Source organism: Henckelia pumila, chromosome 2 (assembly GCF_033568475.1).
Source record: "Henckelia pumila isolate YLH828 chromosome 2, ASM3356847v2, whole genome shotgun sequence".
Taxonomy (NCBI): Eukaryota; Viridiplantae; Streptophyta; class Magnoliopsida; order Lamiales; family Gesneriaceae; genus Henckelia; species Henckelia pumila.
In genome coordinates, this window is record NC_133121.1 from 18,772,543 (window position 1) to 18,844,631 (window position 72,089).

The 72,089-nt window shown below is 35.3% G+C and overlaps 2 protein-coding genes and 2 long non-coding RNA genes across 7 annotated transcripts; 3 read left to right on the forward strand and 1 right to left on the reverse strand.

Annotated features, from left to right (window-relative positions):
- Positions 1-2,015: 2,015 nt before the first annotated feature.
- Positions 2,016-3,474, reverse strand: LOC140884481 (uncharacterized). Its single transcript, XM_073291255.1, has 2 exons — positions 3,307-3,474; positions 2,016-2,487 (listed from the first exon to the last, which is right to left on the reverse strand). The coding sequence occupies exon 2, from the start codon at positions 2,474-2,476 to the stop codon at positions 2,270-2,272; it is 207 nt and encodes a 68-aa protein (XP_073147356.1). The 5' UTR covers positions 2,477-2,487; positions 3,307-3,474; the 3' UTR covers positions 2,016-2,269.
- Positions 3,475-21,203: 17,729 nt separating this feature from the next.
- LOC140877314 (uncharacterized) lies at positions 21,204-23,793 on the forward strand. Its single transcript, XM_073280853.1, has 4 exons — positions 21,204-21,846; positions 21,928-22,058; positions 22,486-22,627; positions 23,453-23,793. The coding sequence occupies exons 1-4, from the start codon at positions 21,204-21,206 to the stop codon at positions 23,791-23,793; spliced, it is 1,257 nt and encodes a 418-aa protein (XP_073136954.1).
- Positions 23,794-36,367: 12,574 nt separating this feature from the next.
- Positions 36,368-43,600, forward strand: LOC140882690 (uncharacterized). Of its 4 annotated transcripts, none has more exons than XR_012150261.1 (8): positions 36,368-36,555; positions 37,440-37,500; positions 37,594-37,628; positions 38,919-40,628; positions 40,717-41,600; positions 41,922-41,963; positions 42,046-42,178; positions 42,395-43,600. It is a non-coding gene; the product is annotated as an uncharacterized lncRNA (long non-coding RNA). The 4 variants fall into 4 exon arrangements; XR_012150263.1 differs by having other exon boundaries at positions 40,717-41,064; positions 41,340-41,963; XR_012150262.1 differs by having other exon boundaries at positions 40,705-41,963.
- An 828-nt stretch (positions 43,601-44,428) lies between these two features.
- On the forward strand, positions 44,429-45,145 carry LOC140882691 (uncharacterized). The gene is made up of 3 exons (XR_012150264.1): positions 44,429-44,461; positions 44,555-44,589; positions 45,029-45,145. It is a non-coding gene; the product is annotated as an uncharacterized lncRNA (long non-coding RNA).
- The last annotated feature ends 26,944 nt before the right edge of the window (positions 45,146-72,089 follow it).

The window sequence follows — 72,089 nt, forward strand, 5'->3', positions numbered from 1 at the left end:
GTCATTTCTTTTGGTGTATTTTTCAAATAACTAAATTTCAATTTATATTATCAAATATTTTATTCTAAATTCACATGTCTCTTATGAGAGAGTCTTATCGTTAAAGATGATGAAAAAGGAAAGGTAGAACCAGAACTTGACTCTGATGTCATTTAATAAGATTATAAATTTGGACATAACTCAATCTCAATAGTAGTTCAAGCTAGCTCAAAGGAAAGATTGTCCAAAACTTGAATTAGCCACATGAATTCTAATTAGTTAATGTCACAAATAAATTGCTACAATAGTGTGTACACTTTCAAAATATATTATTTTACAGTTATATTTTTAAATGTACATTAAAAAATAAATATCATAAATATTATATATATATATATTATAATAATAATAATAATAATAATAATAATAATAATAATAATAATAATAATAATAATAATACAGATATATATATTTATCAATAATTGCGACGGTTTAGCAAAGAGCGTCGAATTGTATATTTATTTTATGTGATGTTCCAACGGTTTTTTAATAACCGTTGCAATATTTATGCGATGGTTTTTATTAAACTGTCGCAATTTTCTATGGTTTATCAAAACTGTTGTAATTTGTATGTGACGGTTAGTTAAAAACCGTCGTAAGGTTCAACGATTTCTTAAACAGTCGCATTTTGCGACGATTTTAAAAAACCGTTGCAATGAATTGCAAAGGTTTTTAAAATACCGTCGCAATGTTTCCCTTTTTTTTTGTAGTGTTGGGGTTTTCGCAATGTTGTATTATTTGGAGAATATGATCTCGATTGGAGCTAGTTTGGGGGATGTTCCTATTGGATTATCAAGTGTATAGAAACTAAAGTTTACCACATATATAAAAGTTAATCATCACATCTCATGTCTCAACAAATATTTTTATTCTTGACTATTGCTATCATTTTCAGTGTGCGTTTTGATAAATAAATTATCTTTATATAAATCACATTATTTAGATAAAAACCGCATTACAAAAACCTTATTGATCATATTTACTTGAGAAGATATTGATATGGATAGAGAGAATCGAACTTTTTCCTACCATAGATTAGTTGTTATCCTAATTCATCCATTCTAACGCTTTTCGAGGCTTTTTTTTTTTTTTATGTTTTTAGTTTATGGAAGTATAATTTGCTTATTTTATTTTTCATCAGATACGGGTTGGTTACCTCTGCCCACACCCGAAAATTAAATTTTTTTTTTAAAAAAAATGGGGGTTTAAAATTTGGAACACATACACGTTGGGCTGAACATGAATTGCGGTTGGGTCGGTCTTAATTATGAGTGTGTTTATACCCAACAAAAAACTCAAATAAAAACTGGACACATCATGAAGTTTTTCAAAAGTAGGTCAACTATATACTTATTATTTTATCATTATACTATAATATAATTCTTTTATTAAAGCTCTCCCACACGACTTTTTTCCATGTATGTATGGGATTATTTTTTAAAAATATATTAATGGGGCATGAAGAATGATAACCGAGTCGGTGGGCCTCTAAGCTCGTGGGCCTCAGCGCATAAATCAATGCTTAAAATGGACCAAATTCCATAAAATTCATGTAACCAAATACACTATTAGAATTCGCATTTTAAAAAAAAGAAAATATTTTAAACTTGCATATAAGATAAGAAAATATAAATAATCAAGAAGTCAAATTTTCTAGATTTTTTTTTTGTTTTGAATTTTCGAGTTCTTTTTCAAAAGAATATAATTTAAAAGTTGTTGCTCGAACAAAAAGCTATCATAAGCTCTTCAATATAATTTCCTTTACATTCCACCGTAGGAGATAAATTATTGGATTAAAAAAAAACTCCGTCTTTTAAATTAGAAATAGCTTTCAGCCAGCCTCACAGAATTCGTGGTGTTGCTCGAAATAGGCTCGCAGAGACAAGAAAATCAGCAAGGGGGTTACACATATGCTAGCAACATGTTCAATGCACATCGTGCATCGAGAATTCAAATGTTAACATTTGATCACAACATTAAGATAGAAACACTCGAAATGTAAACATAAATTTTTACTCAATGCAGTTGGTTAGCTGCGCCACATTTTGTGATTACTTTGAAAATCAAAATACAAATTGACACAAGTGTTGACTGATCTTTTGGTCAAAATATACCTTAAAACACAGCTGACAAGTTCCTATTTTTTGTCCAAAGTGGCAATATTCAAAGGCAACACCATGCTACTGCATCACCAGAATCCCAAACAATGTGCAAGCCATTCTCAGCAAATTTACTTGTCTTCACCTCCCTCTTCCTTCTGCCCATATCGCCGCTTGAACTTGGCGATCTGCCCGATGCTCTGAGCCATCTGCCGCTTTGCTCGGAAATGGTACGCCTTGCCAACCTGGTGAATCTTGGTCATCATCACGTTCACCAGCCTCCCGCTTTGGGTCACGTACGATATCCATTGCATTTGTGGGTGGATTCCTTTCTTCATCGTTTCCTCACCTAAATCCCACCAACACAAGATCAAGAACTGAATTTGAGATAGTTCAAAACGGAAAATGTTAACATGGGCAGGATCAAATACTGAATTAGAGTAAATCTTCTTTCATTTTTTTTTTAAACATTGAGTTATTCTATCAAAGGATATTTTTTCGATTTTAAATTTAAGTTAGTCCTTTTTTTTTGGAGCATTTTTCAAATCTACAAATTTAAATTTTTATTATCAAATATTTTATTCTACATTCAGATGTCTCTTATGGGAGAGTCATACTGTTATTAGCCCCATGAACTGAGAATGTCTCTTATGGAACCAGAACTTGACTCTGATGTCATTTAGTAAGCATAAGTCAACCTCAAAAGTTAGTTCAAGCTAGCTCAAGTGAAAGATTGTCCAAACCTAGAATTAGCCCCATGAATTCTAATTAGTTAACGATTTGAAGTCATCGAACATGGAAAAATTCAAATTGTATTACGTAGTAATTCAAAAATTATTACTAAACTATATATATGAATTTTAGAAATTTATCGAGCAAACTTGTGGAATTCGAACCACCGATGACTCAAATCAATGCACCTTTCGAACCTACATTAAATATACAACAATTATCATATTTTTGAATCGGACTCCAATAAAAAAATCATCCCCTTACACACACATAATATTCACACACTCATAGTACACACAATACACACACACGCACACACTGATACACGCACAGAGAACACACACACGCACACACTGATACACACACGCACACACTGATATATACACACACGCGGGTGGGTCAATAATAAGCGAAAAAAAATGAAATATACGTATACCGTAAGATAGATCTAGTTGCGAGCTTCCCAAATATATATTTAGTGTTGAAAAACGAGCAACGACGCCGGAGAAACGAAGAGAAAAGGGGCGGCGGCGGTGGGGGTCGGTGGGAGGGAGAGAGAGAGCGTATAAGTGGGAGAGAAGAAAATGGCCGAGAATAGAAACCCTATGATATAAAATTAAAAAGTTAATAAATATAGTGCAAAATGCAAACTGAATCCGGGAATTTGTTTTTTTAATCAAGTAAATTTATTGTTTAAAAAAAAAACGCTAATTGCATCCAGATTCCTGTGAAAAGTCTAAAAGACATAAAATACTCTATGTAAAATTAATAGCATGTTAGATCCTATGTTTTAAAAAAATTAGCATAAAAACCCCTATGAGAGGGTATAAATGTGTCCGAGTTTGTATAACATAGGGGTGAAATGTGTTACATTTTAAAAAACTGGGGGATGCATTAGCCTATTAATATTTCTTAGGGGATTTTATAACTTTTAAACTTTTCACATGGGAGATTAATGCAATTAGCCCAAAAAAAAAGGTAAATCCTTTTGCTCCGGATTCTTAATTCACGGGCTAACAAACCTCTCTCCGGTAAGTTAGATCCTACCTATACATGCACTGTCTTCAGGGACGGACCCATGTAGGGTCAAGGAGAGGCATGGGCCTCCCTCAAATTTTTAAAAAATTATTAATGTATACTTATATTAATTTTTTAATAAAATAAAATATGATACATGTTAGTTTTAAATAATAATGATGTATTATATTCCCAAGAAAATATGTTTAATAACTCATCAAATAATTGTATAATGAATTATTATGAATTGATTATAATGTTTTAAATTTTTTGGCCGTCTTTTAGTTGATATAAAATGCACATTCATGATTGTTTGACGAATTGTATCCAATAACGGAGTCATATTTTTATCTCTATCCAAACTAAAATTTTCTAAACTCTCTATTTTTTTATGTGTTGAGCTTTTATCTTTTTATTTTTAAAATTATTCACGAAAATATTGACAAAGTTGACTAACTTTAATGCATAAAAAATAGAAAAAAAATTAGGTCGCCCAAGAGACCACCCGGGTGTAACAACACATAGCTCTGTCCGTAATTGTGCCCCACTGACCAAATTTTCTGGGTTCGCCCTTGACTCTCTTGACACACATCTAACGATTGACATTTATCAATAAATGTGAGGTCCATTATTTTTTAGTGGACCTTGTATGTATTGATAAATGATAACCCTTAGATCTATTATGGGGGTAATGCCTGTAAAGCCTCTTTTCTTCTTCCATGTTATTCCCCAGTATATATTTATCGGGGCTGATTACATTAATCTCTCATATGAAAATTCTAAAAGTCATAAAAACTCATAAAAAATATTAATAGGTTAATGCATCCCTAAGTTTTCTAAAATGTAGCATATTTCATCTGTATGTTATACATACTCGGGTAGGGGTGGAATAGGGTCGGGACTCATCCTGTAAACCCCCTAACCCAACTTCCGTCCCGAAAAAAATCGAGAAATTTTTTTTTCTCCCGATCCCGTACCTGAAACAATTCGTTCAAAAACATATAATTAAAATATTCTACTTAAAACATATAATATTAAAATATTCTGGATAATGTTTCAAAGTTTTGTTAAGAAAAAAAATGTATCGGATAATTATTATTAAATGTTCGGATACAATTACTAAATAAAATTTGTTAAATAAATTTTTTAATTAATCTCTTAAGTCTTGTTCTACATATTTGTTCTAATTAGATAATTATACATATGAATTAATATCGTTAATTAAATTATTAAATTAATTTTTAAAAAAATACACAAAAATAAAATGTTATTTCGTGATTTTATAATTTGATCGTTTCAACAATAAAAATTATGCGAATTAAGTCCACAATTAAGTTTTATATGATTTGAAACCTAATAATATTTAGCTTATTATATTAATAAAGTTATTAAAAAATATATTATTATATTATTTCGGGACGGGTCGGGAATCCCGTCGGGATAATGTTTTATTCTCGATCCCTCTCCCGATATTAATCGGGATGGAAAAAATCCCGAAAGTTCGGGTCGGGAAAATTTCGGGTTGGGATTTTTTCGGGACGGTAATAGGATGAGATTCGGAAAGGGTCGGTATTTCGGGAATTTTTGCCACCCCTATACTCGGGTACATTTATACATTTTCATAACGATTTTTATGCTAATTTTTTTAAAATATAAGATCTAACATGTTATTAATTTTACATAGGATGTTTCATGTTTTTTAGACTTTTCACTAGGAGTGTTAATGCAATTAACCCTATATTTATCACCCACCTCAAGAAGATTTTCATTCCCTTCATTCACCCACGAAAACTCTTCACAGCCATTCCATATATTCAATCGATCGTTGGTCCCAGTTTTATTTTTCTTCTCGTCTTCCTGATTTTCAGAGGTAAGTATCGAAATGTTTAAATTTTGTTTATAGTGATAATATTTTGTTCTTACAATATTTTTGTTTAGTCGTATATTGTTTTCTAATTTTTTTTAAAAAAATTGTCAGAGTATAATTCGTCGGTTGAATTATGTTTGCATTTCTTCACTGTTTTCTTCGTATATATTGTTAAGGGTAAGCATCATCTATGTTTAAATTTTAAAGTTTGTTGTCCTAATTTTTTTGTTATGATTTTGTATTTGGTTGTATATTTTGTTCTAAGTTTTTTTAAAAATAATGTCGTGGTTTAATTTAATTTGTCGGTTGATGTTACCTCTTGCGTCGTAAACAAGTTGTTATCGTAATAAATTTGTTAAAAATTATATTATTGCCCAAGGCTTCTAGCCTAAGTGGCATCAACCTCCCAAAAATGGGAGATGTCTTGAGTTCAAGACCCTACAACCCCCACCCCCAATGTCAAAAAAAAAAAAAAAAATTATATTCTTTGTTAATTTTGTTGAAATATAATATTTAAAATAAGTTTAATTTAGTTAAAATTTTTCGTTACGTTTTTTGTTTTTATATTACTGATAAATTGTACACAATTAATTTATAGTTTGATGTAAGTATTTTAGAAATAGAAAATTAATTAATTTAATTTGTGATAAGGAGTATTAGTTAAATGGTATTATTTTAGAAGAGTATTATCACAATTAACTTAATGATACGAGACAAAATAAATCAGAAATTAAAAAATACTTATTTTCGTTAAAGAATTAATTGAGAAGATCACAGATTTTAAAAATTAATTTTCAGTATAGATTTGCATTATATTATTTATTTTAGTGAGCCCGCCAGGCCAGCCCGCCCCGCCATAAAAAATTGACGGGTTGGGTTATCATTTTACAGGCCCGTTTGGAGGCGGGCCTAAACGGGCTGCAGGTTGAGGCGGGGCGGGCCAACGGGCCGGCGGGCCAGCCCGCCAGATTTTTTAAAAAAATAAATTTTTTATTTTTAAAAATTATAGGCATAAAAACACTTATTATTAAAAATGTGATTTTAAAATTTTAAAACTAATATTTGTAATATTATTAATATCTTATATTATTATTTTTTTATGTTTGAATATATATTTATATTATTAATGTTATTTAAAAATGTATTTTTTTATTCAAAATATAACATGTAACATCAAAAATTTATATGCTTTATTCAATTATGACATTTTATATTTTTTATTGTGTAACATTGTTAATATATTTTGTTCAATATTAAAATAATTTAGTTTTTGGAATTTTTGAATTTTTTTTAATATTTTGGCGGGTTGGCCCGTCTGACCCGCGGCCCAAAATGAGTTGGGAAATTCCCAGCCCGCCCCGCCCCGCCCCGCCCCGCCTAGTGGCGGGTTGCGGGCTGGTCCGTCCCGCCGGCCCGTTTTGACTTGTAACTCGAATGCAATTTACGCATGTAGATATATACTAATTAATTTTTTAATGTAAGAATAAAATTAAAATAAAACAATTAATAATTTTGAACGTCAATAATATTTTTACAAAAAGAACGCGTAAATTGATCAAAATTTACTTTTGTACTAACTTTATGTGTCTATATTTTTTCGTAACACCACGCAACAGAAACTAGAAATAGAAGTGCATTTTTTTTAGAATATATGCATATATTTATCAGTAATACGATATTAATATTATTGGATATAATTAAAATTTCTAAAATTAATCTGTAAAAAATTTAGAGTAAAATTTAAATATTATATTAATTAATAAATTTTCACTAATTTTAATTGTCAAACCCGAAGAATAACTAAATGACATATTAAGTATAAAATAATGAAATCGAATAATAATATAAATATGTAGTTACTGTAATAATTAAATAATAATAATAATTTGAATATTCAAGTTAATTTTAAATAAAGTTTGAGTAACAATCACAAATATTATTGTTAAATAAATAATATATTATAATTGTTGGGAGGCAATAATTGTCCCTGCGTAGTAGAGCGATCGAACCATGAAGATTGTACTGTTGTGCAGTTTAAAAGATTTGAGTTACACCATTACCACCAACTATAACTTTTGGTAAAACGTCTAGCGCTCGGTCCTACAATTGGTATCAGAGCCAAGATCATGAGTTTGATTTTCATTGATTGCAATGATCTCAATTATTAGAGGGGGATTATTGGATGTAATAATTGTCCATGCGTAATTTTGAATTGTAGAGTAGTGTAGGAAATAAAAAATTTGTCAAGTTTATTTTTTCAGTTTGTTGTTCTCTTTGACTTCTTCTCCGGTCTAGTTTAAATTTGAAAACTCATGTTATTTTTTTAAATCAAAATTATACTAAATAAAATATGTTATTTCTAGGTAAGAAAATTGATAAAATATTGCGAAAAAAATAATGAAAACTGGATAATTTTATCAATAAATCATGTAAATATCATATTTTATCAATAAATCATGACAACTGAATACTTTTTTCAACATATCATACACAGTATCATATAATATTATTTAATGTATACTCGAAACAGATATATTTAAAAAAATAAAAACAATTATTATTTTCTATGTTTTGCATGTAGTATATTATCAATAAATTATATTATTATTAGATAAATTTATTATCAATTTGCTTACCTAGAAAAAAATTATTCTAATTAGTATAATTTTGAATTTATTTTTTCATTAGTAACCAAATCATACACAATATAATATTTATTAATACATACTTGAAGCTAATATAAAAAATGCAGACATATTTTAAAAAATAAAAACAGATTTTTTTGTCTATGTTTTGCTTATGAAATATTTAGATAATATATATAAATAATGAATACTAGTGAAGAAACTTGGGAAGTAGACGTTTTGCGAACAACAACATTAATATATGTATTTTAAGAATGTTGATATTATATATTTATTGTTGAAAACAGAGATGGATATTGTGAGTGCATTACTCTACATTGTGGTTATGTCATTTTTCGAAATGAGAGGGTCGGATATAGCATACCAGCAACTAGGCCCATGAAAATCTCACGTTCTATTGCATTTGTTCAACTGGTGAATAAGGTGCATCGCCTCCTACAAATCGATCCATCACAATTCAGTATTAAACTTTTAACAAAATATTCTTACGAAGTGATGTCTTGTCATATCGAAGAGCATGTGTACATCACAAATGAGGATAGTCTGTAATTCATGTTTGATTCGTCGTTACTATATTGTTTTTACCTGTATGTTGAATCATCTCCAGTATCTTATGACATAAGAAGTTGTGATCATGAGTCGTTCATGCCAGGGATAACACAAGGTTTGAGTACAATATATTTCAATGATCAGCCACAAACTTCTGCATGCCACATTGATGTCGCAGGTACTGAATTGTATTCTGGATATGATACAGGAAATTGAGATCATCACATCATGGTTCCCACGAAAAAAGATCACGGATGGGTCCAAAACAAAACACTATCATGGGATTTAAAACAATACACCCCGAATTTTAGATTTTAATTATTGGGATGCAGGACCGAGTATCATGAACCACCCAATATCTTTTCACGATGCGCTAGATATGGTTGATGGTCATATTAGGGGAGCAAATAAGTCACATGCAATTACAGAAAATATTACAAAGGAACATGACCCGTTTGCTGACAGTTCTCACAATGTAATGTGTAATGATAGTGAGCCTAATGCAACATCAAATGATGGGGATGAAGATGATCATGCCAATACACTACGTGAAGATGATGCCCAATTCATGGATGCACGACCGGGCACATGTCAGGACGAGGGCACATCATCGCGTGCCCCAAACTGTGTTGGGAAAACACAAGCACATCCCTCATTGTACGAACAGAATGACGCATAGTTTGCACCCATGAAAACCCACGCTTCCATCTATGATATGAATAAACAGACAATATAGGACATTAATAAAAAGTAATAGAAGCATATTACAAATTAAGTGTGTTGGGTTTTGGAACACAAGAAATCTTGATTTTGATGATAACAAAACTTTTTATTGTGTTTCTAACATATTTACTCTAGTGTGAAGTTGTCAACTCAAAATGGAAGTCAAAACTCAAAACTAGCTAAACTGAATTTCTAGCGAGCTCCAGTGTTTCGATGATATCTCACAGCTCAATGATGAAAATGATTAGCCACTAAAATGACTACATAGAAGATCCAATTTGGAACATATCGTAGTTCACGTTAGTGAGCAAAAATAGATGTTATTTAGATCAAACTGATATCGCAACACCAAAATAAATTGCATCAGTCAAGCAAGAACACATCATCAATTTACCTTGAGCAGTTCTTGTGTTTTGGTCATATCTTGTAGCTCAATTATCCAAATGGAACGATTCAACATGAGTTGGAAAGCTAAGACATTGATATATAGATCATATTCAAAAGTTGAAGTCTGAATCTAAGTATAAGTAGCTGCTAAACTACATTGAAATTTCTGGTTTGGAACTAAAATTCTGCAGAGCAGAATTTTTGGCTTAGTTTGGTATTTCGAGCATATTTACCTCGTATAAACTCAAAATAGAGTGATTATTGATTCCATGGAAAGATAAGAGAAAGAACTACAACATTCATGTTATCACTTTACCCAAAAATAAACTAATCAAGAGATATAGCACTCAATAAATAATATGCACTCAACTGATTTTGTGATCAACTAAATTTTGAGCATCTCTGGTATTTCAAGCATAACTTTCTCATATGAACCCCAAATGGATTGATTCTTATGGTGTTGAAAAACTAAGATCAAGAGCTACAACCTTTATGGTTACCACCTTGCCCAAAAATCAACGCATCAAGAGATACATTGCTCAACTTCTACTAAACTAAAGTTTTGCTACTAAACTATAGGTGCGCTCAACTGCTACCAAACTAAGGTTTGCTCAACTACTACCAAATCGAAGTTTGATCAACTACTACAGTACCAGTTTTTCACAAAAATCAGTTTAGCAGGATCAATTTAGTGGAATTCATTTTAACGCTCCATAAACAATACAAAAGCATTCTAACGGCTCTATTTCTGTGTCTAACGGCTATATCATTATTGAAGCCTATAAATACAACATCTTAAAGATCTAACACATGATTTAAGAAAGGGTATTCAAAGGCAAAGAGGGAAAAAAACAGATTAACAGCTAGATTGAGAGCAAAGCTCAATGTATGAAGAACAAGAAGAAAAATGAGCGTTCATTGTCAAGTTCTTCACACCAAACCAAGTTTATAGAACACTCTTCCTTGTCCTAAATCTTTGTATATCAGTTGAAGAGAACCCAACTCACTTACATATTCGAGAAATGTATTCATAAATTAGTTGAGTGAGAGTCTTAACACAAAGACGTTAAAAATTATGTTTGTAGTCTTGGCATAAAGATGTTAAACATTATGCGAATTGTGAGGTTGCAGCATACAATCAATTGAGTAGCTAGGAGTTCTTGTTTAGGAAGTGGGTAAGTCCTAAACTGGAGTGGGTTTGTACAAATGAGTTGCATAAATCAAAGTCTTCTAGTGATATCCTTCCGAGGAGGAAGAAGGTGTGACTTAGTAGTTTTTTAAAATATCCAAACATCCATAAACAAATACGGGTCTATTTATCGCATTTATTTTACTTATGCCACTGATTTTTAAGATGCATTATTGAAGCATTTTATGTGTTCTTCATAGCATACAAAGTGTCTGATAAAATGCTTCAACCAAACCGTTTTCAATATTTCAACTTGAATTGTTTCAAAATATCTTACAAATATTTAATCGGTTTCTACGAAGGATTATTTGTGTGTAATTCTCTTAGTTTGAAAACCAAACTCGATTTAATTCATCGGTGCTGAATATTTCAAGAACTGAGCTATTGTAACTCAAAATATTTTAAAGTGTATATTCACGCCCCTTTCTACACACCGTAACCGATCCTATCAATTGTTATCAGAGCGGGTTGTTCTTGAAAGAGCATTTGAAAATGATTTTGATCTTCAAATTTTCGTTTTTGAAATTTTCTAACACATAGGGTGCGTTTGGTAGACCGGATTAGTCCATGATTAGTTATTATTCCGGCATTTGATTCGTTTTGTAATGCTTTTGAGATAACACTGGGCCCGTTATAAAGGCACTGTAACATCTGGGAAATCCCTTACTATTGTCCTCGTGCTGCCCCTAGTATTAATTAGCCAGTGTGCCACAGTTCTTCAGATTATACTTTCGTTGACCATTCTACCCTTTACACTAATCATTTCTCACCGAGACTCACCAACAAATCATTTCTCCATAGAATAGTCTGCTGTGTTCTTCGAAGGTATGAGAAATTGTGTTCTATAGGTTAAAATCCATAAATTCAATGAGTTGTCATCAACAAATATGAGATTCTCTTGAATGGAAATTTTGTTCTGTAGGTTAAATAAATTCACCATAGATTTTCGATTCAGATCACACAAAGGAGAGTTGTCGTTAAATACAAGACGAAACATATTTCGCTACGATGATACATGAGTTTGGTTTCCACAAAATTGGTTCCACGATTTTCAACGGAAAAATTACACATTTGAAAATAGAGGTTAACCCAACTTTGACCGAAAGGGAAACACCCACCGATTGTGTAGAGAAATGAGGGGTAATTTTGGTAAAAGCTGCAAAGTCCTACTATTAGTCCTACACACAAAAAACCAAACAAACAAATTAAAGTTTTTTAAATATATTTCAAAATTATATCAAAAAATATTTTTATCCCACAATTTATCTTTACATTAATAATCCCATCACACATACCAAGCATAGCCATAGTTGCATGGTTGATAATTTCTAGCAGCTTGCAGCGAATTTCAAAAAAATGGCATAACTCCTTGCTCGAGTGTCCAAATGACAAACCTCTTTTTGCATTGGAAACTAGACTCAGAAAGGATTGCAGCGGTATAAAATTTGCAGCCTGGTGATGCATGAGTAAAAGCAGTTTATTCTTTGAAATCAAACCAGTGTGCTGCCGCAGAAAACATAGCATATGCATGAGTTGATGTTTTTTTGTCAAGAAGCTCAAGGATGTTGAACTCATCAATTTAAGAGACTTATAATCTCAAATCACAGCCATATATCATCAAGAAAACTCGGTATAATCATCTAGTCATTTCCCTTACACCAGTGCTTGTGCTTAAATATTAAAAGGGACGCTTAAATGATTTATGAATATTCCAGTTGGAATGTCAATCTTGATTTTGTGTTGCTTAGCGGTTCGAGCTAATTTTGTACATTCTTGATGAAGCTTGCTAGTTGCTCAACTTGACTTATTTGTGTTGGAAATTTCTGTGCATTGCATATTTTGAAAATATGTCGGGTAATTATCCCTCTACTTTTATCGATTTCAAACATTCAAAAATATAGGGAGAGAACTAATTATAATTTTAAGCGAGGGGGAGAGGAATTTTGTGTTCAATTTGTATCTTTTTGATTCACACGAAAAGGGGGAGAAATATGTTAGATAAAAATATGTTTTTTGCATTACTTGAGTTTCAATGTTCATATTTTTATCCAAGTTTTGTGATCATAAAAAAGGAGGAGACAGTTGGGTTTTGAAACACAAAAAACCTTGATTTTGATGATAACAAAACTTTTTATTGTGTTTCTAACATATTTACTCTATTGTGAAGTTGTCAACTCAAGATGGAAGCCAAAACTCAAAATTAGCTAAACTGAATTTCTCGCGAGCTCCAGTCTTTTGATGATATCTCACATCTCAGTGATGAAAATGATTAGCCGCCAAAATGACTGAATAGAAGACTCAATTTGGAACATATTGTACTTCACATTATTCGAGAAAAAATGGATGTTATCTAGATCAAACTGACGTCGCAACACCAAACTAAATTGCATCAGTCGAGCAAGAACACATAATCAGTTTTCCTCAATCAGTTTTGGTATTTTAGTCATATCTTGCAGCTCGATTATCCAAATGGAACGATTTAGCATGGTTTGGAAAGCTAAGACAATGCTCTATAAATCATATTCACAACTTGAAGTCTGAAACTAAGTATAAAGATATTATAAACTATATTGAATTTTCTAGTTTGGAACTGAGATTTTGTAGAGAAGAATTTTTTTCACAGTCTGGTATTTCGAGCATATTTACCTCATATAAACTAAAAATGGAGTTATTATTGATTCCATGGAAATCTAATAGAAAGGGCTACAACTTTCATTTTTATCACTTTTCCAAAAAATCAACGAATCAAGAGATATAACACTCAACTTCTCATATCCACTCAATTGATTTTGTGCTCATCTGAATTTTGAGCAGCTTTGGTATTTCAAGCATTAATTTCTCATATGAACTTCAAATGGATTGATTCTCATGGCGTTGGAAAGATAAATTCAAGAAATACAACTTTTAGGTTTACCACCTTGCCTAGAAATCAATGCATCAAGAGATACATTGTTCAACTTCTACTAAACTAAAGTTTTTCTACTAAACTGAAGGTGCGCTCAACTGCTACCAAACTAAGGTTTGCTCAACTACTACCAAACCAAAGGTTGCTCAACTACTACAGTACCAGTTTTGCAAAATCAGTTTAGTGGAATTCATTTTAATGCTCCATAAACAGTACAAAAGCATTCTAACGGCTCTATTAATGTGTCTAACGTCTATATCATTTTTGGAGCCTATAAATACAACATATTGAAGATCTAACACAAAAAAAAGGGTATTCAAAGGCAGAGGGCAGAAAAACAGATTATCAGCTAGATTGAGAGTAAAGTCAAAGGTGTGAAGAACAAGAAAAAAAATGAGCGTTCACTTCCAAGTTATTCACACCAAACCAAGTTTATAGAACACTCTTCCTTGTCCGAAATCTTTGTATATGAGTTGAAGAGAACCCAACTCACTCACATATTTGAGAGATGTATTCATAGAATAGTTTAGTGAGAGTCTTAACACAAATACCTTAAAGATTGTGTTTGTAGTCTTGTCATAAAGATGTTAAACATTATGCGGATTGTGAGGTTGCGGCCTACAATAAATTGAGTGGCTATGAGTTTTTTTAGGCAGTGGGTAAGTCCTAAACCCGAGTGGTTTGTACAAATTGTATGCGAGCCAAGGATTAAACGCTTGAAAGATAACTTGTCTTACTTTAGAGTGAAAAACTGAAAGCACAGATGACAACATTGTGAAATATTCTCGTTGTGTTGGATTACTGATTATCGGTGGATGTATGTTTCCAGAATCAGAGATTTTTGCAGTTAAGCTTATGTATTTACCATTTCTTGAGGACATCGATACAATGAATACATATAGCTGGGGTTCCGCTTTATTGGCCTATCTCTATCGAGAGTTATGCAACACTTGTATGGAGTTGAAGAAAGATTTATGTGGGCCTCTCCAAATACTTCAGGTACGAGTATACTTATATAAAAATTATATATGTGTTGGTTAAATTTCTTGTATGGGACGTGTATATTGTATATCGTTGTAAATTTGGGTGTGGTCAAGGATTACACTTCTGACTTCAGATAGGGTGCAACAAAATCATCTGGCATCGGATCAAGTTGCTGATGTGCTTCAGGGTCTACCGTTCCCACATTATGGTAAAAAGTATTTTTCATAGACACTTTGATAGGATCAGTTACGATGTGTAGATGGGGGTGAATACACACTTTAAAATATTTTGAGCTAAAATAGCTCGGTTCTTGAAATATTGAGCATCGATGAATTAAATCGAGTTTGGTTTTCAAATCAAGTGGAAGACACTCAAAATAATCTTTCGCAGAAACTGATTAAACATTTTTAAGGCATTTTGAAACAATGCAAGTTGAAATTATGAAAATGGTTTGGTTGAAACATTTTATCAAACACTTTGTATGGTATGAAGAACACAAAATGCTTCAACAATGCATCTTAAGAATCAGTAGCAAAAGTAAAATAAATGCGATAAATAGACCCGTATTTGTTTATGGATGTTCGGAGATTTCAAAAACTCCTACGTCATCTCTTCTTCCTCCTCGGAAGGATATCACTAGAAAACTTTGACTTAGGTTGTACGAACACAAAGGTAGCGGTCGGTGAGCTGCAGTGGTCCCGTGGATTTTTACCTATTTGTATCAGGTGATGATTTGGATTTTAGTATTTCCCGTTCGATATGGTTGTATAATATTATTCTTTGTTTTATCCCGATTGTTCTGCCGGTGATTGTTGTATGTATGGTTTAAGTTTTTGCTAGATTTATTTAATTGTGCTTTAAGATTTAATTGCATGCTTAAGACTCTGTTGGTAGTTGATTTCGGTTTGGGTCACTACAACATGCATACTCAACCAGGGTATCTCGGATAGTACGTTCGTACCTCGAATACAGAGACTCAAGCAATCTAGCCACTCCAGTACTCAAGTCCAAACATATAAGCATATAATCACCACATCACTTATAATTCACTAAAATCCTAACTAGACTAATAGCTACTCATAAAAACTAATCAAAGCTTAGCAATATACCTGGATCCGTCATTAGCCTTTGATGGTGATAGTCCCAAAACATAGTCACAACTCTTGCTACGATCCCAGTAGTGCCTTGTTATCGGCTGGCCTCTAAAGAGATGTCTAGAAATCCCCCAAAAGCCACAAGAATCACCTAGGGACGAGAAATAGGGGAGGGAAAATGAGCAAGGAATGAGGTTCTTGGATCCCATATTTATAGAACACGATCGGAACGTCCGATCTCCAGTTTGGAACTTCTGAAATCACTTCGGTACTTCTGATCGTCCTTCCGAAATCTCTCCTCCAAACCCGTTTCCTTTGATGGGATAACTTGGCTGCTGACAGAGTTCGAACCTATCAAACTATGGGATCAGAGCTTCCGAACTCTACCTTGTCCAATCAAGTCAAGTCACCAATCAAAAAGCCCATATCTGAATGTCGGGGAAACGTTCGAATCTTTCGAACTCAGTATCGGAGCTTCTAAACTTCCTCGAGCTACCGAACTATAATCTTGCTTCCAAAGGGATCGGAACTACCAAGATGTTCCTAGATCATGTTCGGACCTTCCGAACTACTCAAACACCAGGAACCCTCCGGACTACTTCCGAACGTCCTGAATTCAATTTTCTACTTATTAATCTCATCCGAGAATTACTTAATCATTTTTCAACCATTCTAAACATGTTTAGTTCTTATAGTCACAAGAAACAAAATTGGGATACTACAACTAGTCGAGTCAAATATGGCTCAATGAATGGAAAGCATAACATAACCTATAACAGAAAGCCTTTTCAAAGAAAATACAGTCAACTCATGATATGAGAAGGGTGAAACAACATGTTAGAATTAATACACATCACCCATAACACATTGCACATCATGCACACCACCTACACACACCTATTTATGCAAAACCTCGATGGAAAACTGCTAGTGGTTGACCAGTTAGGTTGATCCATGTATGGATTCCTAAAGGACTAATCCTTTCTGGACCCAAGTAGGTATGGGGACAATAGGTACACATCTGTTTTTATAGGTAACAGGAACAGAAGACAACAGTTGAAAGAAGAAAGTAAGTAAAGGTGAACTTCAGAATAAGCATAAATTTAGGGGGAAACAGGAGGAGAAGTAGACCAGTCAAGAAGCAAAAACAGAAGAGTTAAAGTAAATCAGTATTCATCAACCTTGACTATACGATATTGGCAAGTGATATCAAAAGAGAAACAAAAATAGAAGCAGATCAAAAATCCAGCTCATTCAAACCAGTTCGATGAAGATATACTAAACATAATTGAAAAGGGAAATTAAGTAAGGGGGAACTTCAGTCGAAGAATAGATTTAGGGGGTATAATAGATAATAAGAAGTGAATAATATAAGATCAAAATAAGGGAAGAACATAAACAGGAAGACATAATAGTAGACATCTCAAGTTCTTGTTTTGAATACCTTTCAAGCTTATCAATTCAATTAATCAAAAGGTTGAGAAGGAGTCAGCTTCAAGGGAGAGAGAGAGAGAGAATTAGAGGAAGGAAATGAAGAAGTTGGACATAAATTCGAGTGAACCAGAAGCGTATCTATAGAAAATTTGAAAATCAGTTGAAGTATCAAGAGATATCAAGAGTATAACTGAAGATATGAAGATCAATCGAGCTTTGAAGTTTCGAGATTTTTAAGAAAATTTCAACATACTACAAAAGTTGATGTTTGTCAAAAAGGGAGAAATGAAAAATGGGATTATTGCTTAGTTTTTTCAAACACAAAAAAGGGAAAAATTGTTAGAGAATCAAGTATCTGAGTTTCGGTGTTTGAAAAACTAGGCATCAACTAAACGAAAGAGAAGAAACAGAAGAGATAAGAAACCAATAGACAAAGTTGAGAAGACAAGAAGAACTAGTAGAGCAGAAGTAGATCAGTAGAGGAAGCAGAAGCAGAAGTAGGGGAGATAGTAGATCAAAAGAAGGAGAAGAGCAAAATTAAGCACAAACGGAAAATCAAACCAGCAGATGCTCTCTAGAAACCAGTCAAATCTAATAACCTTTGAACAATGCTCCCGTACACTAATACACTAAGAACTATGCTGCCGCAAAAGTTTACCTTCATACAATGTACTATTTATAAAAAACAATGGCATGTAAGAAGACAAGAAAACGTCTACAATCCAATGGATATATTTGCATAAAGATGACTGTTTTCTTGCTCTATATAAATAGAGACCAAAGGCAGTAGAAGAAGCTTCTGACTCACAGAAACTCACAAACACTCACAACTTGTCAAAGAACAACTGAACACTTTCATTTGTTCACATTCATCCAGTAGAAGAGTTCACACTTATATTGTACATCATATCAAGAGCCTAAGAATACAAACACACGCAACAATTATATCAGATCAGCTAGGTTCATTTAGTGTGAAGTGTTGAGTTGTACAAATATTGTTACATTAGTTGAGGTATGCTGCAAACTTCTGTAACAAGAATCACTCGAGAACTGAGTTCTTGAGGTGAGTCTAGGAGTATCAGGTGTAGGATGTGGGCTAAGTCCTAACTAAGGTAGGATATTGAATCTTTGTAATAGTCAAATTCTTCGAGTGATACTTTTTGGAAACAGAAGAAAATTGGTGACTTATGAGCAGTTGAGTTTCCGAACATCCAGAAATAAATGTCGTGCTAATTAATTTCTGTTGAACACACACACAATCAGTAGAGTCATTTGATACAAGTTCAATATCTCAGTAGACCTCGTTCCGCACATTCTTACTTTTATTGTTCAACCGTTATCGACAATAGAGAAATAAGAGTTCAGTGGCTCATCCTACTGAAATTGATACTACAGTAGCAAGCAACTGATTTAGCAGATCAGTTCCAATAACAATAGCAGCCCCCACCATCCGATCCAATCCAGTTCAGTTGTAGTAGAGACTCACATCAGTAGTTTGATCCTATCAGATTTGTAAATAAACTTGTAATATATTTATTTAATATAAATTTAAAATAAATATGAATGTGTCGATAGTGGGACACACAAATGATGAGTAAATGTTAAAATAAACATAAGTGTTAATGTATTGAGTAAGTTGCATGTGGACCTTCTTGAAGATCAAACTCTAAAGTTTTGGTGATAAGAAGTCAAAACAAAACAAAATAATAAAATAATTTAAGGACAAATCAGACTCATCAAGATCAAAGTTTAAAGCTGCCAGATCAAATGTCCGATTTTCGGATGAATCAAGTATTTGATCCACGTTTCTTTGTGAACAATTTATTTCAACGGATCAAATACAACAAACTTCCACTAAGACAGATCAAGTAGCCATCAACCAGATCAAAGTCTCACTCTGAAGTAACCGTTGCTGAGGTTGTTGAAGTAAAAGACAAAAGCATTTAATGGGATTTTGAACGTTGATTGGCTTCCTTCAAAGTCAAGATTTGTGAGCCAATTTATGAGATATGTTGGTGGCTCAATCTCAGAAATTGTTGGCGGCTCACTGGTTACTTTTGAAGACTATAAATACTCAAGGGATTCAAAGATTCTAATAAGAGACAAAGAGTGAAAATCACAAGATATCGAAATCTAAGTTCATTCGCAAATCCAAAAAGTCTTCACTCAATATCCTAACTCAGAAACCCAGATTATCAGATCAAAGTTTTGAGATCCTGAGTTAGAAAGTATTACAAAGATCGATTGAGCTTAAAGAAATACATTCAAGAACGATCCAGATCAAAGCCAATCACAGCTATCCAGATCAAAACACCGAAGCACACTCTGTAGCTTTGTTTTTGTAACTCAAAGAAGATTGATTGCTCTGCTTCGAGAGAGAGAGTATTGCTAGGAGTTCCTTTCAAAGGATTGATCGGATTGGATTTGTACAAAGCGTTGTATAAATCAAAGTCTTCTAGTGAAATCCTTCTGGAAATAGAAGAAGAGGTGACGTAGGAGAATTCATCTCCGAACATCCATAAAAAACTCTGTCCCTTTTACATACCGCATTTACATTACTTTATCTGCCTTAGCTTTCTAATTATTCAAATCTGCAAGGAATATTTCTTCCGCCTGATAATTTCAGATCTTTCGAGCAGATCAAAGTTTTAAGCAAAAAAACTTCTGTCTGATTTTCACAAATCAGATCGAAGAATTTCTAAAAGTTTTTAAATAGTGTATTCACCCCCCCTCTACACATATTTTTGATCCTAACAAGTGGTATTAGAGCGGTTCTTGCTTATCACTTGAATCGTCTCTTAACTATGGCATCCTTAGCTATGGCATATTTTAGTAAAATTCCTATGTTCTCAAAAGAATATTATGATGATAGGAAAATTCGTATGCAGGCACACCTATTAGCACTAGATGATGACATGTGGTTCGCAGTAACAGATGGACCAATAAAGATTATGAAAATCAACACTGCCATTGCCATTACTGATGGTGCTCCACAAATGATAGAAAAGCCTCGAGATGAATGGACCTCTGAAGACAAGCGGAAAGCCAATCTGGAGAATGTAGCCAAGACATAATATACAAGACTCTGGACAAGAACATGTTTAGCAAGATCAAAAGCTGCACTACTGCCAAAGAAATATGGGAAAAGCTCACCCAACTATGTGAAGGAAATGATCAAACAAAGGAAAACAATCTCATGGTGTCCATCCAAAAGTTTGACAACATAAAGATGAAACCAGGAGAAACAATGAATGAATTCGATGAAATATTCAGCAGCAGTATGATTGAGCTGAATGCACTTGGGAAGAATTATAGCAACCGTGAAGTAGCACTCAAAGTCATGAGAGCTCTACCACGTAAATGAGATGTGAAAACAGTAGCTATGAGAGAATTCAAAGATCTCAATAAGATCGAATTACATGATTTATTTGAGATCTCAAAGCCTATGAATTCGAGCTGGGAGTTCGAACTGAGGAAGAACATCAACATCACAAGTTACCAAGGCCCTCACTGCAGCAGATGAAATCCTAGCAACCAAAATGGCAGAACAAATCAGTAGTGATGCAATGTTACTATTTGTTAAGAAGTTTGGAAGATTCATGAGAAAAAATCACAGCAATTTCCAAAGAGCAAACATATCAAGCTTCAAACCAAAAGAACCAGTTGAAGAAAATCGAACTTGCTACAACTGTGTAAAAGAAGGACACTTCATAGCTGACTGTACCAAACCAAAGAAGGATGAGAAAAGAACATCATACAAAAAGATTTTCAGAGAAGAAAGAAAGAGATTCAGAAGGAAGAAAGAACAAAAGGCTCTATTAGCATATGAAAGCAACAACAAGTGGGCTGGATCAGACTCCACCTCATCTGACTTAGAAACATCGTCAAGTGAAAGTGAAGATGATGCTGTCAAATGTCTTATGGCTAATGACTCTGAATTTTCCGATGAAGGAGAGGTACTTGATTTTACTTTTGATGAATTTAGTAAGGAAGATCTTATTAATGCAATAAATGAGATGGTTAATGAATATCGTATACTATCTCACAAGTTTGATGAAGTCAGAACAAACAGAAAGAGTTCAATAGATAAGTCAGATCAAGGTAACTCAAATGAGTACACTGAATCAGACAGTCTAAAGGCTCAGATAAGTTTGTTAATGACTGAGAACAATGATATGAGAAGTAAGCTTCAATAAAATTTATCTAAAAATCAGAGATTAAAATATCTAGTAAGCTCTTGGAATAAAGCATCGATATCCTTAGATAAACTTACTGGAATGCAAAAGCAAGCTGGAGATAAATCTGTCTTAGGCTACAACATAAATGAAGGAAATTCATCTATTTCAACCACTCAATCTTGTCTGGAAAATAACAACTCTAAATGTATGAAGTTTGTGAGATCCAGCACGATATATGAGCCAGAGATCCCTATGAAATATTCAATACCTCAAGAGAGTAAACTCTTACACAGAGGGCTAGGATATGTTGAGCCAGATAGATCTAAGTTACGATGGACTAAACCTAGATCAAATTGGTCTGGACATGGTCTTTAAAGACAAAGAACTTTATCATCTCAACATAAACCACATTTTAATGACTCTTATAGAAAGTATTGGAAGTCAAATAAAAATAATTGATCTGATCACTACACTTGGAACACACAGCACAATGCACAAAGGACATCAGATAGACCTTCTATCCCCAAAGGACAACATCATGGAAAGTATGTAAGGATAATCCAAGTATGGATTCCAAATGGATTAATCCAGCGTGGACCCAAGTACGAATGGGGACCAAAGTTATTTTACTTTATTTTTGCAGGTAAACAAAAGTGAACTTATTAAACAAGCAGTCTGGTACTTGGACAGTGGATGCTCAAGGCATATGACAGGAGACAAAAGAATGTTATCTGAATACATTCCAGGACCAGGACCTAAAATTACTTTAGGAGATAACTCTAAAGGTACAACCATGGGTAAGGGTAAGCTTATCCATGGAAATATTCACGTCAAAGATGTTTTACTTGTAGAAAATTTAAAATATAATCTGATTAGTATTAGTAAATTGTGTGACCATGAATATTGTGTAGAATTTCAAAAGCACACCTGCACAGTAAAAATCAATCTGGACTAATCATTATGACAGGAGAAATAAGTGGAAATACTTACAAAGTAAACAGATCGGATCAACCACTTAACTCAATCTGTCTGGCAGCATCAAAGATGAACCAAAATTGGTTATGGCACAAGAGAATCAATCACTTGAACTTCAAAGCTTTAGCCAATATGAGTAAATATGAATTGGTTACGGGTCGCCTAAAATCGAGTTTTCAAAAGATAAAGTTTGTACTGCCTGCCAACTAGGTAAGCAGATCAGATCAACTTTTAAAAATAAAGGTTGTAAATCTTCTTCCAAAAACTTAAAACTATTGCACATGGATCTCTTTGGTCCTATACCATTAATGAGCTTAGGGGGAATGAAGTACACCTTGGTTATTGTTGATGATTTCTCAAGATTTACTTGGGTGATATTTTTAAAATACAAAGATCAAACTGCCACCCAATTGATTAAACTTCTTTTAAGACTTCAAAATGAGAATCTCAAACGATTGACAAAACTAGAAGTGACAAAGGAACCGAGTTTAAAAATCAAACTCTGTCTACTTATCTGGAAAATCATGGAATCAAGCATGAGTATTCTGTAGCTAAAATGCCACAACAAAATGGTGTTGCAGAAAGAAGGAATAAAACTCTAAAAGAAGCTGCTAGAACAATGATTGTTGATTCAGGTATTTCACAGAAGTTTTGGGCAGAAGATGTAAACACAGCTTATTATACTCAGAACAGATCAATGATTAAAAAGAAAGTCGAAAAAACACCTTATGAGATCTGGTATGGTAAAGTTCCAGAGATATCATACTTTAAGGTATTTGGTTGTAAATGCTTCATCAACAACAATGGTAAGACTCATCTGACTGTACTTGATGTCAGATCAGATGCTGGTTTGTTTCTTCGATACTCATCTGCTAGTAAAGCTTATAGAGTATTCAATACTAAATCTTTAATAGTTAAAGAATCAGTTCACATTGTTTTGATGAAACATCTGTCACTAATGAATCTCCAAGATTAAATGATCTTAGCAACAGAATAGAAGATTCGAAGCTTGATACAGATGATGATGAAGAGATCCAGATCAGACGGAATAGAGAAATTCAATGTGAACCAGATCAAGTTGAAGAACAGAGACCATAAGAACCACCAATTGATAATGAGGTTCCAACAAACACATATCATATTGAACATCACGATGATCAAGATCAACAAAGAAACACAGATCAACTTGGTCCAAATTACAGATGGTCCAAGACTCATCCACCGAACTTGGTAATAGGTAATCCATCTGCACCTTTGAGAACCAGAGGTCAGATGATTAATGAGTTAATGCATGCTGCTTTTATTTCTCATATAGAACCTAAGAAATTAAAAGAAGCTTTACTTGACAGTAATTGGATAGAAGCTATGCAAATTGAACTGAACCAATTTGAAAAAAATTCTGTCTGGAATTTAGTTCCTAAACCCTCAGATAAATCTATAATAGGAACTAGATGGGTATTTAAAAATAAACTCAATGAAAGTGGTAGTGTAGTAAGAAATAAGGCTCGCTTAGTAGCACAAGGTTACAGACAAGAAGAAGGTATTGACTTTGATGAAACCTTTGCTCCTGTAGCTAGACTTGAAGCTTTTAGAATATTTCTTGCTTAAGCTGCTTTCAAGGATTTTAAAGTATTCCAGATGGATGTTAAAAGCGCATTTCTCAATGGTCATCTTCAATAAGAAGTGTTTGTTGAACAACCCCAGGATTCGAAAGTCAAACTTATCCAGATCATATATTCAAGCTGGATAAAGCTCTTTATGGGTTGAAACAAGCTCCACGAGCTTGGTATGATACACTTTCACTTTTTTTTAATGATCATGATTTTACTATTGGTTCTGTAGATAAAACACTTTTTAAATTTTTCAAAGGTGATCATACTTTATTAGTTCAAATATATGTTGATGATATCATATTTGGGTCAACTAACCCCAAATTATGCAAGAAGTTTTCTAAGATGATGCAGGATAAATTAAAAATGAGTAGATGGGAGAATTGACATTCTTCCTGGGATTACAAGTCAGACAGATGGAAAAAGGAATATTCATAAATCACGTCAAATACACAAAAGAACTTCTGAAGAAATTTGGAATGGAGAATTGTTCTGCTGCTAGTACTCCAATGTGTGCTTCAATAAAACTGGACAAAGATGAAGCTGGACCTTCGGTAGATAAAACTCTATTCATGGGACTTATAGGATCCTTACTTTATCTGACAGCAAGAAGACCATATATTATGTTCTCAGTCGGTCTGTGTGCAAGATTTCAATCTAATCCGAAACAATCTCACTTCATTGCTGCCAAAAGGATTCTAAATTATCTAAAGGGAACTCAGAATGTTGGATTATGGTATCCAAAGGACTCGAGTTTTAATCTGATTGGTTACTCAGATGCAGATTATGCAGGTTGCAGAATTGATCGTAAAAGCACAAGTGGGACTTGTCAATTTCTAGGAGACAGGCTTATTTCTTGGTTCAGTAAGAAACAAACATCTATTGCTACATCTACAGCTGAATCAGAATACTTAGCCGTAGTAAGTTGTTGTGCACAATTGCTCTGGATTCAACAACAACTCAGAGATTAAGGTGTTGATTCATCTGAATCACCAATTTTCTGTGACAATACAAGTGCAATTGTCATCACATACAATCCAATTCTACATTCCAGAACAAAGCATATTGACATACGTCACCATTTCATCCGGGATCATGTTCAAAAGAAAGACGTTCGTCTGGAACATATCTCAAATGATCTGCAAGTTGCTGATATTTTCACCAAGCCATTACCCGACACTAAGTTTTCTTATTTTTGAAATGTTCTTGGTTGAATTGATATTGATTAATTATGCACATGTTTAAGGGGAATATTTACTCAATACTATAATGATTATATGTTTGAACAAGAACAGATAAGAAGCAAAAATCCAATGAATTTCATTTATTGATCTGCATAAGCTACACGGGCAAGATCTATTCTACTATGCATTTCAAGCCAATTGATCATCCAAACACTTAGGGAGCCCTGACCATTGCAGACGTCATCTTCAAAGCATATGTTCTGCATCTCATCTTGCTCTGTGAGAAGAATGAGAAGCCAAAATCCTGAAGACTTCAGGACATCTCGTGTATTTTGAGTACCAAGCATGAGCTTGCACTTCCGTATTCTTGCATAATTACGATGACGCATCTCATGAGACAACGGAGGACGGTTGGCACGACGAGGACGGTGGAGAGAATCCAAGAAATGCCACATTCTCATCCCTCGATCAAACACTCTCCTCCTATATTGATCCTTCTAGATCTCTTTCTCTTGCTCGACAGATGAAATATTGATATTACCATTCATGATTACCATAATTTTTTTATGTTACTAAACTTTTTCACTTAGCCGTATTTTATAGTGCATTTCAAGGAGATGAAAGTCCATGCGACGCCTCAGCCTCACAAACGTCCAATCAATGTTTACTTATTTATTGAAGCTATATAAAATTCGATCTGCATATCTCTTGGATTGCATCAAATCCTGCTTGAGATCCTCAAAATTTTTCAGACTTTATTTTGACTTAAATAACATTTCCTATTCTATGCAAAAAGTGGAACAGTAACGTAATTATTTCACAGACAGCATGTCCAATCATCAATATTTTCCTTTATTTTCTGCGTATATGCATTATATATCAAATTTTTCTCTGAATATATAAAAATCTCATAATTATTATCTGACTACGCATTAAATTTAAATTTATGATTGTTCAACCTCTAGGATAATCTTTCATCTGATTCGTTGAAACTTTCATCTGATTTATGTGACCTTATTTGATCTTAATTTTTAGATAAGTCTTATTTCTTCTGCATAAAAATTACGTTTTCACATTAATTAGTTCCATCTGCACACTACATATGAACACAGAAACAGAGGATAAGGAAAATATTTCATTTCATAAACTTGGATTGCATACATGATTCTACTGCACTTTTCGCATACATACTTAATCAATCTTATACAGTTCATCAGCAGACCTTCTCTTTGGAGCCCACACCGTCTTTCTCACATCCGCTTTGATACACCACCTATTCAACCACTCCAGCAGCAGCAGATCAAAACTCCTGCCCTTGTACTCACCTGCATTGATCAGATGAGTGAGGACTCGCTCCTCCTTCCTATACATCAGAAAGGACAAACACTTGTCAGAGAAAATGTCCTCAACCTTTCTCGAACCCAATAACTCCAGATACTTATTCTTCCTATCTTCCAGTTCCCAAACATCTTCTTTTTTGCGTGGAGGGAACAGAGCCTAATGATACATCCTGATTTCTTCAACTTTGAACCAAAGCCTCATTACCCAATTCAGGATGAACTCCTGAAGCTCCTCCTTAAATTCTTCAACGGATAGATCAGAACTCGTGGAAAACTTATCTGGAACTCTGTTTTGCAAATGAAAAGTTACTCCGAATTTTCATCCGAGTGTCCTATTTATAGAGGATATCTTTGTCGTTTTGTGTTCCAAAATTTGCATTGAAATATTATTATTTTTTCCGCGTGTTTAGACTTAATAATTATCAGCCGCATCTTTTTGAATTTGAAAGGCTGCTTACGTCAGATAGCCACGTATTTGGGAAAAACCTTTTAAAACTTATCTGAAACATTGTTTCTTCGACACTTAACATTTCTGAGCCCTAAACATCTCTTCCAAAAGAACAAATTACTCGAATCCTTCCTTCTATTTTGCAGGAACAAATGACGCCAATCACCCAAAATGTTCTTCTCATTGATTTACACACCATGTTTGATCTTACAGATCAAGGAATGGTGGACATGTTCAAAACGATTGAAGCTTCTGGGCTACGGAAATTTCTCGAAGGAGGAAAATCTCTTTACAAGCAGGCACTACCCAAATTCTTTCAGATCGCAAAATTTGAAGATGGTGTTATCTCTGCAACTCTGGGTGGAGAATCAGTACGAATTACATCTGCCCTATTCACTTCTTCATTTGATCTGCCAAGACAGGTAATCACTGATTTCTCAGAGATATCTGCTGCAACAAAGAAACAAATGAAGAGTATGCACTCTTTGACAGACAAGCCAATGAGAATACCTTGCAAAAAGAAAGAATTGAAGATGGAATTGAGAATCTTTCATGACATTGTGGCCAAATCACTTCTGGACAAAGCAGGTTCCTTCGATGCAATTACATCTGAAAATTTTGATGTTATGGTTGCCATTTCTGCTGGTATTACTGTCAATTGGTCTACCGTTCTGTTCGATATTCTATTAGCTATGATCACTGCTCCAACAGTTCAATCCCAAGGCTTTGCCATTCAGATCGGAGAGATTTTGAATGACTTGGACGTCCATCTAGGACCTTCTTCTAATCTTCATCCGCACAAGACTTTGAATGAAAGGGCAATTGATGTGTACAAGGGAAAGCAACTGATTGTCTTTAAACATGGTACACTTATCCAGATGAGGGAAGGAGAACGATTAGACCTCCTCCTAGGATCCCACAGGCTATTCAATCTGCACCAGTTTCAGCTATCCCCATATCAATGGTGGAAAGTGTTGTTCCTCCGCTGACTCAGATGAACATCACTACTCTTCAGTCTGGATTCTTCAAAAATCATGATGATGTATCGGATCCATCCTCCAATGCTCAAAGGATAATTGATCTGACTTTTGATTACATAATCAAAAATGCAAAAGAAAATATGAAGATTTTTTACAGGTGGGTTTTTTATCAAATCGAGGATCACTTTTCAAAGATCAAGACTTTAGCCAAGCTCAAAATAATTGCAACTCTTGAGAATAGAATCCTTGAGTGGGCTGAGACTCAATTTATCTCTCAAGAACTGGAAAGAAGAGAGTTTGTAAAGATCAGGCTAAAGGAAAGCAGTCTTCGAGCTCATCTGAGGTTACAGAGGACAAGCCTCAATCCCGAAAGTTTGGATATTTTTGATCAAACTGCCGCACTTAATCAACTGGAGAATGACGCTCATCTTATGACTACTACTGCTCAAATGATGAGACAAGATTTTTCTTTGGAAACTTCAACCAAAGAACAGTCTTCTTCATATGCTACTTGCTTTGCTGTAGATGATCTAAACTTCTCGGATGAACTCAGTTTGTCTGCTGATCCAATCACACCAACTGTCTCACCGGTTAGAGCTGCTTCTCCTCCAAAACAAAATATCCGATTATTGATGTTTTTAAACCAGCCTGATGTGGAATTCCTATCTGAGGAACCACTGATAACACCCCACAATGAAGATCAATCAAGTGATCAAATCTTAGATGCACCAGACTGAACTCTCTGCATCTCAAGAACCATTGGTAACTGAAGTTGAAATTGTAGAACCACTGGTTGCACAAGCTTTTCTTGATGATCTACTGGTTGAGCATCTCATTTCATCTGAAAATCAATCCATGGATGAACCACAGTTTGACATTCTTGCTCTTGATGAATCTTTTGTTGAAGAAGTTTTAATTGAGTCACCAGAACAAATGCTGGCCTCCAATATTGATTTGAACACAACAATTGTTCCATTTGTTCCACTGGCAGAACAAAGTCAAGTATTATCGGCAGGATCAGTGGAAATAGTTCCGTCTGAACATTTGGTAATAGATCTGCCTCCTATTTTTAAAATAGTTAGGACTGATCTAGTTCACAGTATATTCAGGCCCATTACTGTCATGTTCACGGATAAGTTGGCTCTTCCATCTGCGACTTTATCGGAAATATCCATTTCAGATCAAATTGATTCATCTGAAATTATGGAAGATGATGTTTTTGAATCTACTGCCGTCACAAATCCACTACTTAAACTTTGTGATTCTTCTCATTCTGAAGATGCTGCTCCTTGTACTTCCAATCCGATCGAGGTCAGACCAGATAAATTCTTATCTGAATCTCTCACTCAACTGTTCTCTATGGTATCTGAACTGCAAATCAATCAGGTTCAAACTTCTACAGAGCTTCGCGATTTCAAGTCACATATGTTGACAATGGTCAATAACATCAGCGAATCTGTATTACATGTTCGAAAGCATCATACAACAGAATATATGAACATTCTTTGGAAACTCAAAAGTTTAGAAGCCTCTACTAAAGCTCACAACAAGAAAATTCATGATACTTTTGGCACCCAAATCACAATTATTCTGGATCTTTTATCAGAGAATGGTGATGCCAAAAAGGAGAAAAAGGCTACCTCATCTAAGGCCAAAGGCAAAGGAAAGAAGTTAAGACTATCAGATCAGAAGAAGAACAGAGTAGATTAGATCAATGCAACGATCTTCTTGGAAAATTATTTTTTGACATTTATTTTGTCTAAAATTATTACTCGATCTATGAAAGTACACATTTGGAAAGCATTTTGATCTATCGCCTTTATCATTATTTGATTCGGATATTGACTTGGTTTTGACATCACCAAAAAGGGGGAAATTGTTGGAGATCAAACTCTAAAGTTTTGGTGATAACAAGTCAAAACAAAACCAAGTATTAAAATAATTTAAGGAAAAATCAATTCGGACTCATCAAGATCAAAGTTTAAAGCTGCCAGATCAAATGTCCGATTTTCGGATGATTCAAGTATTCGATCCACGTTTCTTTGTGAACAATTTATTTCAACAGATCAAATACAACAGACTTCCACCAAGACAGATCAAGTAGCCATCAACCAGATCAAAGTCTCACTCTGAAGTAACCGTTGCTGAGGTTGTTGAAGTAAAAGACAAAAGCATTTAATGGGATTTTGAATGTTAATTGGCTTCCCTCAATGTCAAGATTTGTGAGCTAATTTATGAGATATGTTGGCAGCTCAATCTCAGAAATTGTTGGCGGCTCACTGGTTACTTTTGAAGACTATAAATACTCAAGGGATTCAAAGATTTTAATAAGAGACAAAGAGTGAAAATCACAAGCTATCGAAATCTAAGTTCATTCGCAAAGCCAAAAAGCCTTCACCCAATATCCTAACTCAGAAACCCAGATTATCATATCAAAGTTTTGAGATCCTGAGTTAGAAAGTATTACAAAGATCGATTGAGCTCAAAGAAATACATTCAAGAACGATCCAGATCAAAGCCATTCACAGCTATCCAGATCAAAACACCGAAGCACACTATGTAGCTTTATTTTTGTAACTCGAAGCAGATTGATTGCTCTGCTTCAAGAGAGAGAGAGAGTATTGCTAGGAGTTCCTCTCAAAGGATTGATCGGATTGGATTTGTACAAAGAGTTGTATAAATCAAAGTCTTCTAGTGGAATTCTTCTGAAAACAGAAGAAGGGGTGACGTAGGAGAATTCATCTCCAAACATCCATAAAAAACTCTGTCCCTTTTACATACTGCATTCACATTACTTTATCTGCCTTAGCTTTCTAATTATTCAAATCTGCAAGGAAGATTTCTTCCGCCTGATAATTTCAGATCTTTCGAGCAGATCAAAGTTTTAAGCAACAAAACTTCTGTCTGATTTTCACAAACCAGATCAAAGAATTTCTAAAAGTTTTTAAATAGTGTATTCACCCACCTCTACACATATTTTTTATTCTAACAGACCTTTTATTTTTTTAGAAGATGTGTCACTAGTTCAAACACAAACTAATGTTATTCTTAGGTTAACCGCAACCTTGAATCTCTACATCTAACTTCAATACGAGACCTATAATTTCACATCATTGTCACCTCAAAATATTGAAAAACACAACTTTTATTAACTTTTCGGCACAATCCTGAAACCAAAAAATAATTTTTTTACAGGTCTCACTAATCATTTCTATACACATTCTACAATTATTATTTAGTATTTATATTTAAAATTTTAATTTTTATGATATAATAAAATATTAATCTTAAATAATTGTTAAATACAAAAAGTAATTTGATTGACAAACTTTTAATATTTATTTAATTAAAATCAAAATTTAATATCTATTATAAAATTCAAGTGTGCATAATATTTATAAATAAATCCATATCTGAAAAAATTTATTAAATATTATATTTTTATTATCAATATATAATTAAAATTTGAAGTGTTATAATGATTTAATAAAATAAGAAACGGAATTAATAATAAAGTTTTAATAAAATAAGACACGATATAGTTATAATATTCATAATTAATAATAAAGTTTGAATTGATGAATCGTCTCCGTACACAACTAATAAAGACCAACATAAATTTAAAAAAAATATAAACATACGCAAGTGACAAATAACAAGATAAATTTAAATAAAAAAACATACACAACCGAAAAATTGAATGATAATAAAGTTATTTCTCAATAATTGCATACGTACCTTTCCAAGATATGTTCAGCAAGTCGGCTCAAAGTTGGTGATGTTTGGATAGAGCCCATGAAAATTCTTGCTGGTGGAAGAGAGTATTCATCCGACCAATTGACTGATTCAAACCCCCCCCCCCCCCCCCTTTGATTCTCAATAATCATGTTGTGCAAAATAAGGTTTACATGATATTCTTTAAATTATTCTTGTGATAAGATCTTACATGATATTCTTTAAATCATTCTTGTAATAAGATCTTGAATGACCTCTAACTATTTCCTGATGAGCTTGGAGAACTCCAAATGTCTGCTCAAATTCCTTTCTTGCAGAGTATTTTCTCTCTTAAATTTCTCCCTCTTGGGGTCCGCAAGGCATGGAAAGCTATTGACAAAAGCATCTCATTACGGGAAGATTCCATCTATAAGATAATATCCTTTTGTATATATAAGATTTTTCGTCCACCACGAAATGAACATTCGGAACATTTTCTTGTAGGATGGCGTTGAATAATGGTGATTCATTATGAAAATTTATATCATTATGTGATTCTACAACGCCAAAAAAAGCATGACATATCCACAAGTTTGTAGATGCGACTGCTTCAAGAATTATTATTGAGACGCCATAATCGCCTCTAGTATATTGTCCTTTACAAGCTACGGAACAATTCCTCCAATCCCAATGCATGCAATAAATGTTGCCTAACATTCTAAGAAAGTCGTGTTTCTGTTCATGAATTTGTAGAATTCGTTGAGTGTCCACATCATTGAGTCTTCTAAAGTATCGTGCCCCAAACACAACAATAACACATTGGCAGAAGGTTACCAATCATACCAGTGCAGTTCTTTCACCCATCTGTACGTATTCATCGAGAGATTCGGGGGCTGTATATGTCAATTGACAAATAACAGCTATGCATTTTTAAGTGGGGACAAGCTCTGTCTTCCTACAACGTCTCTCCTCCATTGAAAGTACTTTGAATGATTTGTAAGAGCATATAATATGTGAACGGATAACTCTATGAGCATTTGAAATATCTTTCGGAATACTTCAGCGTGGAATGCAGTATTTTCAAAGAAATAATCTTTGAAAATTAGAGAATGACCGTCTTCACGATCTCGATTCACACATCTCCTTGAATTTCTAGACTATGCATTCATTCGGGTTGTTTGAAGTATCTTTTGTTCCTCTTAAAGCAGCGTAATCATCATGTGATCTACATCATCTTCTGCATATTCGCACATCTCATATCTCCAAAACTCACGAATCAAACTTTCTATAGCGCGACGTGGATCTTCAGACATTTTTATTTTTAAGTGTTGAGAAGTTGGAAATAGTGAATGAAATAAATGAAAATTTTGGACCATATTTATAGAGTAAAATTTTAAATTTTATACTATCTGTTACACACAATTCAATGTTATACTATCTTTTTCACACAATTTGATGTTACATTATCCGTTACACATAATTCAGTGATATATTATCCCTTACACACACAAAATGTTATAGAACTGTATCGATTTTTTTATCTAAATAATTTTTTTGGGTTTTATTTTTAATTTACAATTAATAAAAAAAATTGAATTGAATCCTTACAATGATATAAAAAAACAAAACACAACATTATATATTACTAGTTGATGATAAAAAAAACAACATAATTAATCGCATCCGTACATGGTTGACGAAGACGACCAACATAAAAATTTAAAAACATAAATGTACACAAAAAATGTTTGACCAACATAATTTATAGATAATTATACACACAACCAATATATCTATTGTATGTCACGTCCTTTTGCAATTACTTCAAACTATTTTTATATGCCAATGAAGTTGGTCTCTGTCATATCACGAGTATCCTTCATAAGTATATCATAATATTTTTGTTCAAATTTGATTTCTTTATGTAGCTTCTCGGAATCCTTCTGCTTAATCTCAGTCTCCTCATTCTTTATCTATGCTTCCTTATTTTTTTTATCTCAGCTTCCTTTATCGCCAATTTTTCTTTTTGATACTTTTGTATTTGTTCCCATTTCAGTGAGATTTATCTGTCATCTGTAACTTTGGCTTTGTTCCTTATTTTGGCCATATGTTACCCCATTGGACGTGATCGGATTTCAAATACCTCATCACTATCAGGATTGGTTGAAGATGTATGTGCCCTTGACTCGAAAGACCTTGATTTCTTGTTAGAGTGATGTCCAAGTGATCCGGGAGTCGATTTCTCGCACTCCATTACAATCTTCCGCACGTGTTCGTATTTGAATGCCTTATTCTTGTGTGATGATTTCCACATATCATATGCAGCAGCTAAAATATCAACATTAATTTGAAAACTAGCCCGATTGTTGAGAAAATTATTTTACCATCTAAAAAAATTATCAACATCAGGCATAACATGATATTAATGCGACTTTATCGCATTTAATTCTCTCATCGGTGTTCCCATTGGCCGATTATCATTATAGTATGTGATGGTACATCGCCATAAATGTTAAAATTTTTGTGTGTTGCCAATTTTTGGATCGTTGGTAGTAGTACCCCCAAGCTCTTGCAAGACATTTTTATTCCTTGGTTGTCCACATCATGTTAACTTTATTACGAGGAACATTCTTTTCATTTTCACATGCATCATCATCCTCTAGGTTAATATTTTCTTTCACAAGCTGTGTCGAATGTGGTGGAATATGAGAGCCAAACCATGACATGCATTGGTGTTGTTTACTCTCAGTCGCATCCATATCCTCCAAAAGATACGTTTTGAGATTCACTTGGTGGGATTTCCCATGGTGGTGAATGAGAGAACACGTGAGAATGGTGTGGCATCATAAAAGGTAACCCCTTTAAGTATGCGGTCGGGAACATTGGGTCAAAAAACTGAGGGTTAGGAACATCATTCGAACCGGTAGAAATTTTTTGTGGAAAATAAGTTGCGTAAGGAATTCAAAAGAATCGGGATTGAGACGAGAACGAGATTGATAATTTTGAGAGCTTGAATATCTTTCCATATTTAGAAAATCCAAATAATTGTTGAATGAACCACTGAATAAGGAATTCAAAAGAATCGGGATTGAGACGAGAACGAGATTGATAATTTTGAGAGCTTGAATATCTTTCCATATTTAGAAAATCCAAATAATTGTTGAATGAACCACTGAATTGATCAGTCGTTTGATTTATACACTAAAATAAACTAAGATGGTTTCGGAAAAAAAAAACGAATGATTTGTGAAATCAGATTTATGTCTTATTTATAGTTGATTTTTTATTTTACTTTTTTAAAAAATATTGAATTAATAAAAATGCATATTAACTTATCGATGTACACATTCCAATAAATTGTGGGTGGTATTTATGATTGGCACATTTTCATTCATCTTTATGGTTCATTAAAAAGATTAAATACGTGTGGAGCCCATGTCCTAAGCACGAGTGCGTGGCACTCGCTGCTGCAGGGGGTGCATGCATCGCACCCCTACACAAACACATATTTTTTTTAAAAAAAATTATATTAAAAAATGAGACTGTACATGGCATCCAAAATTGGACACCAACTATAACTACAATTGAAGAATTGTAGTCTGCCCAAAGCCCAATTATTGGGTTTTGTACAGCTCGGATTGCAGTCACCCTTATAGAATTTGTAATTTTTTAAATTTTGATGTGGTGATAATGTGAAATGGTAGGTCCCGCCCCGCAATAAAGTTGAATTTTTAGTTTTAAGACTGCGGTCACCCTTAATATTTTAATAATTATAAATGAAATTATTAATAATAAATAATTGTGATGATTATTTATAATAATAATAATAATTTTAATAATAATAATGTAATAATCCAAAAAAATAAGGTACTTTCTCAAAATTAGAACGATTATTTACCAAATTTTGACTAAAAGTTTAAAAATAAGTGAAACATAAAAACTCAGGTGAGACGATCTCACAAGTTAATTTTGTAAGACAAATATCTTATTTGGATCATCTATGAAAAAATATTACTTTTTATAGGAAATATGTGCAAGGTTGAACTGTCTCACAAATAAAAAAAAAATGCTAAAATGGTTTATTTGGATTGGTTGGTAAATTCATAATTATCTACTATCAAAACCATCAATATGTCATGATTATCTAAAAGTCATGTCTATCCATTATTTATATTTATCCATTAGTCATACTTATTCATTACTCATATATATCCGTTAATAATGTCATAAACACATAAATGTGTACGCATTGGAATGATACATTATTATATTCATCTAGTTTTCACTTTTTTCACAACTTTATTCCTCAAACTTTTGGATAACAACTATTTTGGTTCCTATTTTTTTTTTCTCAAAATGGTCCCATTGGTAAAGATTCAATGGAGTCGGCACGGAGTTGAAGAAGCGACATGGGAAGTTGAAGATGACATGAGACAGAGATTTCCTTGTCTATTCCACTAATGTGAGTTCTTATTCAGTTTTCTGTTATTATTTATTCTTATGTGTGTACAGACTGCATATCTTGACTGCTTATTAATTCGAGAACGAACTCATGTCTTAGTAGGGGAGAAATGTAAGGCCCGAGATTATGTAATTTAATCCGAGATTATTTAATTTTAATTCGAGTATATTTAATTTGGGAATATTTAGAGTTTTGATTTAAATTCTAATATTCTTAAATTATTTAGGATTGAAATTGAATTAAAATAAGGGCCAAGGACCAAATTGCAAATATTGAAGAATGAAGGGTTTAAACTGCAATTAAAATTGAAGTGATCAGATTATTAATTGATGTATCAGCATGTGTATGTGTATGTCTTATAAGAATTCAGCATTTTCGAACAGAGGAGCCGAGATCCTTTCCTTTTCTTTGTTTTCTGATTTTCAAATCGCCGTAACTTTTATTCGATTGTCTGATTTCGATTCTGAAAAGTGTTCTAGAATCCTTGCGATGAGAGCTTCGATCTACTGTAAGTTTTTATCGATTTCGGCATGGTTTAAAGATTAATATATGGTAGAGATCATAATTTGAGTATATTGTTATGTTCTTGAGATTATTTGTTGTGTTGTATCGCCACCGACTCGACGAATGATTATTGTTTTGAGTTAATATGATTTCTACCATGTATTTCAAACTAAATAGCTTCTGAGATGCTAATTTTAATGGTTTGTTAATGATATGAAGTGATTTGATAGTTAGAATGATTTCGATATTATGTCGGTTCTCGATTTTCAATCGCCACGTTTTTTGGTTAGGTTTTGGGACCGTTTTGATAACCGATGATTTAGTCGAGATGTGCTTCGAGATGTTGTTGATGTTGTAGAATTTATGTTCTTCCATTTCAGAGTAGTTGGAAGGCTAATGACTCAAGAACTCTGATTTCAAACCGAAGAACAAGAAGCCGAGGTTTGAAGTGATTTGATTGTGAAGATTGAATGCAGTTTTGATCGATGAAATTGAATAGAGTTTGATCTACTTGTTCTTATTGTTATGTTTCAGATTTGAAGCCTAGAGAATTAACAAGAACGAAAAAGGTATAAGACGACATCACAAGTCAGGGATATGTAACTCGAGAATGAAGCTTCTTGAGTTGTTCCGCCAAAATCACATACTTGTTTATTGTTTTGATTATGTTATGATGTTGTCGATCCATCACAGGTAGTGTATCTTATTTGATATGATATGATTTGAGGTAAGAATTGATTCTTATGTCAGGGTCTGAGGCGACCTTATTTTCTAGTCCGAAGGGACGATGATAGATGGATATTCATGTCAAGATCGTATACGAATCTTGATGGCAAAGAGTGTGATAGGAATCAATTCTTTATATATGCGTTTACTCTATTCTCGAGTTGAAATTTTTAGAGTCGATATGTTTTTATTTAACGCGTATATATGTTGATTATACTAAGATTGTATTATCACCGGACGTTTCCGGCTGTTGTCTTGTTTTGTATGTGTACATGACGACATATGGGGCAGGAGCTGGCCAAAGTCAACAAGGGTAGCTCATGAGAGAGTCTAGAGATGTGGACTCGGGTTGTTGTAGTTGAAACGATGTATATTAAGCATAGCAAGCATGTTAGAAACACTTATGAATGTGTTCTTGAGAAGTTGATGAACACCTTGTTTAGTTTCATGCTTTTGTTGGATTCCTAATGGTTGGTTTAATGTATCAACTTGTTATAAACATATTTAGATCTTGTTCTATGTATGTACTCATGTTTTAGGACTTCATTATGATGGATTGGAATGCTTGGAAGGATCATTTATCACCATTGGAATGCAGAGCAGAATTCTGCACAGGGCAGCGCCTGGTCTGCAGAAAAGAGCAGACCGAGCGCCGCACCCTTTGCTCCAACCCGAAGGTTGGAGATGTTGGGAGCGCCCGGTTGGTGATTTTTAACCGACCGAGCGCACCCCTTTTTGAAAAAAAAAAATTTGTTTGATCTTCTTCCTCCCTTGTTTAATTAATGATGTTTAATTACTAATTTCCCTAAGAATGAGATTAGCAACCCGAGGTCCCCACAACAGGTGGTATCAGAGCTTAAGTTTCTCGGAATGAGAATAGATGAGCGGGGTAGATCGAGTCTTCTATTTTGATTGATTTATTCTTGAAGCATGTTTATTATCTGAATTGATTTACATCTTTAAGACTTGCATGCTATATGTTTATCTAATATGATTGGAAGCATGTGGGACTGAGTATGAATCAGAACTCGATCTCTTGAGGATGCATGAAAGTGCTAATCAGAGGATGGACTGAGACATAATTGTGTATATGATATAGTGATGAATTGTGCACTAATCTGTTTGATTATCAGATATGCCTCCCCGACCAGCACCGACTACTAGACATACTTTGGCGGTGAATCAGCCAGAGCAGACTAATGCAGCACAGACAGTACCACAGGTCCCAGTAACAGAACCTGAATTAGGACAGGGTAATACTTCTGTTGATACGATGAGTGGTGATGCAAATCCGATGGAAAAACTGCTGAAACGATTCCAGTCCTTCAATCCGCCAAAACTACAAGGCACTGAGAACTCTGTTGATTGTGAGAATTGATTGGAGGATATCGAGCAGTTATTTGAATCCCTTGACTATACAGATGATCGTCGTGTGAGATTGGTGATCATCAACTACATGGTCTTGCAAAGAGTTGGTGGATAGCGACGAAGAAAGCATTTGAAAATCAAGGTACTGTTATTACCTGGTTTGTATTTCAAACTACTTTCTATCAACGGTTCTTTCATGTTTCTTATCGAAAGGACAAAGGAGAAGAGTTTGCAAGTTTGCAACAGGGACAGTTAAATATCGAAGAATATGTTGCAAAGTTCACTAGCTTGTGGAAGTTTGCTCCACATATTGCTGTCAGTGATGAAGCTCAAGCCGATCAATTTATCAATGGCTTGAATCCCGATGTGTTCACTCTTGTCAATTCGGAAAGACCGAATACCTTTGCCGGTGCTCTGAATCGTGCAAAGGGGGCTGAAGTAGGAATACTGAGGCAACGAGGAGCACATTTTGTGCCACAGCCAGTGAGACAACCACAAGAGCAGCCACAGATTCCACCACCACCTCGATTTGATGCTGGAGGTAGCAGTAGTGGTAAGAAAAATTTCTTCAAAGGCAAAAGCAAATAGTTTAAACGTCCAGATGGTAGTTCTTCTAGTTCAAGTGGATCTAAACAGTTGAGAGTTGGACAGAGGTCTGAGGTTTACTGTACTAAATGCGGTGGTCGCCATACCAGTTAACAGTGCCGAGGAGTGTTTGGAAGCTGCCATATTTGCAACCAAACCGTTCATTTTGCGAGAGTATGTCCACAGCGAGGTTCTGGAAGTGCAGAGGGTGCTGGACCATCTTGATCAGTAACACATCCAGAGAGGCAAGAATCCTCAGTGCATTCATTCCAACCTCAACCACCGTCACAGAGCCGTGCTGGAGGTAATCAAGCTGGGAGTCAGCAGCATAGGCAACAAGCTTGAGTGTTTGCATTGACTGAGGAGCAAGCGCAAGCCGTACCTGATGATGTGATTGCAGCTAACTGCTCTATTTATGGTTATCCTGCTTATGTGTTAGTCGATACAGGTGCATCACACACATTTATATCAGAGCAATATGTTGCATTACATGAATTGCCTATTGAACCCTTAGCTACTGTCGTGTCTATTTCATCACCTTTGGGCAGAGGTATTATATCAGTGAAGTCTGTCAGAAATTGTACATTGCAGTTTGAGGGTCATGAGATTGAGATTGATTATGTTGTACTCGGTTTATCTGATTTTGATTGTATAATCGGTATCGATATGCTAACCAAGTACAGAGCTACAGTTGATTATTTTTAGAAGATTGTGAGGTTCAGACCAGAGATGGATGACGAATGGAAATTCTATGGTAAGGGTTCACGAGCCAGAATTCCTTTGATATCTGTTCTTGCTATGACTGATTTGTTGCAGAAAGAGGCGGAGGGATTTCTGATTTATGCAGTTGATGTACTGAAGACTACCCAAAATTGGCTGACTTGCCAGTGGTTAGTGAATTCGCTGATGTTTTTCCTGACGAGATTCCGGTATTGCCTCCATTTCGAGAGGTAGACTTCAATATAGAATTGATGTCAGGTACACAGCCGATATCGAAAGCACTTTACCGTATGGCACCTATTAATTGAAAGAACTGAAAGAGCAGCTTGAGGATTTGTTAGCCAAAGGTTATATCAGACCGAGTGTTTCTCCTTGGGGTACTCCGGTATTATTTGTTAGAAAGAAAGACGGATCGATGAGGCTATGTATTGACTACCGACAATTGAACAAAGCAATGGTAAAGAATCACTATCCTTTACCTCGTATCGATGATTTATTTGATCAATTGCAGGGTTTGTCAGTATATTCGAAGATTGATTTATGATCTGGCTATCATCAATTGAGGGTAAGAGATGAAGATATCCCTAAGACTGCATTTAGAACCAGGTATGGCCATTACGAATTTATAGTCATGCCTTTTGGTCTAACGAATGCACCAGAAGTATTTATGGGATTGATGAATAGAGTGTTTCAAAGGTATCTAGATGAATTCGTGATCATATTTATCGATGATATTTTGATTTACTCTAAGAACTTGTGTGATCATGCTGGCCACTTAAGAACAGTTTTGAAGACATTGAGAGAGGAGAAACTGCATGCTAAGCTATCCAAATGTGAGTTTTGGTTGAAATAGGTGGTATTCTTGGGTCATATTATTTCAGAAGATGGTATTTCATTTGATCCGAGTAAAGTTGAAGTTGTGATCAGTTGGCAAAGACCAACATCTGTGCCAGAAATTCGAAGTTTTATGGGCTTGGCAGGATATTATCGTCGATTTATCCGAGACTTATCGTCTATTGCAAAGCCTATTACACAGCTTACACAGAAGAATGCACCGTTTGTGTGGGCTGAAGCATGTGAAACTAGCTTTCTAGAGCTAAAGAGAAGATTGACTACAACATCGGTCTTGACAATCCCTTTAGGTACTGGTGATTTTGTTGTTTATTGCGATGCTTCTCACCGAGGATTGGGATGTGTTTTAATGCAAAAATGACATGTTGTTGCTTATGCTTCCCGACAAATGAAACCACATGAAGTCAGATATCCAATTCATGATCTTGAATTGGCAGCTATCGTCTTTGCATTAAAAATTTGGCGACATTATCTGTATGGTGAAAAGTTTGAAATCTTTTCTGATCATAAGAGTTTGAAGTATCTATTTTCAAAATCTGAATTGAATATGAGACAACGAAGATGGCTCAATTTATTGAAAGATTTCGACTGTGAAATCAAATATTATCCAGGGAAGTCGAATGCAGCAGCTGATGCCCTAAGTAGGAAGGTATGTTCCTTATCCTTGTCTACTATAGATGTATCTAATTTGATTGAAGATTGCTGTATTTATGGATATATATTTGAAACAAATAGAAGACCGATGAGAATTTGTGTTATCAGTGTTGAGCCCGAATTTTTGATTCGAGTCAAAGAAGCACAGAAATCTGATTTGAATGTACAGATGTCGATTGAAATGATCAGATCGGGACATCAGTCTGAGTACAAGGTTAGTGATGATGATATTCTGTATGTGAATAATAAAATTGTTGTTCCCGATCTTTCGTATTTGAGAAAGAATATTTTGACAGAAGCCCATTGTAGTAGATTTAGTATTCACCCTGGAGGCAGAAAAATGTACAACGATTTGAAAAATCAGTACTGGTGGAAGCAAATGAAGTCTGACGTGATTGAATTTGTATCAAAATGTCTGAATTGCCAACAGGTGAAGGCTGAGAGGAAGAAACCAGGTGGCTTATTACAGAGTTTGTCTATTCCTGAATGGAAATGGGACCATATTTCCATGGACTTTGTGACAAAGTTGCCACGATCATCCCGAGGTTGCGATGCTATTTAGGTGATCATTGACAGATTGGCGAAATCTGCGTGCTTTATACCTTATCGAATGACTTATCGTCATGATCAAATGGAAGATCTCTATATTCGAGAAGTGGTAAGACTACACGGTGTGCCAAAGTCGATTGTATCTGACCGAGATCCTAGATTTACTTCGCACTTTTGGCATAGCCTGCAGGAAGATCTAGGTACACGCTTACATTTGAGTACCGCTTATCATCCTCAAACTGACGGTCAATCTGAACGAACTATTCAGACTCTCGAGGATATGCTTAGAGCTGTGATACTTGATTTTGGTGTTACATGGCAAGATTCTATACCACTTGTGGAATTCTCTTATAACAACAGTTATCATACGAGTATAGAGATGGCTCCATTTGAAGCATTGTATGGAAAGAAGTGTCGATCGCCATTGTATTGGGATGACGTGTTAGAGGTTCCTGAATTGGGACCGGATATGATTAGACAAATGACTGAGAAGGTGAAGTTGATTCAGCAGAGAATGAGAACAGCACAGCATAGACAAGCCATATATGTAAATGTTCGACGTCGGCCGTTATCTTTTGAACAGGGAGATAGGGTGTTCTTGAAGATTTCACCATTCAGGGGCACAGTCAGATTTGTCAAGCGAGGAAATTTATCTCCACGATTTATTGGGCCTTATGAGATACTTGAGAAGATATGCAATCTTGCTTATCGACTCGCATTACCTCCATCTTTATCTGGAATACATGATGTATTTCATGTATCTATGCTGAGGAAATATCTATCTGATGCGTCGCATATTATTCGATCTGATGAAGATGAATTGGATGAAACCCTTAGCTACTTTGAACAACCGATTCAGATACTTGATAGGAAAGAAAAGTAACTCCGAACAAAGACCATTCCATTGGTGAAGATTCAATGAAGTCGGCACGGAGTTGAAGAAGCGACATGCGAAGTTGAAGATGACATGAGACAGAGATTTACTTGTCTATTCCACTGATGTGAGTTCTTATTCAGTTTTCTGTTATTCTTTATTCTTATGTGTGTACAGACTGCATATCTTGTCTGCTTATGAATTTGAGGACGAACTCATGTCTTAGTGGGGGAGAAATGTAAGGCCCGGGATTATGTAATTTAATCCGAGATTATTTAATTTTAATCCGAGTATATTTAATTTGGGAATATTTAGAGTTTTGATTTATATTATAATATTCTTAAATTATTTAGGATTGAAATTGAATTAAAATAAGGGCCGAGGACCAAATTGCAAATATTGAAGAATGGAGGGACTAAACTGCAATTATAATTGAAGTTATCAGATTATTAATTGATGTATCAGCATGTGTACGTGTATGCCTTATAAGAATTCAGCATTTTCGAAAGAGGAGCCGAGATCCTTTCCTTTTCTTTGTTTTTTGATTTTCAAATCGTCGTAACTTTTGATTCGATTGTCCGATTTCAATTTTGAAAAGTGTTCTGGAATCCTTGCGACAAGAGCTTCGATCTAGTGTAATTTTTTTTATTGATTTTGGCATGGTTTAAAGATTAAGATATGGTAGAGATCAGAATTTGAGTATATTGTTATGTTCTTGAGATTATTTGTTGTGTTGTATCGCCACCGACTCGACGAATGATTATTGTTTTGAGTTAATATGATTTCTACCATGTATTTAGAACTAAATAGCTTCTGAGATGCTGAGTTTTATGGTTTGTTAATGATATGAAGTGATTTGATAGTTAGAATGGTTTTGATATTATGTCGGTTCCCGATTTTCAATCACCACGTTATTGGGTTATGTTTTGAGACTATTTTGATAGCCGATGATTGAGTCGAGATGCTCTTCGAGATGTTGTTGATGTTGTAGCATTTATATTCTTCCATTTCATAGTAGTTGGAAGGCTAAAGACTTAAGAACTCTGATTTCGAACCGAAGAAGAAAAAGTCGAGGTTTGAAGTGATTTGATTGTGAAGATTGAATGAAGTTTTGATCAATGAAATTGAATAGAGTTTGATCTACTTGTTCTTATTGTTATGTTTCAGATTTGAAGCCTAGAGAATCAACAAGAACGAGAAAGGTATAAGACGACATCGCAAGTCAGGGATATGTAACTCGAGAATGAAGCTTCTTGAGTTGTCTCGCCAAAATCACATACTTGTTTATTGTTTTGATTATGTTATGATGTTATCGATCCATCACAGGTAGTGGATCTTATTTGATATGATATGATTTGAGGTACGAATTGATTCTTATGCCAGGGTCTGAGGCGACCTTATTTTCTAGTCCGAATGAACGATGATAGATGGATATCCATGTCAAGATCGTATATGAATCTTGATGGCAAAGAGTGTGATAGGAATCAATTCTTTATATATGTGTTTACTCTATTCTCGAGTTGAAATGTTTAGAGTTGATATGTTTTTATTTAACGCGTATATATGTTGATTATACTGAGATTGTATTATCACTGGACGTTTCTGGCTGTTGTCTTGTTTTATATGTGTACATGACGACAGATGGGGCAGGAGCTGGCCAAAGTCGATGAGGGCAGCTCATGAGAGAGTCTAGAGATGTGGACTCGGGTTGTTGTAGTTGAAACAATGTATATTAAGCATAGCAAGCATGTTAGAAACACTTAAGAATGTGTTCTTGAGAAGTTGATGAACACCTTGTTTAGTTTCATGCTTTTGTTGGATTCCTAATGGTTGGTTTAATGTATCAACTTGTTATAAATATGTTTAGATCTTGTTCTATGTATGTACTCATGTTTTAGGACTTCATTATGATGGATTGGAATGCTTGGAAGAATCATTTATCACCATTGGAATGTAGAGCAGAATTCTGCACAGGGCAGCGCCCGGTCTGCAGAAAAGAGCAGACCGAGCGCCGCACCCTTTGCTCCAACCCGAAGGTTGGAGATGTTGGGAGCGCCCGGTCGGTGATTTTTAACCGACCGAGCGCACCCCCTCTTGGAAAAAAAAATAAAAATTTGTTTTATCTTCTTCTTTCCTTGTTTAATTAATGATGTTTAATTACTAATTTCTCTAAGAATGAGATTAGCAACCCAAGGTCCCCACAGTATATCTACTGGTTATCTCAGTCAGTACTTACGTACCTCAACAAAGGCAATCATAGTATCTCTTTTATAGGTTCCAAGCCGAAAATTCTAGTAATTACCATATTATTATTACTGATCCAAAAGCATTAACTAAGTTATTATATACTCTCCAATTCTATTAGGGATCTCAAATTATACATGCGTTCGTCGTCAGCCATCTGAAGTAGAAGCCCCAAAACATGGGCACAACTCCGCTACGACTATTGGGACGCCTCGCCAACTTCTGGACTCCGCCTAAGTGGCTAAAAACACCTAAAACTACTAGGAGAGTGAAGAAAAGCTAGTGAAATGATCAAGGAATGAGGACTCTCAACCTTCTATTTATAGAGCACGTTTGGATTGTCCGATCTTCAGGTTTGGATCGTCCGATCCCCGCAACGTGGCATCATCTCCTCGATCACATTGGACACCTGGATAACAGGAGTTCGAATCTTCCGATCTCTTCTTGCCCTTCCAAATTTCATTCTTGTTTCCGATCTGTGCAATTCGGAAGGTCCGAACTCTGGTTCGGATCATTCAAACCCTACTAATATTTCGAACTTCAGATTTATCCAATTAGCAACTCTATAATCATGATTTACCCTTAATCACACAAATTAGGGTACGAGTTACTACATCCCCTCTGATGCTCAAGTAAAGAGATGAGTTGGGCACCAATAAAATGAAAGTAATAGGTTGCAAATGAAATGAGAAAACATGGTATTTATTGGGAGAGATGCAAGGACCAACCAACCTCTCTCCTTCCTCCACCTACTCTCATGGGTTGATTTTACCACTTAGAGCTGGATTTGAGCCCTAATTTCTTGGCTATGGACTCGAACTGAGCCAAGCATGCGATGAGATTACTCTTGGGGTATCACAGACAAAGATAAAATATTAACCAAATGCAAAAAAAATATCAGCTTCTTATTCGATAATATGTTATATGCAAAAAAATTTGTCATGGATTTTCATGGTTAAAATCACAAGTTTTAATATTTTCCTCCAAAAAATTATTTACTATAACTCTATATATATATATATATATATGTGTGTGTGTGTGTGTGTATAAATTTTTGAATTAAATAACTCTTGAGTTTAATAAATAACTGGTCTGCATGCAAAGTAGATCAAAAATATTATTCGGAGAAAAAGATTGTATAATTTAATATAAACACACAAATAGAAAAATCGGGTTATTATGCTACATGGTGGTGCAATGTTTCGACTATAAATAAACAAATTAATCTCACCTTAGATGAACTATTATTGATATGCTTCCAAAGAGTGTCTTTCGACTTTGTTTTTCTATCGATTTAGTGAATCAGTCCGAGGGTTCTCAATTTGGCAAAAATCGTTTTTAGATACTGTTTTTGAAGATTTAGAAAAGGGAGATGAGTTCAGCCTCCATTAGCTTTTAATGGATAGATTACAAGAGGGACCTAATTGGGATAATTACGAAATATAGAGGATCATTTTGGCAGTCTGAAAAGAAGAAAGACTAATTTGGAAATAATAACAAACAAGAGGGACCAAAATGTGTATTAACCCCCGTTGATCTCATACACCAAAAGCTACATCTAGGCGCCACTGCTTAAAATTTTCTTCCTAGCGCCTCTTTTTGGTGCGTAGGCTCTTCTTTTGTACTCAAAAGATTGAGATACTCTTGTTTGTCCTCAACCACACTCTATCATCAACACTTCTCTCTTCATGAAATTCATATATTTTTTCCACTTCCTGTATTCCACAAAACAACAGAAAAATACGCGTAATACCACTCGATTTATAACAAAATCCAAGCCAAAACATTTAACAATTAAGTGCATAAATTGCACCTTTCAAATCCTCAAACTTAGACTTTTGCTAATCTTAAGCAAAACAAAACAATAGACAGGAAAAGAAACCAAATGACACATAAAACACACAATAAGGCATGAGATTTTGTAAAACAATTGACCTTTGATTTGCATATTTCATCATTCAGTTCACATGTTTGCTAATTTTCTCAATAGTTCTCTCGCGTGTGTGTGATTTTCCAATTTCATCTGACAACCTAACATTTGATAACATTATGCAATAAGCAAGGTTCATAAATTCATTAACTCCATGCTCAAGTTTCAAAACACCATCCACCAAGTTCAATCTTTATTTGCACATATTAAAAGAACTTTTTTAGTTATCAATGGGTTCAAAACATAACTCAAATCAAGTGTAGCCCAAGAATAAATTAATGCAATAAGATGTGTATGTTATTGATCAAACCATATGCAACAAAAGTGTCTCTCAAGTATCCATAAGCTTAACTCTCGCAACCATTATTCACTAGTATATTGGACAAATGTGACTTGGTCCATAGGATTTCTAAGCTTATAATGTAAGGTCATGGCTCATGGCTACAAACGAAGGGTAAAAATTCAAAGAATGGATTAAGTCAAAGATTTTATTTTTGCACAATCCCTTTCGGTTTTTTCTCATCTCCTATTCATTATACTCGTCATTTATTTATTTCTATTTTTTTTCTTTTTTCTTCACCTCATACCAACCACTCTTCTATTTCACTTCACATATTTTCTTTTTCTTCTCCCTTATTTACTTATTTATTTATTTTTCAACTGGGAAACTTTATAACATATACACTTGAATGCTCACTCCCTATAGGTAGGAAATAGTATATAAGCTATCTATAAGGTGGTCAATATTGGATTTTAAAAAGATGCCGAACATAGATCAATCACATGCTTTTACGTGTATCATTCGTTTTCAATGAATCTCAAATAGGGTGACTAGTGATTAAAAGATGTCATTTAGTGGCTCGAAAGACTCAAACGATTCAAAAATTGCCTATAGCATCCCTAAGACACATATCATCTGTATTTCGCCTCGAATGTTGCTAAAGCAAGTTCTAGATTACATCTCAATTCACATTCAACTCCTACAGACTGATCACAATGCTCAATTATGTCTCATTCATATATACAAAAATATCAAGTGAATGTATATGAATAAAAAGACTTTTAAGAACTTCCATTATTTTTGAAAATAAGCTCAAAGGGCAAGAATCGGATATGTTACTCAATGAAAATAGGCCTAAACAATTTCAATGAACACCTATATCATCTCTGTTTTCATAAAAAATTCCTTTGGTTTCAAGCGAAAATCACAAAAGTTAAGAATTAATTCTTCTAATCCACATCACAAAATCCACATAATTTTTCTCTATTTATTAGGATTATCGAAAATCATGGCATTGGAGCATATGGGTGAGAATTTAAGATAAAATATTGCGAAAACTGATTTTCTTTTCCACATCGGATATCACTTAGCACAACTATTTGTCCTCATCATAACAACTAAAAAATATCGAACAATAAAACTCAAACACAGATGCAGGATTAAGACAATCACTCAATTAACTCGAGCAAACAACAATCAACAAGCATAATTTCCAATGACCAATACTCAATCAAGAAGTCAATTACCAATCACACCCTTCAAACTTAGATACGTGCATTGTCTCCAATATATTGTAAATCGATAAAAGAAAAAAGTAACATACATGACTTGGGCACCGAGCATCGGGACCTAGTGTCATCATCATCCTCTATCTCAACCATTTTTTTATTTGCAGATATTGGTGTTTGAGGTTTAAAATAGGCACTTAGGCGCTGATTTTGGAGCCTAGGCGCTGGATTCCAAAAAATGTGTGAAAATCGACCCCGAGCTTGCCCTGAATATTTATTTTTTCCATTCCTTGAGTGCTTTGGCAATATTTTCGCACCTACAAAATTAAAACCACAGTTAATTTCTAGTTCTTTATGTCGATTAAACTAAATAAAAATCAAGAAATAAAATAACATAAAATAAATTAAAATAATAAAAGATACTCGTTTGGGTTGTCTCCCAAAAAGCGTCTGGTTTAAAGTCGTCAGCTTGACTGTAAGCTGATTTTAGCCTGTTACTACCACTTTTTTGGAGGTCTTTGTCTTATCTTTTACCCACCAAACATACTCAAAAGTCCTCTTGGACCTGGCTTTATTTTTTTATCTTTTTTTCTACCTTCGGATCCTGCTCTCTTTGCAATTAACATCACTCTCAACCTTGCGACATCATTCTATCTTCTTTGTTTGTTCAATCTTGGACACATTTTCCTTAGATGAAGTGCCAGCCTCCTTGAATACAGTAAAAATTACTTTTTTACCTTCAAGTTCCATCGTCAGCTCTCTTTTCTTGACATCTATCTTTACTTCAGCAGTAACCAAGATTGGTCTTCCTAAGATCAAATGCATGTCTTTATCTTCCTCCATATCTAACACCACAAAATCAGTAGAAAAAATAAATTCGTAAAATTTTACAAGAACATCCTCAGCTATTCCATGCGCATGTGTGAGATATATACGCTAGCTACAAATCGATGGTAGTGGGTTTCACCTCTCCAAGTCCTAAGCTCTTGAAAACGGAAAAAAGGCATCAAATTAATGCTAGTTCTTAAATCACACAGTGCTTTATTTAAATTAGAAGAACTAATAGTGCAAGGAATAGTAAAACTCCATGGATCTTTTAGTTTTAGTGGTAAGTTCTTTTGAAGGATGGCACTTCACTCTTCATTCAACTTCACGGTCTCAAACTATTCCAGCTTCCGCTTCCTAGAAATCACCTCTTGCAAGAATTTGGCATAATTTGTCATTTACTCCAAAGCATCAATGAATGGAATGTTGATGTGAATTTTCTTGATAATATAAAGGAACTTAGAAAATTGTTCATCCAATGCATTTTTATTGAACTACTGAGGATATGGTAAAATTGGTTTTTGCATAAGCGGTTTCTCATCCAGAATTTCTGGTCCATTTTTGTCATCTCTCCTTGGTTGATATGCTTCAAGTTCAATTTCTTCCACTGTTGGTTCAAAATTCTGACTTTCTTTCCACTTCTCAAAGTAATGTCCTTGCAATGCTCTATTGGTGTAAGACTCGAAAATATTAAATTATTAATTACGAGATTTGAGAATTAAATTTCATATTTTGGGCAAATATTGATTTGAGAAGTTATGGAAATTATAGATTTAATTTTCGAGCCGAAAATATTTAATTTGAGAATTGACGGATTTTGAGATTTAAATTCCGGGAATTCATAAATTAAAAGATTAAATATTCTATTTGAATATTTATGGAATTTAAGATTAAATTCCAAGTTTCAAGAATGAATATGATTTAATTTGAAGAAGAAACCCGATCAGGGACTGATTTGAGAATATCGAAGTTTCGAGGACTAAAGTGCAAAAGGTCGGGATTATGTACTTTAATCCGAACTTATTTAATTTTAATTCGATTATATTTAATTTGGGAATATTTAGAGTTTTGATTTAAATTCTAATATTCTTAAATTAATTAGGATTGAAATTGAATTAAAAAGAGGGTCGAGGACTGAATTGCAATTAATGAGGACTTGAGGGATTAAATTGCAATTTATGCAAATACATATCTGATGTTAAATTAGATTATCAGCTTGTACACGTGCATACTCTATATGTATTCAGAATTGAAGAACAGAGGAAGCCGAGACCTTTTCTTTCTTTTGCTTTTCGATTTTCAAAACCTCGTAACTTTTGATCCGATCGTCCGATTTCGATTCCGAAAAAAGTTCTGGAATCCTTGCGACGAGGAATTTGATTTGATGTAAGTATTTTGATGTTTCATATACATTTAGAAATCAATATGTGGGCAGAGATCCGATTTTGATTGTATATTCATGTTCTTGACATTCTATCGTTTGTTTATGCGAAACCGAATCGCAGAACGACTATCGTTCATATTGGTTATGATTTCCAGCAGATGTTTAGCTATATGTAGCTTATGATTATGATGGTTTCGATGGTCTATGACTGAAATGAAGTGATTAGAAGTTGTTTATGAAGGATATGAGATGAATATTAGTTTCGATATTTTGTCGGTTACCGATTTTTAATCGCTACGCCATCGATTAATGTTCTGAAGCCGTTTTGATAGTCGATGACTGAGATGAGATATTTTTTTAGCTGTTATTGATGATATAGCAATTTTATTCCTCAGTTTCAGACTAGTTTTGAAGGCTAACAACTCAAGATTCCGAATTCGAACCGAAGAATAAGATGTGAGGTTTGAAATGATGTTGATTGAAGATATATTGATGATTTTGATTTGATTCTGAAATGATTGAATAAAATAAAGTTTGATATGAATGTTTTGACGCTATGTTTCAGATTTGAAGCGTTCAAAACCAAAGAAATATGAAGGTATAATGACGACATCGCGAGTCAGGGATTTTAAACTCGAGAATGACGTTTCTTGAGTTGTCTCGCCAAAATCACATACTTGTTTATGTTTTGATTTGTTTTTGATGTTGTCGATCCATCCCAGGTAGTGGATCTTTGATTTGAGTCAATATGATTATGATACGAGATGATATTGAATTGATTCTATGCCGAGGTCGGAGGGTGACCTTATTTTCGAACCCAAAATGATTTCGATAGATGGATATCCATGTCAAGATCGGATACGAATCTTGATGGCAACGATGATATATGAATCAATTCTTAATCGAGATATGTGTTATTTACTCTATTGTTGATTTGTTTACGATTAGAGTTGATATGATTTAGTTAACGCATTTATATGTCGATTATACTGGGAATGTTTTCTCACCGGAGTTTATCCGGCTGTTGCTTTGTTTTGTATGTGTGCATTGCAACAGATGGGGCAGGAGCTAGTCTGAGATGACGTTGATAGCTCGGGAGCGAGACTTAGCAAGTGTGGACTCGGGTTTAAGCTGAAGGATGGTAGTTAGATAGCATCAAATTTGATAAAAATTTATAGACTTGAAGATCACATTTGAGTCCTTGTGTAGCTTGCTTGATTAATGTCTATTATGTTATTTGTTTGATGTAATAAACGCATGATTTGATGCTAGGGACTTAGTATATTAATGTATGCATGTTCCCAGATTTTATAACATGTCTAGACTTGATTTTTATTGAGAATTCCTGATATTGTTTCAAGTCTTGACAGCAAACAGATGCTGCAACTTTTTCTGGACACAGTGCCCGCTCGATCGGGTGAGTACGTGCAATCGAGCGCGGCCTGTAAAATTCAGAAACAGAGAAGTGAAACTTGGAGCGCGCTCGATTGCATGAGTACGTGGGATCGAGCGCGGCCTTGGAAAATTGGAACCCGAGAGCTGAGGATTTGAGCTCGCTCGATCGGACGAGTTCATCCGATCGAGCGAGGTGATGATTTTGAAAAATAAAAAAAAAATTAGCTCTTGGTTTTATTATTGTCTTTTTGTTGATTAAATGTTTTATTAATCGTTAATTTTCCTAAGATGAGATTAGCAACCCAAGGGCCTCACAACAGGTGGTATCAGAGCGTAAGTTTCTTGGACTGAGATAGAAGTTGAGCGGGGTAGATTGAGTTGCATGCATTTATAGTATTGCATGATTATGCATTACGTGATTTGATGATTTGATGAATTGCATGTGAGCATGATTTACTCTTGAAACTAAACTGTCTGATTTACTGATTTGTAAATTTTTGAATTTCTTACTGATTGTGTTATACGATGCCCCGGGTGATGTAAGCACCCAGAATTGAATAGAACAGTGTTCTTTGGGTGACGTAAGCACCCCAGACTGAACAGAATCTTATTGCTCAACTGAAAGAGGTATTTCCGATTGAACAAAACAGTATCTCAGAGAATTAGTGGATGCTACATTTATATCTTTATCAGTGGTAAGATGAAAGAGAAGTCAGAAATATCATCCACTAACCCGAAAAGGTCTAGTAGATGCTCTTGCAGGTAGAAGTTGGTTGGGAGAACTTGATCAGTTGTTTACATCCTTGAAAGATACAAATGAATATTGTATCAGATTGACTGTATATCAACTTCAAAACCTAGAAACCAGCGGATGAATAGTGACGAAGAAATTCTGATACAGCATAAAGAGAAATGATGAAAAATAGAAGATTATTCCAAGAAAACAGGAGATGCTCATTTGAAGGTAAGCCTACTAAGATTCATCGAATTTTGAATGATGTAAAACTCAAGATTGAGTTGTCTATTCATGGCTTGAATCTGAAGATTTTGTTTGAGTAAATGTTGACGATTGAAACATTTTGCGAAGAAAGGGCCAAAAGAACTGAAACTGAGTGATGAGGCAGAATGAATAAAATTGTAGCCATGCCATAGTATGTGAGACAATCACAACTTCAGCTACAATTTTCATTACAGAGCAGATACGAGATAAACGATATGGAAGTAGTTTCTTTAGCTCTAGCGGACTAAGAAATATTGGTTTGAGTCTGAATGCGGAGTATGCTAATGAGTATTACACTCATTGTGGGAGGAGACATCCTAAAAATTGGTGTAGAGAAATCTGGAATCAGATTTAGAGGAAAGTAGAATGAAGAACAGTTCCAGAAGTTTACAGAGGATCAGAATGAAAGTGCACCTGGAAATGAGATTGCAGGTAACAGATTTATTTTGTTTTACTTTGTTTATGTTATGCTATTGGTGCAAGATATATATGATAGCTTAAAGATTTGTTATATCCTAAACTCTGTATCAGAAAAGAGAATTTGGGAATTGAACTTAGGAATGGAACTACTACTTCGATGAAATAAAACTGAACATGATTTTGTTCATACTTGAGATATTTGGTTACGTTGCATGATAGATGATGATTCTATAACCAAATGTTGATTAGTGATGTTTTCAGATTATTGAATCACTTGATTTTGTGATTTAAATAATCAGCATACTTTATGCTTTACCAAGTACATGTTTACCTGAATATCTGAGTTGAGTGGAAGCATGTATTACGTAACACTAAAGTAGAACTAGTTCTTGATCAGAACTCGAGTTATTGAGAATGTATGAATAGTCTGATCAAAAGAGGACTGCAATAGAATTGATGAATAGAAGAATATTGATGATAAAAAGCGATTAAATTAGATCAGCAAGAACATAATGTGCATTATGATGATATGATATGGGATCTAGAATTAAGATTCTTTGATTTCGGTTCAGTGTATATTATGTTGATTACAGAAATGTTCTGAACTAAGTCTATCTATGCACTAGATATGTTAAAGATTTAAACCAGCATTGGTAGATATGCCAATGAGTAGGGATTGCAGATATGTTCCAGAAAGATTTCAATGTTAGTTTAAGTTGTGAACTGGAATTCAATAGTGAATTGATGAGTTTATGAATTGAATACTGCTTTCGTGGTTTATAGAATAGATGACGATATGAAAATCAGTTACAGTTGACTCTTTTCTTTGATTATGCTGAATCGATTACATCAATTGGACATATGATTCTTGAAATGTTTGATTTGAGTGGCTCTCCTTGTTTTGTTCATAGAGCCTGAGTTGATTTACTCACTCTGAGTTATGAGATGCAAGTGAGTTGTTTTCACTTCGCAGAGTTTGTTATCCAGAAGATTTGATTTTTGGATGACCTTGATTGAGAGATTTTCTCAATCTTGATTTATTTTTTTTTATTTTGAGAATTATTGATCCTTTGATGAAAATTTCAGCGTATTTTAAGATTTTTGGCTCGTGACTAATAGAAATATTTGAATATTATCAAGATTTTTGGATTGATTGTATGATTTGTCAGTACTTTGGAAATAGAAGTGAGAACTGAAATAGGCATTCGATCGATTGATTTCAGAATTCTGTGTCTTTTGGTTTGAATATTCAGACGAATATATAACCAATCAGACTGATTTTCAATTGGAAATAAGCCAGATTTGGTCAGAAGATGAAAGAAACACAGAAAGTAAATCAAAGTGATTTGAATGCAGTAAAGAATGCCAGATTAAGATATGAATTGCAGTTGCAGATTAGAATGGATGAATTATATTGTGATTGATTATATGATTGTGCTTGATATTTCCGAACAGAGATATCAGATTCTGAAATAAATGCACAATAATGAATTCAATAGTCATCCAATAATTGTTTTATTAGAAGATAGAGCAAACAGATGTAACAGAATTTGTGCGTTCTAGAGTTGAAACGTATAAAGAATTTCAATGAAACTTGAAAAGCATTGACCAGATGAGTTCAGTGACGGTTTAGAGACTCCAGAATTGGACTGAAGTCAGGATTTGATAGATTACTTTACTAAACTACCAAGATGAAGCAGTATATATGAGGTAAATAGGTGGTAGTTATGATCAGATTGATTGAAGGTACTGAATAAGAGGATCTGTTTGTATGATCAGATCACTGACTTGTGATCAGAATTGGTGCAAGATGCACAGTAAACCAAGAAATATTGGTTCAAATTTAGACATTAGGTTTACTGTTGAATTGTGATGCAGACGATCAGAAGGCTCTGAGTACTTTTTGATGTGGAAGTATAACGTATTATCCTTGAATTGAAGAATAATCAGGGCAGATGAATCGAATTTCGAGAATGAACTATATCTGACATGATACAAATTATCAAAAGCTCTGAATACTTTGAAATTTGTTAATACGACATATTAGTCTTTGATTAATGAATAGTCCAAACAGAATAATTAGATTTTCAGAATACACTGTATAAGATGTGATACAGATATGAATAGATAGCTGTTAACTGTTACGAAGCTAAGGATATGATGAAATTACCGGAATGATTGAAATCTATTGTCATGATAGAGACTTTAGATTTATTTGATCGAATTGTGGCATTGATTGATCGATGTTCTGAGTGTTGGGTTATATGAGAATGCATTATACCAATCTCTGAACGATAGATTATCCGAGTTGATTTTCTAGATTTTGAGAATATTCTCAAAACTTTAGTACCTGATTCGGTATTAATTGATTTGATGTATTGCCATTTGATGATTAAGATTCCTGTAACAGCTATCAAGTCTATATTGAGGCAGTACTTTGATGATACGATGAGAAAGAAATCAGATTTCTTTGTGTTGAAATGATATTCCAGAAATATCCGACATCAGATCTGATTTGATGTGAGGAACACAAAGAATACGAATATGAATCTGTACGAAATGAGAATAGAGAAAAAGAAAAAGAGTTAGTAATTGAATGATAGATATAACTTTTGAAGCTGAAACTGATTAGTTAAGCGAAAAATTTATTCTTGAAATATCATTCGATTCAGAATAGAGAAAGAGCGGTGTTTCATATACAGATTCCGAATATGAATGGTATATATAGATCTTGAAGCAATGAGGAGAATGACAGTGTAGACTTGATATATCTTCCAAAGAATAGAATGATATAGAGAAAGAAACAAATCGTCACTAAAGCTGAATTTCACTGACTAAGATGTCAGACAGAATTGATGATTTGATTGAACGATTTATTCTTTTCAGCTTGATATGATGGATCAGATTTGTTCCACGTATCTAGTATAAGAAAGTGTCAGTTAGATTCTTCCTATGTACTGTAATCAGATGAGATAGTCTTGAAAAGATTCTGAGTTAAGTCGATTATTCGACAGATCCTTGATTGGAAAAATAGACAACTCCAAAAGATTTCTTTTCAGTTAATTAAAGTACAATAGAAGAATTACAGACTGGATGCAGAATAGAAAGATAACTTGACAAGAGATTATGAGATGAGATATGAAGTTCGAAGTTATATGATTGAAGTGAGAATCACTTCAGATAATCATTCAGTCGATCAGTGTTGATATTCCGATTGAATGTGATTTCGAGGATGAAATCATTCCTTAGAGGGGAGGAATTGTAAGGCTCGAAAATATTATATTATTAATTACGGGATTTGAGAATTAAATTCCATATTTTGGGCAAATATTGATTTGAGAAGTTATGGGAATTATAGATTTAATTTTCGAGCCGAAAATATTTAATTTGAGAATTGACGGATTTTGAGATTTAAATTTCGGGAATTCTTAAATTAAAAGATTAAATGTTCTATTTGAATATTTATGGAATTTAAGATTAAATTCCAAGTTTTGAGAATGAATATGATTTAATTTGAAGATGAAACCATCAGGGACTGATTTGAGAATATCGAAGTTTCGAGGACTAAAGTGCAAAAGGTCGGGATTATGTAATTTAATCCGAACTTATTTAATTTTAATCCGAGTATATTTAATTTGGGAATATTTAGAGTTTTGATTTAAATTCTAATATTCTTAAATATTTAGGTTTGAAATTGAATTAAAAAGAGGGTCGAGGACTGAATTGCAATTAATGAGGACTTGAGGGATTAAATTGCAATTTATGCAATACATATCTGATGTTAAATTAGATTATCAGCTTGTACACGTGCATACTCTATATGTATTCAGAATTGAAGAACAAAGGAAGCAGAGACCTTTTCTTTCTTTTGCTTTTCGATTTTCAAAACCTCGTAACTTTTTATCCGATCGTCCGATTTCGATTCCGAAAAGAGTTCTGGAATCCTTGCGATGAGAAATTAGATTTGATGTAAGTATTTTGATGTTTCATATACATTTAGAAATCAATATGTGGGCAGAGATCCGATTTTGATTGTATATACATGTTCTTGACATTCTATCGTTTGATTTCCAGCAGATTTTTAGCTATATGTAGCTTATGATTTTGCTGGTTTCGATGGTCTATGACTGAAATGAAGTGATTAGAAGTTGTTTATGAAGGATATGAGATGAATATTAGTTTCGATATTTTGTCGGTTACCGATTTTCAATCGCTATGCCATCGATTAATGTTCTGAAGCCATTTTGATAGTCGATGACTGAGATGAGATATTGTTTTAGCTGTTATTGATGATATAGCAATTTTATTCATCAGTTTCAGACTAGTTTTGAAGGCTAACGACTCAAGATTCTGAATTCGAACCGAAGAAGAAGATGTGAGGTTTGAAATGATGTTGATTGAAGATATATTGATGATTTTGATTTGATTCTAAAATGATTGAATAAAAAGAAGTTTGATATGAATGTTTTGATGCTATGTTTTAGATTTGAAGCGTTCAAAACCGAAGAAATACGAAGGTATAATGACGACATCGTGAGTCAGGGATTTGAAACTCGAGAATGACGTTTCTTGAGTTGTCCCGCCAAAATCACATACTTGTTTATGTTTTGATTTGTTTTTGATGTTGTCAATCCATCCCAGGTAGTGGATCTTTGATTTGAGTCGATATGATTATGATACGAGATGATATTGAATTGATTCTATGCCGAGGTCGGAGGGTGACCTTATTTTCGAATCCGGAATGATTTCGATAGATGGATATCCATGTCAAGATCGGATACGAATCTTGATGGCAATGATGATATATGAATCAATTCTTAATCGAGATATGCGTTATTTACTCTATTGTTGAGTCGTTTACTATTAGAGTTGATATGATTTAGTTAACGCATTTATATGTTGATTATACTGGGAATGTTTTCTCACCGGAGTTTATCCGACTGTTGCTTTGTTTTGTATGTGTGCATTGCAATAGATGGGGCAGGAGCTAGTCTGAGATGACGTTGATAGCTCGGGAGAGAGACTTAGCAAGTGTGGACTCGGGTTTAAGCTGAAGGATGGTAGTTAGATAGCATCAAATTTGATAAAAACTTATAGACTTTAAGCTCACATTTGAGTCCTTGTGTATCTTGCTTGATTAATGTCTATTATGTTATTTGTTTGATGTAATAAACGCATGGTTTGATGCTAGGGATTTAGTATATTAATGTATGCATGTTCCCAGATTTTATAACATGTCTAGACTTGATTTTTATTGAGAATTCCTGATATTGTTTCAAGTCTTGACAGCAAACAGATGTTGCAAATTTTTTTGGACACAGTGCCCGTTCGATTGGGTGAGTACGTGCAATCGAGTGCGGCCTGTAAAATTCAAAAACAGAGAAGTGAAACTTGGAGCGCGCTCGATTTCATGAGTACGTGGGATCGAGCGCGGCCTTGGAAAATTGGAACCCGAGAGCTGAGGATTTGAGCTCGCTCGATCGGACGAGTTCATCCGATCGAGCGAGGTGATGATTTTTAAAAACAAAAAAAAAATTTAGCTCTTGGTTTTATTATTGTCTTTTTGTTGATTAAATGTTTTATTAATCGTTAATTGTCCTAAGATGAGATTAGCAACCCGAGGGCCTCACAATTGGGTTCACCTTAGTGTTACTCAAAAACTGACCTCTGTTTTGATATTTTAGTGTATTTTACAGTTTCCCAATCTGTGTCTCCAAGGATTTCATTGTGACACTCATATTGTTTATATGCGTCTCTATGTTATCGAGGTGAGATTCAGTCTTTGCCATACTTTGTCGAGATTGCACAACAAAAGGCTCAACTAAGTCTTCAAATAGGGCTTCCCTTCTCCCTTATTTGCATTAAATCCTGGAGGGGGATTCAGTACGCTCTTATTATTTGCCTAAGAGAAATCTTCATGATTTTGAAAACCTGGATGATAAGTATTTGGAACAAGGTTACCTCGATAGCCTTTGTTGTTGATGTATTGGACCTCATCAGGAGTGCGTGACTCTTCAATCATGATATACACACCTTTAGAATTTCTCGTACTCACCTTGTTCATAGCAGTTATTTTTGTAGTTAACGTCGAGACTTGAGCAGAAAGAGATATGATAGGATCCACATCATAGACTTCGGCTGATTTCTTGACTCTAGCTCATTTAATGGGCTATTGCAAGCTATTGATCATCATTTTCCATCATTTCATGTGCCTGAGCAGGATCCTTTACAAATATAGTACCTCCAGCAATTGAATCCATAGACATCCTCGTGGTTGCATTCAATCCATTGTAAAATACTTTGATTTGCACCCAGTCTTTTTAGTTGTGGTTCGGGCACCTTCGCAGCAATTCCTTGTAACGCTCTCACACCTCATACAGCTGTTCGGAATCATGCTGCTTGAATGTGTTGATCTCAATCTTCAATTGAGTGGAGTTAGCAGGATGAAAATATTTTGCTAGAAACTTCACTGCCAAGTCTGTCATGTCCTCCCAAGTAGTTATGCTCCAAAGTGGTAGTGATTGAAGCCAACATCTTTATTGATCCCTGAGAGAAACGGAAACAAATATAGTATCTTCAAGAACACCATTATTAATTTTTACCGTATCTGTGATCTCCAAGAATGTCCCCAGATGTAGATGAGGATCTGCAGTGGCACCTCTATTAAACTGGTTCTGATGTACCATGTTGATCAGTGCGGGCTTTAGCTCTAAATTGTTGGCATTGATAGTCTGACTAGCTATTCTAGAATAGTGGATATGATAACTGGTCTGAAGTGTTCTCTGATTGGCACCAAGGGTGGCGCTTCATCATCGTCGTCGCTCTCAGCCATTGTCTTAAGTTCCCGATATTCAATTCTTCCTCAATGCTCTTGTGGTTCTCTCGATCTTAGGATCAAAAAGTAGATAATCAAGGATATGGGTTCTTTGCATAAACAACAAAACGAAGAAAAACGACTCAGTGACTAAAAAAAATTAAAAAAATCTCTAAATTAAAACTTATACTTATTGATAACAATATTGATATAAATTCAAATAAGATACTCCTCGAAAATGGCGCCAAAAAATTATTGTATAATATTTCTTACTCGCAAGTGCACGATGTCAAGTTTAAATATATGATGAGTAGATTATCGATTCCACGAGGAGTATGTATTCAAAATCATACTAATTCATGTAATCAAAATATACCAGATTTTATCTAGAAAATCAAAGAATAAGCTTTCTTCAAATTTTACTAATTATCAATTACGAATTAAGAAAATACACACAAATAAATAAATATAAATGGGAGAAAAATATCTAGAGGTTTGATTTCACATAATTTCGACACCAACTACTTCTATCGAATTTATGTTCACGAATTCCACTTGTTTAATAGTCAAGAAAATTTACTTATTTCTTTTTCCATTTCCCAAATAACAAATTGGATGTATCATTTAATTTTTGATTTCAACATCCCTATTAAAAATTTAGACTTAATGATATTGTGAAAACAATGTTCTTACTTAAGCTTTGCTAACGTTATATGTCTTTTGAACTATATAAACCTTCAACAATGTGTTTTTTTAATCCTGATGCGTTCAAAAATTTTACATCAAATAAATTACCTCGAACCGATAATCAACGAACTAATTTCTTCAATAAACAGAGCTGAATTATCCAAAAATATTTTTGTGTATCAAAGAAAATAGGTGAGATGACTCCGCCTAGAGGCGAAGCCACTCTGACGTTCAAGTTAGTATAGGATTCAATAAAAATGTATGAAAAATACATAGAAAAGACATATATGATAAGTGTAAAAGCTTACGTAAGACGTATGTAAGAGTGTCTAAGAGCGTTTATGAGCATACCTTAATAATGGTTAGAGACCCCTTATTTATAGGAAGAGAGTCTCAATCCATATAGAATTTTATTGTATAAGTAAACAAGATCATGCATATCCATGCAATAGTATGATATATCTTTACAATGTAAATAAATATATAATATGATTTTTATCATATCATCAATACAACCTCCCGAAAAAAGTGACGACGAGTAAAATGATGGAGGAACTTTGAAAAGTGGTTGACTTTATATTTTAGAGTATGTAAGACAATATTCTAGTTTTTTTCAATTTTTTTTGAGCGTTCGTGACGGAGTGAGCTTACTGAGATATGTCAAATAATGCGGCTAATATATTTGTCAGACACAGAAGAGATACTAAAATGATTTTCCATGCCGAGTCGATAAAGATTCATCAAAAGAGTTCATAACTATACTGCTCAATAAGAAGTCAGGTCGACATACCGAAAACAACATAAAACTGAGCATAAGACGGAGTCCATGAAAATACCGATTGCTGCAACAAGTCCATAGAAATCGAGAATATAATTGTTTAAGAAATCCATGATTAATAGTCCAAACAGAGATATAGTCTGATATAATTATGATCCGAGCTGTTCGAAAACAATCTGAAGTAAATAGATGTAGATGAAGATCTGGTTGGAGCCGAGCTAAAATAAAGAGCCATAAAGAATACTTTACTGTACACCGAGCTCAAATAAATGGTGGTATAAGATATCATGCTAAAACCGAGCTCCAATAAATAGATATAGAGAATAATCATCGTTGTCGATTGCAAGGTCGGGCTTATGTGTTTGCCAAGCTAAGGGAATTAGATTGTGTCAAGTTAATTGGCATATATTGTGCCAAGTTAATGGGATTAGAGTTCCGAGTAGGTCGGGATTTTGAGAATGCCATGTTTATGTGGGCTTACATAGTGCCGAGCAAATCGGGCTTTTTTTTTAATGCCACGTATGTTTGGGCTTACATGGTGCCGAGCGGATCGGCCTTTTCTGTGAATGCCACGTTGATGTGGGCAATTATGGTGCCGAATGGATCTGGCTTTTTTGTGAATATCATGTATGTGTGGGCTTACATAGTGCCGAGCGGATCGGGCTTTTTGAGAATGCCATGTTTATGTGGGCTATGTCGTCAAGCTGATCGGGATTTTTGGGAATTCCACATTTATGTGAGTTTAAATGATGCTGAGCTGGTTGGCGATTGTTTTAGTTTTCCAAGATGTGAGAATTTTTTTCTTCTTGACACGCAGGGGCAACGCCTAGGCTCTAAAAAAATGGCGCAGCAGAGCTGCCTTGGTCTTCAAAGTGCATAGGTTATGTGCATAGGCGCTTGAGACTGTCGCCTAAGAGCTTCTCTTGTCCAGGCATTGGTGCTTAGGCAATAAGTGGTAGTGCATAGGGGCTGATCCACGCACCAAAATCTTCATCTAAGCGCTTCAAAATGGCGCCTAGGCGCAACTGATTCGAATTTTCTTCCCTTTTAGGTATACCTGGCCACGGTCCCGGTTGACATAACTCAAACACTTAATCGGCCAGTCTGTGGCCAGTTACGATCCGGGTCATGGAACCAACGGTTTGGGTCCGATAGCGGGACGCTTCGGGGATCGCAGTGCAGTTGTGCACAATCTTTGAGGCCATATCCATCAACGGACTAAAGATGGACGCAGGCATAACACTAGACTCTATTTAGCTTCAATGAGTAGCTATTAGTTTAGTTAAGACTTTTAGTAGATGTTTAGTGATATGGTGATTGTCTGTTTATGGGCTTAGACAAGAGTGTTATTATTTCTAGGTTACATCTAAGGTACAGACGTACTATCTGAGATACCCTAGTTGAGTATTCATATTCTATGTTTGCATGATTATATGGCATTGTTGTATGTGCATTGATTATGTCAAGAATATTATGCTGCATGCATTATCATATTGAGCTTATACCTTGTTATAGCTAGTAGAGGGGTCGCTCAGCCCCATGAGTTTTTTGTGGATGGATTTTTTTTTTTGAATTCACTAGTTTTATTGATGAAAGGGAAAACATTACAAGGAGGGACACCTCCCAAATAATGTGAAACCTAAGTTACAACCATGGTTTATGGTATGAGAGCCACCTCCTGATGCGACAGTCTAGCATACTATATACCATGAATCCTACAGACTAAGCAGTGTTCTTTTACAGTGATAGGTCCTCGGTACCCATTCACTCGCATTTCACTTATAGCATGTGTATACGCATGCATTTGTATTGAGCGTTTTTAGCTCACGTTGTCAGTTTTTGGTTCTGAACACCTAATTCCATGGGGTAGGACTTAGGTTGGACGGACCGGGTGGCAGCGGTCGCTAAGCAGCAGGATGGATTGTACTATACCAGGTGTCCTTTTTAGGAAGTTTATTATTGTCTTTGATTGGGTTGTAAAAAAATTATTGGTCTTTGATCGGTTGTATTATGTCGACAGTTTAGTTCTATTGATTTAGTTTTCGCTGGCTTTAATTTAATTATCATTTATTAAGCTTTATTGCATGATTAAGAACCATTAGTGATTCCGAGACGGGACACTACAATGGCCATGTCGTTTCCTATACATCTAGACATTTGAAGTGACACGAAGAGAATTATCCAGTCTATGATCTGGAACTGGAAGCAATAGTGTTTGCTTTAAAGATTTGGCAATATTATCTCTATGAAGAGAGATTTGAAATATTTACGGATCAGAAGAGCTTGAGCTTTGAAGTATACTTTACTCAGGCAGAATTTGACATGCGCCAAAGGAGATTGATGGATTTTCTGAAAGATTATGATTTTTGAAATCAAGTACCATCCGAGATCAACTAATCTTACAGCGGATGCCCTTAGTTGCAAGGTAAGGTTATCTACTCTACAGAACAGTGTGGTGGCAAATATCATTCATGAGTGCTGCTCGTTAGGATTTCACTTCATCATAAGAAGGGTATGGAAAGTGTTAGGGTATCTAGCATCTTATATGAACCAGCGTTGTATACCAAAATGAGATGAGCTCAGTTTTCTGACCCAAAGGTACAGAAGTTAGCTAGGCTGGCTAATGGAGACAACACGTCAGGCTTTGCATTTCAATAAGATGGTACCTTATGCCTATCAAGAAGAGTTGTGGTACCAGAAAATGCCGATTTGAGAAATTAGATTTTAACCCAGGCTCACCATAGCAAGCTAAGTATCTACCCGGGAAGCATGAAGATGTATAAGGATTTGAGAACCCGTTTCTGGTGGAAATGCATGAAGCGCAGTGTATATCAGTTTGTGTCCAAGTGTTTAGTGTGTCAGCAAGTCAAGGCTGAATACCGAAAACCTGGAGATTTTCTTCTTAGTCTGCCGATTCCTGAATGGAAGTGGGAGCATATCACGATGAACTTCGTGACCTATTTGCCTCTGTCTTTGAGGAACTGTGATGCTATCTGGGTAATGGTGGATAGACTCACCAAGTCAGCGCACTTCCTTACCTATATCCGAGATTACACCTTTGATCATATAGAGAGGTTGTATATCCAAGAGATAGTATGATTTTATGGTGTACCTGCCAGCATCGTCAGTGATAGAGATCTCCGATTTACTTCCAGGTTTTGGGGAGTTTTAAAAAGGTATTGTGAACTAATCTGAGCCTTAGTACTGCTTATCACCCGGATATGTATGGTTAGTCGGAGAGAACCGTTTGCATACTTGAAGATATGTTGAGAGCATGCACCATGGATTTTGGTCTAGCTTGGTAAAACCATTTGTCACTGAGTTCGCGTACAATAACAGCTATCATCGCAACATAGGTATGGTACCTTTTGAATAATTATACGGACGACGATGTCGTACACCACTGTTTTGGGAGGAGGTTGAAGAACGACAAGTGGAAGGACCAGAGTTAATCCAACAAGCTGTGGATATTGTCAATCAGATCAAGAAATGAATCAAAATTGCGCAGGATTGACAGGCTAGTTACGCTAACACCAAGCATAGACCTTTAAGGTTTCAGCCAGGGGAAAAGGTATTTCTAAAAGTTTTCCCATTTTGCCAGATTTTTTAGATTTGGTCTTAAAGGAAAGCTATCTCCTAAATTCATTTGGCCTGTCTAGATTATATAAAGTGTTGGATATTTAGCTTATAGATTGACATTATCGTTGTATTTGTCTTGCATGCATGATGTGTTTCATGTTTCCTTGCTGAGATGGTATGTGGCTGGAGAGTGTCACATCTTGCAACCTTCTGAAGTACAACTTAACAAAGATCTGACTTATGTGCAGAAATCGATTCGCGTTCTAGACCCGAAGCCAAGATCTTACGCAACAAAACTATTCCTCTTCTTGTAGTCCAGTGGCAGCGCGAGGCACCAAGAAAGCCACTTGGAAGCTAGAATTTCGCATGCGAATGAACACTTTGATCTGTTCTGAGTTGTAAAAGCATGATTTTTAATTCCATTACAGTTTCAGTTATAATTCAATACTGTTTAATAAAGATGTTCTTATTTCATTACCTGAATTCGAGGATGAAATATCTTAAGGTGGGGAGAATGTAGTAACCCAATTTTGGTTTAAGTTAATCAACTGACTAAACATGTTTAAAAGGTTAAGACATGATTATGGGATACTCAATTGGAATTAAAATTTGAAAATTAGATTTAAAACAATCGAAAATGGTTCCAAGGGCTCTTGTGTTGGATCATTTTGGAAGCTCCAAAGAGCAGATCAGAAGCACTGAACTTGATCAAAAACCATATTGGAAAATCAGATGTACCGAGCAGTTCGGAAGCTCCGAACTGCAAATCAGAAGCTCCGAATCTCCTTGCAGTCATACACGATATGAGTTTTGATTGGTGATTGGACTTGACTGTGTTCAGAAGCTCTGAACTAGAGTTCTAGAGTTTGAAAGGTCCGAACTATTTCGGCATCAGTGTGTTTTCCAATCAGAGATATGTGTTCGGTAGAGGAAGTTCGGAAGGACAATCTGAAGTTTTGAAGTGCGTTCAGAAGCCCCGAACGGGAGATCGGACATTCCGATCATGGTCTATAAATAGGGGCTCGAGGCAGCCATTTACCTCACATATTTCTCAAAACTTCCCTATCGTCTCTGGATAGTTCTAAGTGGTTGGATCGTCGTAATAGAGGACTAGACAGTGAAAAGCTGTAGTAACCCAGATTCCATTTTAAGATAATAATATGTTAAACATGAATAAGGGTTACTAATTAAACAAATCAGAGCGCAAGTCAAGATCATGAACACATGGTATGAGAATGAGCTAGGGTTGATGGATTTGACCATGGGCTCGGGTCGGTCATGAGAGGCTCGGGTCGGACATGGTTGAGCATCAAGAGCTTGGTCGTGTGTGTGGCTTTGGCTAGGGCTCGGACATGGCACTAGGGCTCGGGCATTGAGCTTTGGCTGGGGCCTGGAGGTGGATTTAGCTCGGGCGTGGAGCTTGGTTTGAGCTCGGATGTTTCCTTGGGTGCTCAAGAAAATTATGGAGGGCTTGGACTTAAGATCACGCCAAGAGAATGTGTAGCTTGGGTCGGGTCTAGGAGTTCAAGAAAGTGTTGTGCAAGGCCAAGGTAGTGTTCGGTCATGGGAAGAGCACATTGTGTTCAGGTCGGGAATGAACACTTGTCAACCAAAATCAGAGCATGTACAAGCCTAAACCCACAAGGACAGGCAGGTAGGTGTGTGGACGCTTGCATGTGTGACTGCTGGCGCCTAAGCATGAGCTGTCAAAAATGGTAGTGACTCAGCTCAAGCATTTGATACGTGGCGTGCATATAGGAGCTCAGACATCTCGACCTCAGCTTGAGAATCCCGAACACCCTAGATATTTGTCTATAAATAGGGGCTGGAAGTTCAGTTATTTTCACATTACTTCCATCTTACTTCATATTTCTGCTCGGGAAGGAGTAGCTCGGGAGCTCGGGAAGGAGTAACTCAGGAGCTTGGGAAGGAAGAGCTCGGGTCGGACCAAGAGAGCAGGTCGGGTCGGGCTTGAGAGCAGGCCAGGTCGGGTCGGGAGTTGACCTAGGACAGTTAGGGGTTGTCTTCTTCTAGCTTAGTTCAGACTTCGGTGTTAGGTACATACACATTGACTGAGATTGCCAGCGAGTATACATGTTTATATGTTGCATTTATTTGGTATTATTATGTGGCATGATGTATGTTTTACTGCTTTCTATATCCATATATCATGTGCACATACATGTTGAGCCTATACCTTGTTATACCTGATTATAGAGCCGCTCAGCTCTATACTCGATAGTCTGTCACTGAGAGTACCGCGACGGCGGGGACATGTATGTCTGACTACTCTGGTGTACTAGATGAGTGTGGTTGCACCCAGAGGTTGATCCGTGAGGTGGCAGCACTCATGTGGCACCGGTACTGAGCATGACTTTTCAGATGACCCTTTACCAGTCATCATGTTGCATGTATCATATACATATGTTTACTCATGTTTATGTACTGGGCGTTAGCGCTCACGTCCTAGTTGTTATCTTGGACACCCTATTCCACGGGGCAGGTCGCAGGATGGACGGAGCCGGTAGTTCGAGGCAGGACTAGGGAGCCGGAGCTCTTCAGGGGATTATATACAGCAGGATTTGTTTAGTTGTATAATGTTTACTTTTAAGTTCTTCGATATGGTTGTACCACTACAGATTTAAGCCTGGATATGTTTTCCTAAGCTGTTATGTAAAGTATGGATTATGTTTCCGCATGTTTTTACTCTGTTAAGAATTTTGTTGTACTAAGTTTAATGCATGCTATTAGTTTCCAGTTAGTAGGTGATTCCATGCAGGGTCACTACATTTTTGGTATCAGAGCATGCATAGATTTTGGGATTAGTACTTGGGATTTACTCTAATCTTAAGTAATTATTGCGCATTTGGGATTTTAATGTGCAATTCTTTTCACGATATGGCTGACGAGAGTCACGGTAGTGTTGGCCAGGGAGGTGTTCATCATCATCGTCACCATCGCCATCAGGATGATCGACATCGTCCTCATGAGGGTAGACATCGCTACACTATCAATACGTTCATGCAAGTAGGACCGAAACCCTTGTTGGGAGGTGAGAATCCTAAACAGGCAAGAGGTTGAATGTCTAAACTCGAGAGTGATTTTCGAGCTTTCGAGTGCACTGAGGAGCAGAAGCTAGAAGTTCTAGAATTTGTTCTAGAGGATCGAGCACGCTTATGGTGGGATGCCAAGGCTACTCAAGCACGTACTGAGAGAGGAAAGGTGACTTGGGGGATTTCTGTCAGCAGTTTCAGAAACTATATTTTCCTCCAGCTGTTCGACAGGCACGATCTATGGAGTTGCTGAATCTGAGGCAAGGATCAATTACTATTGATCAATATCAGCAACGATTTCTTGATCTGCTAAATTTTAGTCCTCATATCAATGACAGTGATGCGTCCAAGTATGATATCTTTCTGCAAAGCTTGAATCAAGATATCTACTCACAAGTTGTCGTATGTGATAATCCGACATCTTATGATACTTTGGTGAACCGTTGCCGTCAAGTGGAGAACAGCAATAGGCGGGCACTGTTGATGATGCCAGGACATCCTAGTGGATCTCTTGGGCCTAGGGCTCAATCTGTTGTGCAATCTGGACCTATGTCTTCTTCTACTACTATTTCGTCTGGTTCTCATGTTTCACGAGGTACTTTCCGTTTTGGGAAGAAGAAGAAGAAGAAGAATGAGGAATTTTGCAGCCACTGTGGTGGGAAGCATCCTGCAGCTTCATGTCGGAAGGCTACTGGTGCTTGTTATATTTGTGGTGAGCAGGGACATCTGCGGAGAGATTGTCCTCGGCGCATGGGTTCTGCTAGTGGATCGAGATCACAGGTTGGATCTCAGGCTTCTACTTTTCCACGTCAGCAGCCAGCACCAAAGAGTTCTTCTGGTTACCGTCCATAGACTCAAGGGCAGGTATTTGCTTTGTCTCAGGAGCAGGCTACTGAGGGAAGCGATCGCATTTTGGCAGGTACCTTTTTGTTATGTGGTATTCCTGCACTTGTTTTAATTGATACTGAAGCATCGCATTCCTTTATTTCTAGTCTATTTGTTAAGAGACATAGAATACCTTATGTATCATTAGATATGGATTTAGTTGTATCTACTCCACTGGAGCAGGAGGTAGTAACTAAGCGTCTAGTGATGGGTTGCCTTCTAGAGTTTGAGGGTAATGTGTTATCGGCTAATCTGATGATATTAGCGGTGGCAGATTTTGATTGTATTTTGGGAATAGATATGCTGACTTTGCATCACGCTACTGTGGATTGTTATCAGCATCTGGTACAGTTTCATCCGGATGAGGGTGATAGCTGGTACTTTTATGGTGAGGGTGCGCGACCTCCGATGCCACTTGTATCGGCTCTTAAGGCATGTCATGTCTTGGAGTCAGGTGGGGAGGGCTACCTCATCTATGCAGTTGATATGTCCACGAGTAGTTCGGGTATCGATCGGCTACCGGTTATCAGCGAGTTTTCTGATGTATTCCCTGATGAGATTCCTGGTTTTTGTCCGGTTCGAGAGGTTGAATTTGGTATTGATCTAGTACCAGGAACTACGCCTATATCCAGAGCACCTTATTGTCTGGCACCGTCAGAGATGAGGGAATTGAAACAGCAGTTGCAGGATCTTCTTGATAAGGGATATATTCGTCCGAGTGTTTTTCCATGGGGAGCACCTGTTTTGTTCGTCAAGAAGAAGGATTGATCGATGCGATTATGTATTGATTACAGACAGTTAAATCGTGTCACCATCAAGAATAAGTATCCTTTGCCATGAATTGATGATCTGTTTGATCAACTACAGGGTACTTCTGTTTACTCGAAGATAGATCTGAGATCGGGATACCACCAGATGCGGGTACGAGAATCAGATATTTCTACGACTGCTTTTAGGACCAGATACGGGCATTATGAATTTATGGTAATGCCATTCGGTTTGACGAATGCACCGGCAGTCTTTATGAATCTGATGAATCAGGTATTTTGAGAATATCTGGATAGATTTTTCATCGTCTTCATTGATGATATTCTTGTCCATTCTCATGACAAGTATGAGCATGCACAACATCTGAGAATTGTTTTGCAGACGTTACGAGATAAGCAGTTGTATGCAAAATTGAGCAAGTGTGAATTCTGGCTTGATCGGGTAGTGTTTCTCGGTCATGTGATTTCTAGTGAAGGAATATCTGTTGATCCTAGTAAGATAAAGGCAGTGCTGAACTGGTCTCGTCCGACGATGGTTGTTGAGATTCGTAGTTTCTTGGGTCTAGCTGGTTATTACCGTTGGTTCATTATGAATTTTGCACAGTTGGCCAGGCCTTGACTCAGCTTACTCGGAAGGATGTTGTCTTCATATGGTCCTCGGATTGTGAGGAGTCATTTCACGAGCTGCGTAGACGTCTTACTACTGCACCTGTGTTAGCTCTACCTTTTGGATTGGGAGGTTATGTTGTCTATACTGATGCCTCTGGTCAGGGGTTAGGATGTGTTCTGACACAGCATGGACATGTTATTGCCTATGCTTCTCGACAGTTGAAGACACATGAGAATAATTATCCAGTGCATGATCTCGAGTTAGCCGCCATTGTATTTGCACTCAAGATTTGGAGGCATTATCTTTATGGCGAGAAATTTGAGATATTCACGGATCACAAGAGTCTGAAATATTTATTCACTCAGGCAGAGTTGAATATGCGACAGAGACGCTGGATGGATCTCCTGAAAGATTATGATTGTGAAATCAAATATCATCCAGGTTCTGCTAATCTTACTGCTGATGCCTTGAGTCGGCAGGTGAGACTTTCTGCACTTCAGACTAGTGAATTATCTCATATGATTCAGGAGTGCTGTTCACTGAGTTTTACAAAGCACAAGAAAGGAAGAAATGAGATTCGTTTGTATACTATATAATCTGAGCCGGCTTTGTATTCTCGGATTAGAGATGCTCAGATATCTGATGTTAAGACTCAGTGTTTGGCACAATTAGTCAATGGAGTTAATACATCTGGATTCCATTATCAGGCAGATGGTTTATTATGCTTATCAAATCGAGTGGTTGTGCCTGATATTGCGGAGCTCAGGAATGATATTCTTTCTCAAGCTCACAGGAGTCGATTATCAGTTCATCCTGGAAGCA

What these genes read in the sequence shown, in the direction of transcription:
- LOC140884481 (XM_073291255.1), bottom strand. Translation starts at nt 2,476, where the DNA reads ATGAAGAAAGGAATCCACCCACAAATGCAATGGATATCGTACGTGACC.
- LOC140877314 (XM_073280853.1), top strand. Translation starts at nt 21,204, where the DNA reads ATGGCAGAACAAATCAGTAGTGATGCAATGTTACTATTTGTTAAGAAG. An exon ending in TGAGAACAATGATATGAGAA is followed by an intron (nt 21,847 to 21,927) that starts GTAAGCTTCAAT and finishes CGATATCCTTAG; the next exon opens with ATAAACTTACTGGAATGCAA. An exon ending in TTTAGGAGATAACTCTAAAG is followed by an intron (nt 22,628 to 23,452) that starts GTACAACCATGG and finishes TTGTTGATTCAG; the next exon opens with GTATTTCACAGAAGTTTTGG.